Genomic DNA, 72,089 nt, shown 5'->3' with positions numbered 1-72,089 from the left:
TATCAGTTTATATCAGTTAACATGAAGGGCCTAATGTCGAATGCATACTACTGTAACAACCTAAATGTCTCATGGCTTGCTTCTGCGCCAGAAATTGATTCACCTTATGTAACATACGAGGGGTGTTCAATAAATAATAAAGAGGTATGGAAATTGAGCCTCTTAATTGGGCCAGGAAGTAAAACGAGGAAGGGCTAGACCAATGGGAGCTGTTGCAGTTCATTCACAGTAAAACATACAAATTTATTTTACAGAGACAGAAAAAGATTAACCCAATTAAGAATTTAATTAGACAACAACTAATTTGAATACTGAACAATAATAAGTGATGGCAGAAAACCTCAATTCTACCTCGCACGCAATAATTGTTTACCAGACCATAAGATAAAAGACTAATGGTACGAATTTCAAGCCAAATTTAAACAGCCATAATCGACTTACAGGGTTCCACAATAATATTTAAATAATTAAAATATACATTTAAAAAAATGACCCTTGAGATCTCAACCACTAGTAAAATGTTTAAATAACTCAAAGGAGCAATAAGGTTATAAATGGAGCAACTAACAAACATAATGACTCTGAATAGCTCTAAAATTTGAACTTAGCTTTAATCAGCTGCATTACAGCTAACGCTGTGCTTGGAAGAAATAGCACTGTAGAAGACTGACAACGCGAGGTTTCACTGCCCAAGGTCTGTTCACACATCGGCATGTACGGGCAGCACTGTAATCCGACTGGCCCCACAATGAGTGGGCCTGACAAGGATCGGTAAACAGCACCGACGCCGAAGCACAGGCAGTCCTAGCAAATTTCCCTGCAGCACAAATAAATTCTAATAAGTGCTACCTCAAGGCACAGCTAAGATTGTAATAAATAATGGTTACGCCACCAACAGTTAATGCAGTTACTTAAGGAGCCACATTCGAAATTTAACAGTGTTCTAAGAAGTTAGCAGAAAATCTAAGACACCACCTATAGATGGCTTAAGTGAATTTCAGAATTGAATAGTTACACCAAATTCTGCTGGAACAAATGATTAAGCCAACCCCGAGCCAATTGCCTAAAATTTTACGGTTTCTGGGCAAGAACACAGATCAGGCTAAACTCAGAACGGACAGTGAGTCCTAAAACAAACTAAATTTCAGTATAAACCCCTTAAATAAAAAAAACACACGATATACATGATCTCTAGTAGAATAAGCAGTACATTAACCACAATGAATAAGACACAGTAGAGCCAAGTCCAAAAAGACGGTTAATGTTCCGCTAAACGATAACTACAAATTGAGCACAGTATATATCCAAAATGTTCAAATTAAACATGTCACAGGGTTCTCAACGAGAATCCTGATAACATTCGCAAACACGAAAGTCCACTTTCACAGCAGGAATAGACAATCTGTGATCAAACTTCCAGTAAAATGCGATATACGACCATCTAATTAAAATTTTTGACAGACTTTTTTTTTAACACATAAAATCTTACTCATGCAATGCAGCCTGCAAATCCCATGGAGCTGATCAGTAGCGTGAGCCAGAAGTAATGTCAGCTGATATTTATTTGCTTCAAGGACCGTGAGGATTAATAACAAACAGGTAGAAGCACTTAAATATACATAAACATTAAAGTGCCAAAGCACTTCACAGCAAGCTTCGTTCGAGAAGCGGACGCTAACATTATAAAAAATTAAAGGCACCAGAGACACTTAAAATTCACAGACCAAACTTCCAGTAAGGTGCAAGAAACAAAGATCTGTTTAAAGTATTTAAGAGACCTTTGTCACACATAAATCTTTCTCACACAATTCAGCCTGCAAATTCCATGGAGGCGCGGACTTCAGAAAGTGAGCATCCAGAAATGGTCGTAAACACGCCTCTGACAGCTGGGCAGGTTTCAATAATCCACTCCTGAAGTTCCTCGGCACTGTAAGCTAGACACAGGCCAACATGACTCCTGATATCCTTTCCAGTTTACACCAACAGACAGACAGGTGGGTGGTGGCAAAAGGCCTCCTTTCCGCCTTGTTGCTCCACTGATACATCCTACTAACTCTCATACCGTCATTTCTGGCCCCAGAATCTCCAGCTGACGCCCGAGGGAGCTGCGCTCGCTGATCAACATCTTACAATCAAATATAAGTGCACATCAATATCGATACAATACGACGAGCCGCCACGGCTCAAATGCAACACATTTAGTTTCACGGCCGATTTCGGTTGAAAAGATGGAGAGATTGCATATCAATATCGATACAGTGCGACGAGCTGCCATGGGCCAAATGCAACATATTTTGTTTCTGTACCGATTTCGGTTGAAAAGATGCAGAATTATTGTCTGATATCGTGGAATATTCCTGCTTCAGCCCCTAGAGTTTAATGAAGTTTCGAAATGTGGCGGTGCTATACGTAGCCTTCGAAGTGGCGTCTGCAACGGAGTTGCGTTCCAAACAGAGAGCTGGCGTTGAGTTTCTTTTGGCGGAAAACCAGAGCATCGCAGATATTCATAGCCACTTGCAGAACGTCTACGGAGACCTGAGAGTGAACAAAAGCACGATGAGTCATCGGGCCATGCGTCTCTCATCATTGCAACAAGGTCGCCGAGACCTTTCCGATTTAAATGTCGGCCGGCCGCACACAGCCTTTGCTCCTGCAATGTTGGAATATGTGGATGCTCTCATTCGCGGTGATTGACGGATCACAATCAAATATCCGGCTGCACAGATGAACGTCCCTCTTAGTAATGCTGACACACTCGTCCACCAGTTGGGGTACTCACAGGTTTGTGCTCGCTGGATTCCTCGTTGCGTGAAGAGCAACGAAGGACAATTTTTGCGGAGTTGCTTGCGTGCTGCGAGGCATGTTTTCACAGTTTTTCCTGTCACAGACAATGAAACATGTGTTCATCTCTTCGAACCGGAAACAAAACTGCAATCCATGGAGTGGCGCCGCAGCATCTCTTCTCTGAAAGAAAAGTTCACAGCCGTACCCCGTGTCGGTAAAGTCATTACCAAGATGTGCTGATACTCTGAAGGGGTTGTCCTATTTGATATCCTTCCCCAAGGTGGAACGATCAACTCTGAAGTGTATAGCGCTACCCTCAGGTGATTGAAGAAACTACTTCAGCGAACATCTCCTTTCCCATGACACAAGTCTACACACCGGGTCTCGCAGTCTCGATCTGTTTGGCACAGTGAAGGACGCATTCCGTGGGAAGCAGTGCGTGGATGATGGGGAAGTTGTTGATGCAGCAGGACGTTGGCTCCGACGTCGACCAGTAGAGTGATACCAAGTGGGTGTAGAGCTCCAAGTGCGGTGCCGTAAGGCCGTCGCACTGAACGGACGTTATGTTGAAAAATAGAGTTCAGTAAAAAGAGTGGGGAACAATGTGAGGCAGTGAAATCCTGGATAAAATCAACCTCCTTTCAGAAAAAAAGATGTGTTGCACTACCGATTGAACTCCCCTCGAAAAAATTTAACGAACTGGCAGCAGCATCAGCTACAGAGACCAACTCAAATAAGCAATTTTGACGGTATTGTCTGTTGTCTCGACGATGGACTTTTTAGTGAATGCTAGGTGCCAGATCACCATTGTCAAACCATCAAGCAATCAAATGCACTGTAACGACACGGGCTTAAGCCAGGGCTCGATGACGAAATCCAAGCAGTTGCCGAAACACGCAGCCCTAGCATTGGGCCATGCCAGAAGCTCCGAAACTATAACCCGGGAGTTGGAGCAATAACCGCCATTCGAGACAATTAAGCAGTGGTCGCCTACGAGTCATGCCCTCCCGTGTATGAAAGCTAGTCGTCTGGCTAGGCTGAGCGTAGTCAGCTGGGCCTCGAACTGGCAGCCGCTGTTTGTTGGCTTCCCTTGAAACGCCACCAGTGTTCTTCCGCCACCATTACGGGGCCGTCAGCCTGGGGATTCTGCCGCTGCATCGATGGGCTGGGGATCGAGTTGCCTGAGCCCCTGAGATACGACAGTGCCCCCTACCACACTCCAGCCACCGGTCCAAGGCTTGATACTGGACAACACTGCCGATTACTGCTGGCCGCACCGCCACAGTAATGACAGAAGAAGATGATGATGATATTGATGTTTGGTCTGTTGGGCGCTCAACTGTGCTGTCATCAGCGCCCATACAAAATCTCAATCTGCACACATTCCAGTCTATCCATTATCCCGAATGATGATGAAAAGGTCAGGACAACACAAACACCCAGTCTGGGGCAGAGAAAATCCCCAACCTGGCCGGGAATTGAACCTGGGACCTCGTGATCCAGAGGCAGCAACGGTAGCCACTAGATCACGAGCTGCGGACTATGAAAGAAGAGGCTCGCCGCCGGGAATTGCACTGCGAGGCAGGTGGAATGCACGGTTGACAGGGTCGCTGCCGATGCGCGTCGACGAGAAACACTAAACCGGTTCATTATCGCCATCCTGTTTCAGGCTGACATTCGTCTGCCTCTGCCGCCACCGTCTTCTGCTGGGGCTTCGTTTCTACTCCGGCTCAACTAGAATCCTTATCCACTTGCTGCCTTCATTTTCTATTCCTCTTCTCCATCTTCACGATTGAATCACTCACTCATAAAGTTTCTATTACAGTACAGACTTGGGAATTAAAATAAAGAAAATCTTTTTTTTTTTTAGGAAAACACTTAGATTAAAACGAATACAATATCAATTTGTATTTCAAATATAACTAGAAAATCTATGAGTTAAAACAGACAGAATGCTTGACCTTGAAGGAAGATTTGTGACATGTACAGTAATTATTCTACTTGGCCCATAAATGCAATAATATGTTGCGATGAATACTCAGTGTCTTCCACTTCCGTCAGGAGTGCGAATATTAAAAATAGAATTCTTGAATTGTATTCCCAAAATCACTGTATTTACTCCAAATAGTCTTCTCCAGAATCAATACGCAGTTAAAATCGTTTAAAAAGTATTTTGAATAAGACGCTATGGTCCATTTTTGGGTCTGTATTTAGTATTGCAGCAAAGTTCTCTTGGATTTCCTCAACTGCATTCTAATTGTGGACTTTCATTACTAACTTCAGTTTGGGGAACAACAAGTCGGCTGGAGCCAAATCTGGCGAATACTGTGGGTTATCCAGGACCGTGATCCATTTGCTGGACGAAACCTACACAGTTTCACTCTGTTGGCTTGTCCCTCGGAACGTCATTAATTATGGTTTTATGGTTTTATTTCGTACTGATCTATATGCTCGATTAGACTGACATTGTTCTCGACACGTATTCACAACATAATGTGTGCTACAAGTTCTAACCAACCCAGTTCAGCTAACATCTTGTAACACCCCACCCGTCACTTACCTGGTTTTGGCGTGTGTTCACCCCAACTAATTGACTAACAGATCAACAGAGAGTACAAAACTGCCGCAATATCAGATAATGCAAAAAAATAATATGGCCCTGTGACTCCTGATTGAACTGCGGTGGCAGTGTTGACATTAATTGGTTCAGAATTGATCCCTTTTTAATTAAAAAGGGGTGTACATTGATGTTATATTCAGCTATTGAACACCAGATGCAAATGTGAACATAAAATTAATTAAGAATGTGACTTGGGATTTCAACTACTTGATTGAAAACAGATGCAATCGATTAGCACAGATTTATTTTAACTCACGACCTTCAATCATCACATTACATGACTCTCCTAACAGGCAGTGGTAATAAATTGCGTTTGCATGGAGTAAAACGCGATAAATCAAAAGTAATTCCTATCGACTGACCCAGGTATTATGCGAAGTGTGAGAAGAATTCTACAATACACGGCCCATGAAACCCTCGTGGAAACTTTGCCGACGTGATCCAACAAATTAATCAGTGTCCGAAGCGGGCGCAATATCACCGAATACAGCGTGGCGGAGCGGAGTCGTTGTGTGGATGTCGGCCGACCTTGTGGTGCTGCAAGGCTGCGCTCATCTATTCACTCCTAGCTATCTTGCTTAGTACATAGCTGAACCAAAACTTTCTATCTCCAAACTCAATCTTTACATTTGCTAAGTCCTAAACTGCAGAGATGCTCACTCTTTCTCAGGCAAGCTGAGTAAAGAACGCCACGTCCGCACTCTAGGCAAGCTGGACACGGAAGACCTCTACTGAGACTTCTGCCAGTCTGCTCCTCACCTCAGTTTCCCTTCCAGCAAAATCGCTTACTCCAATTGCAGCGCCAGTCGTGTTAATTATACATCGCTTCACAGCACCGACCAATGCCTGCTCTGGGAAGTGAACAAATTCCCACAAAATTTCCCTTCCTCTCAACTTCTTCTATTTAGCTCCACCCAGGCCACCCATCAAGGTTAGCGTCTGCGCAAACGCCAAGTTTTCCGGAGTTCTGACTCCCAGGAGAGTACTTCAAATTGCTTGGTCCTATGTTCCCATTGGAGGCCAGCATATTTCATGCTGTCGCTCTTCATCTGATTTACTTCAGGATCTGCGGACCGTTAATTCAGCATGAAGTTGCTATAGTCACGAACACGCATATTTTGACCTCTGTTGACCGCTCCACCGTAGTTTTGCGTGGCTTTGTCACATGTTTCACAGAAAACGGGATGACAGACATTTATCAACAGGTGTACAAGTTCTCCATCTGTTTCCCAGTACACCAGCATTGAGTCAGGGTCAACCACCCACTCTCTGTCACTTATCTTAAGGCGGTTGGAGGCGGCGCCGCGTTACCGCTTTCTCAGAGCTTGTCCTGCCCTAAGCTGCCTATAGTTGCTTCCCATCGCCGCTCCCCAACCGGCCACGATCAACTCTAAATGTTTCCCTGGGGTAAACTTGTGTCCAGTAAATCGACTCGTTTCCACAAAGTTTTCATGTCTTGTGAATTACTTTAAAACAGTCACCCGACATTAATTATTCCAATACGTCCTTAGTATACCCTCTACAAGATGCATTTTTTCTTGTCAGTCATTTTTTATTCAGCCCTACTGTTCGCTCAACGTGAGTTAGGTGATCTTTAACGACTTCATGTAAGGGGCATAGTTCTTGCCATCTTACAATCTTGAACTTTTGTAGTCCTGCCTTCCTCAGTTGCGTGTAATATTACGGTATACTGGCAATTTTTGCTTTTAGGACCGTCTGACTACTACTGAACAACAGTTGTAGTAAGGTGGTCTAAAAAGCAAAAATTATCAACATCCAATCTATCTATTTCCATTGCAGCCTAGGGATCCCTACAGTATGTCGCGACATATTGTTTTATGACGATCTTCTTCATCCTCATCTGCGGTTATTATATTCTGCTTCCCATTGTGAGTCTCTCTTATTACATGGTATAATGACGTACGTTTCTGAGTAAGATCGCCCTTGATCGGTCTTGCCTAGTCCAGACGCTGCCGGACTAGGGTGCGTATTTTCGACTTACCGCGTTTCAGCCTTATTACATTAGCTGGAAGACCATCTGATTGTTTATGAAGGCCTCGCAAACAGGAGAAGAAATACTACGCCGTTTTTTACGCGAGTATGCTTGGGCTTTTGGACATTGTATAATCCTTTTACAAGATAATGGTTTCGCGTGTTCGGTCCACCAAATTATTCCCCCGCGATATTTGGTTTGGGAGCGTAAGCATTTGTGCCAAGTTTGTCTAATCTGGTGCTTGAGTTCAGCATCCTGCAATAATGAGACGCAAAAATGTCATACCCCATGGCCACGGAAAGTCTTTGTCGGATGTACTGAATGAAACATCGTATACACAATGGTTGGAGAAGTTTATAGGCCATATCTCAGAAACATCGATATTGCGCATGAATTCTTTACTAACATAGATTCTACCTAACCTGCTTGCTGACGGACTGCGGACGTAAGTACAGCCAATAAGGTGGGGATTCAAGTAATTCCAGGTGTTTTGCAGTTCCAGTTTATTCATCAATGTTTGTAGCTCTTGGCACGAGTTAAAATTAGGCGTCTGGTCTTCACGTCGCAACACGCAGCTGAAACCTGCGGCAAGTATGGTGGAGGCCCCGACGTTCGTTTGAAGTTCAGCTATCCCATTCCGATAAAAGTTACTTCAATGCCGGCTTTCACTCTGTTCCTCCTTAATTTCTGATGTTCATGATGCCTTCATGAGCTGTTATATCCGCTACTTTAGTTGTTATAACTTCTTGTAACATAGGAACATTTATATCAGCACCATAAAGATAATCTTTCAAACACTGTAGCTCTACCGCTGGTTTTCTCCGGAAGACATTGACTGTAGCCAGCTTGTAAGTCTGCATATAAATGTTTACTACTGCTCAGCATCTTCCTGCCAAAGCATGGCCGGATCAGGAAGAGAAGGGGTAGGTTTTAACCCGATAGTGTTCCTGTGACTGTCTGAGTCCATATGAACGCTCTCATCCTGAATAGGAGTCATTATCCTGATCGCATCAGCCGTTGGGGTTTCCGCTGACTGGGATTTCTTAACGATTTCCCGGCTGCGTGATCTTTTCCTGTCTAATTCCTGTGTCTCTTCCTGACTTTGTATTCGAGGGAGCCATTTCGTTTGTTTGGACAACTTTTTTTATTTGTCCTTACTTGATATTGGATGATCGGACCGGTCATGTAATGTTGTTATTTTGGTTCGTTTTCTCATCATCTAGCATGTCGCTGCCTAGTGGTAACACTGGAATATCATCTGGATTGCAGCCTGGTGGTACCTCGGGATGTTTAGCAGCCATAGTAGTTTCCTTTGCAAGTGTCTTTCTACCATCTAAGATCTGGGGATTAGTCTGTCCTGGAGATACATGATTCAAACATTTTAGCGAGTTAACCTCTGCATTCTCTTTGGTCGTCAACACGCTGTGAGCCGTTGAATTCCGATTCTTTTCGTTTTCTCCTCGACGTGGTACGTCATGGCCCTCCCAAATCCCGTTTTCCTGCAATGAACTAGCAAGGTCTAGTATAGATCAATTTTTGTTGACACATTTCGCCTGTGGGGGTGAGTGCCTGGTTTTCCATCTGTAAAGATTTCACACGGGGGCAGGTAGCCTTGAGATGATCCGTGGGTCCAAATAATACGGTGGTCCTTGGTTGGCCATAATAAATAGCCAAGGATTTGAAGCTGTGATCCATGATGTATGACGGGATGTTCTTAAAGATCAGTTCTAAAATTTCGCACACCATTGTCAACAACGAAATGTTTGCTGCCTGTCTGTTTCTCGTCAGTTACCTGCAAAACCATACATAAGGCGTTAACTCTTGTTTCATGAGATCGAACTTCAGTTCATAAGGGAGGCTGAATATGCGGGCAGATCGTAAGCGTAACGCAGCATAGCTCATTGCACTTGAACTAGGTTCACCAATGGAACAAAGAGAATTCAGGAAACGGCCTGTTTCAACACCTTACACTTTAACATACACTACATTACCAAGGAAATCACATTACAAACCGTGAACGTCATCGTCTTGATCTATCTTTTCGAACAACCAATCGCCGAGTTCAGACAATTTTTGTCTGTCCTATCCTAAGGGGAACGAAAATTTTAGTGTAGACTTTCTAATTTGAGCTTCCGTAGCTGGATGACTACTTTGTACTCACAAGGTACAATGAGACCGGCCGATGACGTGCCCAACTCGAGGCGAACTCCCGCAACGATGACGGCTGGACAGTACAGTATGAAACTGCGACTGAGTTACCCAAGCATGACTCACGACCCGTCCTCACAGCTTTACTTCCGCCAGTACCTCATCAACCTTACAAACTTTACAGACGCTCTCCTGCTAAACTTGCAAGACTAGCACTGCTGGAAGAGAGGATATTGCTGAGACATTTAACCACAGCCTGGGGGATGGTTCCAGATTGAAATTTCCACTCTGCAGCGGAATGTACACTCATATGAAACTTGCTGGCTGATTAAAACTGCATGCCACAGCGAGACTCAAACACGGCACCTCTGCCTTTCACGGCAAGAGCTCTACCGACTGAGCTCTCCAAACACGACTCACGACCCACCCTCATACCTTTGCCTCCGGCAGTACCTCGTCTCCTACCCCAGGTTCTGGCTAAGCAATGTCTTCGCAATATTCTTTCTTCCAGCAGTGCTAGTCTTGTAGGTATCTAGAAGAACTTCTGTGAAGTTTGGAAAGCAGGAGACGAGGTACTGGCGGAAGTAGAGCTATGACGAGGAGGGGTGAGTGTGGTTGTGTAACTCAGCTGGTAGAACACCTGCCTGCGAAAAGCAAACGTTCCGAGTTCAAGTATCGGGCCAGCATACAGGTTTAATATGCCTGGAAGTTTCAGAACAGCGTACACTCCGTAGCAGACTGAAAACTTCATTCATGTCTTTTGTTCTCAGCCATTTTTAAGTGGCCAAACGTACTTCTCCTATGTCATGTGGTACACCAGTATTCGTCCCTTACTAAGCAATTCACGAGATATAATATCGTATTCTGCAAATGCTGGAGTGGACTCTAATCATTCAAACTTCTTACATCCACTCAGATTATCAGAGATTTTCTTCTAGTTTCGCATATTGCTACGAGGGGGAGCTTAAAACTACTACCTCAGAATTTTTTATGTGAATGCTCTTAAACCTTTTTTATTTTTTGTGTGAAACAAACTTATTTACGTTCTACATCTTTATTGTTTGCGTCTACATATTTCATGATATCTGCCGCTAGATGGCTCCGAATTGCAGCATGTAACATGGCGGTGTGTGACGTAACTAAGCCGATGCATGAGAAACTGCGCGCTGGAATTCGGTTTCTAACCACATAAACTGTTCGTCCACGGGTCGATCACCTTCTTTTTCATTATAACAATACCAGACCACACATGAGCGCTGCGACATCTGCATCATTCTGAAGCCTTGGGAAAACTATCACTGATAATCCTCCATACAGTCCCGACTTGACCCCATCCGATTTTCATCTGTTGCCAAAACTTAAAGCACACCTTAGAGGACATCACTTTGATAGTGATGAAGCGGTAGAAGCAGAAGTGAGGTTGTGGCTCGCTCAAGAAAGTTAGACATTCTACAGAGACGGTATCAACAAACTGGTGTCTCGTTGGGAGAAAAGGGTTCATCGTCAGGACGACTATGTTAAGGTATGAATACTTAGACATAAAATATAAAAACTGATAACAACATTTGTTTTATTTAATAAGCTTTAAAAGTTTTCACACAAAAAATTCGGAACTAATACTTTTCAGCATGCCCTCGTACATTTTAACTGGGCATCTAAAGGTGATACACTGCTGGTATTCGACGTTTCCAAGATAAGGTATAGTGAACAAAGGGTATGACCAGTAACATTTTATGAAAAAATGAATGACACAGGGGTATGTTCTTGTTGTTAGTCTAAAGATTAATGTCATGCAGTTCTCCAAATTTCTCTGTCATTTGGAACTGATCAACTATACACATATATTGCAACGAATGTAATCTTCAAACTGCTCAGTATAATCAAACACTGGTCTACCTGTACAATTTTTATTCCCGCTTCCGCAACACTTCCTCCATCACAAGCAAATCCTTCAGCATTGACTAGAGAAGGTTCAGTATGGAGCGGCCTAGCCGTGATGACACATCTAACAACGGCAATAGATCACTCATAGACATTATGTTTTGGGAGCTATTCGCAGTTACTCTATCTAGGAACCTCACTGTGACACAATAGAAGTTCATATAAATTAAATGTTAATTAAATTGAATTGTAAACCCTATTAGGACTTCCATCTGGATTTATAATGTTGTATCGTAGCAAGCAGTGAAGGAAACAAAAGAAAAAATTCGGAGTAGGTATTAAAATCCATGGAGAAGAAATAAAAAATTTGAGGTTCGCCGATGACATTGTAATTCTGTCAGAGACAGTAAACGACTTGGAAGAGCAGTTGAACGGAATGGACAGTGTCTTGAAAGGAGGATATAAGATGAACATCAACAAAAGCCAAACGAGGATAATGGAATGTAGTCGAATTACGTCGGGTGATGCTGACGGAATTAGATTAGGAAATGAGACACTTAAAGTAGTAAAGGAGTTTTGCTATTTGGGGGGCAAAATAACGGATGATGGTCGAAGTAGAGACGATATTAAATGTAGACTGGCAATGGCAAGGAAAGCGTTTCTTAAGAAAAGAAATTTGTTAACATCGAGTATTGATTTAAGTGTCAGGAAGCCGTTTCTGAAAGTATTTGTATGGAGTGTACCCATGTATGGAAGTGAAACATGGACGATAAATGGTTTGGACAAGAAGAGAATAGAAGCTTTTGAAACGTGGTGCTACAGAAGAATGCTGAAGATTAGACGGGTAGATCTCATAACTAATGAGGTGGTATTGAATAGAATTGGGGAAAAGTGGAGTTTGTAGCACAACTTGACAAGAAGAAGGGACCGATTGGTAGGACATGTTCTGAGGCACCAAGGGATCACAAATTTAGCATTGGAGGGCAGCGTGGAGGGTAAAAATCGTAGAGGGAGACCAAGCGATGAATACACTAAGCAGATTCAGAAGGATGTAGGTTGCAGCAACTACTGGCAGATGAAGAAGCTTGCACAGGATAGAGTAGCATGGAGAGCTGCATGAAACCAGTCTCAGGACTGAAGAGCACAACAACAAGAACATCGTTATTAGACAATTTTGGATAAGAAACAAATGAGGCACAAGAGCAGTTTTGCAGTGTATATGTACTAAATACGTTTGTGTAGTTCCAAACGGTACGAAGTACTCAATCTCTTTAAGAAATTAAAAATTACCGATGTTGAACGAAGAAACCACATAGACACCTTCAGATACACGAAGTATGGTACGATAGGTAGCCAGTGCGAAATAATCGTATCTATAGCACTGGGAATGTCGTCTTCACACACACACACACACACACACACACGGAGAGAGAGAGAGAGAGAGAGACAGAGAGAATGGGATGCAAATGAAGTCTTTATGCCTCCGCTAACACTCTAGAATTCTTGTGACAATGAGTTTCGTAAAAGTAAAGCAATTTCCTAAGTGTTCAGACCTCCAACTGAGTGAGTACTATGGTTCCATTAGAATGCAAATTGCCGTTCGCCTGCTCGTTTCATGAAATGAGCCCGGATTGCAAACGATTGTCCTCATCCTGTTCCAGAAACAGAGACACTGCTAACGATCCACGTCTCATGGATTTACATTTTACTATTAAAAAATATGAAAATCTATGCAATCTAAACGCCAACCGTAACAAGTCTTAACCAGATTTATGTCATCAGACCTGTTATGGCGTGGTTTTCTGCGGAAATACCGTAATTTTGCTATGACTAAAGCTATGATACTAATGAAACACAATTATACAAAGGCACATCAGATATTTGTGATTAAAAATGGTTCAAATGGCTCTGAGCACTATGGGACTTAATATCTGAGGTCATCAGTGCCCTAGAACTTTCAACTACTTAAACCTAACTAATCTAAGGACATCACACACAACCATGCCCGAGGTAGGATTCGAACCTGTGACCGTGGCGGTCGCGCGGTTCCAGACTGAAGTACCTAGAACCACTCGGCCACAACGGCCGGCTGTGATTAAAAACATATGAAGGTTAAAATTTTTCTATACCACTGCAACAACTCAATAAAGCCACTAATTATTTGGTATTTCTCATCTTTGGCAAAGGACAGAAGTTGCAAATATCAGTATTTATCTAAAGGAGGCCACGTTACAGAAATATAACAAAAATAAAACCGCAGTACAAAGAGTCATTACGATAGGATATAAGCCCATTTTACTGACTTTAATTTGTATATCAATACGTTTATTATTTATACGACTTAGCCGAGCGGTGTAAGGCGCTACAGTCGTGGGCTGTGCGGCTGGTCCAGGCGGAGGTTCGAGTCCTCCCTCGTGCATGGGTGTGTGCGTTTGTCATTAGGAAAATTTAGATTAAGTAGTGTGTAAGCTTCGGGACTGATGACCTTAGCAGTTAAGTCCCATAGGATTTCACACACATTTATACGACTACCACATATGCAAATCGAAACAGTTCAAACGTAGCATGTCAAATCTCAATCTCTGGGGTTATCGATCAGTCAAAATTAGTTATGTGATATAGTTAATATACTTTTAAGAAGTAGAATGTCTTCAAAACGGCAGGTAAATTTCTATTTTGGTTGCCGGTGTGGTTGTCAACTTAGGAACAATGTATTTCCATAAGAATTGTAAATATCCTTCACAAATTTCGTATGGTATGTCAGTAAATGTCCATTACAAATTTCATATGGTATGACATAACAAAGAAAGACGTAACTCTTACTAAGCGAAGGTTGGTTTGAACACCGCAATGCCTTACTACGCATGCTCCTCTTGCAGGTGATATCCTGTTGCCTGTCTCCAACATTTCAAATGACTTACCAAGCCATTTGTAGAGGACCTGGAGTTTAACGATGACTCCTAACTACGGGACTCCTTGGTATGTTTCACGTTCAGTGTTTTACCAAAGTTGAAAAAAGGATAACTGCCAAACATACATCCTAGGAGCAATTGGAGATCCAATCTATACTTCGGGAGTAAGAGTCTGGAACCTTAAAATCAGGATACTGAGACACACAAACATAGGCAAGTTATTACGCGACCTTGCTAATAAAGCTAAGGGTAATATTTGGGAGCCTAATAGTTTCACGTAAGCCTCCACACAGCATTGCCATATGCTAAACCGGACATGAAATGTGTCTCCTTCATCCAAGGTTTCAAGATGTATCCCTTTGTTGCCGTAAGTCGAACATGAGCAATGTCCCGCACAGTTCCTTTGAAGTAGACGTTATTGTGGCCTTAAAACAGCAATCATTCACTTCCCGCAAATTTGAATAAATTATGGCTACAAATAAAAAAGTGATAGCCGGCCGCAATGGCTGAGCGGTTCTAGGCGCTACAGTATGGAACCGCGCGACCGCTACGGTCGCAGGTTCGAATCCTGTCTCGGGCATGGATGTGTGTGATGTCCTTAGGTTAGTTAGGTTTAATTAGTTCTAAGTTCTAGGGGACTGATGACCTTAGAAGTTAAGTCCCATAGTGCTCAGAGCCATTTGAGCCATTTTTGAATAAAGTGATAAGTGCATTTAGTGAAACAGAACACTGAGCAGTCAGTAGTCGTCCTAGACCCTTAAAGCCGGCGAATGCAGGTGCAAATATTGAGGCATTAGTGTGCTGTCTGGTTTGTGCGGCCCGACACTAACTCCTTTCGTGTACCTAGCTCTTCATCTCAGAGTAGCGCTTGCTACCTATTCCTTATTTTTTTGTATATTCCAATGTCTGTCTTCCTCTGCAGTTTTTAGTCCCTACAGTACTATGGAAGTCCCTGGCGTTCCCCGACACAGCGCGAGCCATGGCTTGCCAAACCGCACGTAAGCCAGATGGGCGGGCCGAGAGTGGGTCGAAGGTCTGCCTGGCTCGGCTTTGCGTGGTCCATCTCGGAAGTACTCGGTACAGCGCCACATTTCTTTTAGTACTGCGGTGCGACATATTTCTGTCGGCACAGCTCTCTTCAGTTCGGCAGAACCGTGGTGCTAACGTTGTTAACCCCTCGCCTTCGTGGTATGAAGAACTTTCACGAGTCCAGTCGCGATTTTCACAAAAGGACGCAGTCTGGTGATCTATCCTCGCAAGTCTCTAAAAATAAATGGGAATGACAGAAGTGGGGGAGGCGAATTCTCAGTATCTATTACACAGTCGCATACTCGAGAAGAAATGCACATTTTCTATGATATTTCTATGATATTGCAGTACCACGAGACATGATATAAAGGGTTAGTTGATGATGAAAGAGGAACAGCCGGCCGCTGTGGCCGAGCGTCAGTCCGGAACCACGCGGCTGCTACGATCGCAGGTTCGAAACCTGCCTCGGGCATGGATGTGTGTGTTGTCCTTAGGTTAGTTAGGTTTAAGTAGTTCTAAGTCTAGGGGACTGATGACTTCAGATGTTAAGTCCCGTAGTGCTCAGAGCATTTGAACCATCTGAAAGAGAAAAAAATTACAAAAATTACAACGACTGACAGACGGGATTCATTCTTCTGTCATCATGAAGCGGTTTGTGCAAAATGTTCAAGCATGGAGCACTTGAAGAAATTGGTGGTAAGAACAGTAACATTTTTCAAAAAAAATGGTTCAAATGGCTCTGAGCACTATGGGACTCAACTGCTGAGGTCATTAGTCCCCTAGAACTTAGAACTAGTTAAACCTAACTAACCTGAGGACATCACAAACATCCACGCCCGAGGCAGGATTCGAACCTGCGACCGTAGCGGTCTTGCGGTTCCCGACTGCAGCGCCTTTAACCGCACGGCCACTTCGGCCGGCAACATTTTTCAATTCTCGTGTATTATTCCACTGTCAGCTGCAACAGTTTTCGGTGGAACTGAAGAAGAGTATAGAGACTAAATGTATTATTGCAAAAATACGTTGTTGAAGTCAAGGGGCACACCCGGAACGATTTTTCCACTCAAAACACTCTACTGTTAAAACTACGAGTATGAAGGGAAAAGGATTGCGGAAAATAAAATTAGAGCATGTGGAATGGGTTGCGGACCTTGCATTTTAACTGAACTTATCTCTCCACTGCCTACAGTGCAAGTCGACTGCTAAATTATTGCATTTGGGAGTGAGGAAGTTTCATTCGGCTCGTGTACTTACCTGTGCTCTTGTGCTTTGCTGTTCTAAAGACCAGAAAACTCGCTGGTGAAGTTGTTCGGATATCCACGTTGTATACGACAGCTGAAAAAAGTGGAAATGGTGTCTGTTCGCTGTAACTTCACCTCTATCTCCCATAATGGCCAGAGTAGGCCAAATGCAGTAAATCGTGGTTGAGTAGTAAGACATTACAAGGTAACCAAATAACTTATTTTTTATTTGATGGGGATGCATTTAAGAAGAAAATTGTTTTGCAGAGGGAAAAATTCTGACAATACAGTCGAATTACCTAAGCTCACAGACATTACAGAAAACGAGGCTGGAAGAATTTATTGTGACCTCAAAAGTACAACAACGATAGTTCTTAAAGATTTAGAGGACGCTACGAATGTTACATCTGCTTTCGAACCGTTTTCGAGACCGTTTGCCACTTTAGTTGGAAGTGTCCCGCGCGTCTGCAAATGGAACCGATTGATTTGCAAATGTAATTTCCGTTTTCAAGACTAGACTCGCATTCTCAGAATGCTGAGCGTCCCTGTGCGCCCTTTATCCTATCTCTCAACAAGCTTGCATTATGTTGTCAGAAAAGTATTCTTGATTACAATTCAATCACTTTACATGTTAAATGCAGGGAGTCTCGTAATTGGGCTAGTTTTAACTAAAGAGAATACATATATGAATAAAGAACAGAAATATACAGTTTCGCCTCAAAATAACTGTAGCAGTCCTTGAAACTTAATAATGTAATAAAGTTTACGTATCATGTAGAAGAATCGTAAACAAACATGATGCAGGTACTGTTATCGTTTGAACAACGGATATAGCAGATAAAGGAGCACTGGAAAATCGAGAATCTGAGTGAATTTGAGTTTGGAATTATGTGACACAAGTCTTATAAATTATAGAGTGCAGCAATCAGTCATCCTTTTTTAGATTTTATTATGCAAATACAAATTTCGGTTAGTAGCTATCCATTCTCAATGCACTATTTTCTATTCTCAATGCATGTAAGTCCCTTTTGTTCGTGCGTTAGTCACAGTTCTTTGAATACAAGTCTGATGTGCTGTTTGGTGGGACGGTTGAAATTACACAGAGGAGATACTTCGGAAGAAAGATAAGTTCAGTAGGTAAGAGAAGTTTTGCTGTAGTGGCCAGGGCTACACAAATTCCCAAAAGAAGAACGTGAATCAATTTTCCCGTGAAGAGGGCATCTGGAGAGGTGTATCAAAGAATTTCGTGGACTTAAATGTCTTATATCTCGAGACATGCACTGTACGAGGATGACTCCGATAGATAAGGTCAGTTTTGAAAGTTGTCCGACAACAAGTGCGAAGAAGAGAGAAGTGTCTAATAAATACAATTCTTAAATCTGTGAAAGTAATTTTAAGCTTAACGAAACATTGAGTCTTCATAGCCTCGTATAGTAAGTTACGTTGTTGATGAGAAAAAGCTTAATCTACCAGAAATATCAGTGTAATGTGGTCTGCCTAAAAGAGGGTTGATAAGGCGGCATTTCGTAAGGCGTGTGATGTTTTCCCACTGTACTACTGGTCTGTCATTTAGTTTTATGTTACTATTAGGCTATGTGCTGTTGCGAAACGTGGCTATTTTGATGATTTAGTGCCTTGCGACATACGTATCCACAAAAATCTTGTACTCTGTTTCAAAGAATGTATACATTAAATTGAGCGACCTAGTTTTTGATTTTATTTTCCCTCCACTCTTAATTTACTTAACCCACGAAGACAGCAGTGTTGCACGCTGGCGCTGTCTTGGGGTTTGCTACAAATCGCTCATCGCGATATTTGCTAATGTTTGTGACTAGTCACTTTCTTGTCATTCACTCAACAAGGGCCGGCGAACCACCTTTGTTGGTTCTTACAAGAATTCAAAAATATGTATAATGCTACCTATCTTTTGTCATTTCAATTATTGTTGCGACAGAAGTCTTGTGTTAGTTTAATTCGAAGAGAAACAGGTCTGAAAAGGATTTGGATGTGACTAAAACTACACATTTGTAATGCTAAGAATTCCTTCGTGAATCAAGATCCGATTAAGTTCTTCACAAAGCTCACCTGTCATAAATGATTTTATTCCAAAGTCAACGATGCCACAGCACGTAACAGTTGGAACTGATAGACTGTAATATTAACCTCGAACAACTCGAATAATGGAAACTTATTGCACAGTAAGTTTAGCGAGAGTTAGTTGTTCATAAAGTGGTCAGTTACGTAAGTGGCACATGCACGCGGTATGTACTGCAGGCAATACGATACTAAAGCACTAAAATTGTTAATGCGTGAGAAGCAAATATCTACAGTAACGCCATGACAAAGGTAAACAATAAAGTCTGTACACAAGTGCTTCATGATGTGAGAAAGTACTTCTTCAAGCGATATGAGCCAGTAACACCACTTCGTAAATTTTTACAAGACCACGCTAAATTTTACTACAAAATTGACGTGTGACGTCAACCTTGTACAACAGCTCTCCCTCACAGACAGGTTTTGCGGACTGAGTTGATCCTCGACTTCTCTGGTTAGGTTACATTAGGTTATTCTACGGATCTCACCGCTTACGGGTCTGGAGTTTGGCAAGAATCTGGGCGGTAGCTATGAAATGCCTTAAGTTTCTCTCTTGATCGCGGTAGAGACCTAGCTGAGCGACACATTTTATTTGTGGCAGAAAGAAATTCCGAAGTGAAGGTGGAAATATGCAATGTTTCTGTTCCAATGAATATTGCTAATATAAAATGTTCCCTATACGTCCAACAGAACAGATTAATATTTGAAGTCACTACACGCAACATACTACAGATACAGAAATCGGAATTGCTTTCTGGGTAAAAGTGAATGTGGTGCTAAAAAATCCAGTTGGAATTGTATCCAAATTTTGAAGGCTAGTTAATCTACAATGCTTTATAGTGTAGACTGTAAAATGCCATATTCTTCTATAACTCGAAAACGCCAAAACAATTTATAAATGTCATTTTGGGTCCCTCGAACTGTACGAAAAAAGTAAAATATCTCGATAGCTACTTTTATGAAATTAATTCAACCTTTATGTTGAAAATGAGGATGTCGTGACAAAAATTCTAGAGGTCACACATTAAGTAATTTGGTGATGAGTTATTGTGCCATCTCTCAGGGCGGGTGACACGCCAAGGCAAGCAAGAGCTAATGCACGACATGCGGGAAAGTCCCTAGCACATCTCGTACGAGGCTTCCTTCTTCGTTGGAAATGATGGCTGTTTTTGTGTGTTCAAAACTGTGCCAAGTACACAACCTTTAGACTTATTTTCCTGAGATTCATGATTTATCGTTCTTTGAATATACGAGATCGTGCTGAAAACTAATGCCTCCCAGTTTTTCCTTAAAAAACGTCATTTACATTCTACATTTTTATCTTTCCATCTCTATATATTTGTTTCTCAACATAATCACTCTGGTGACGAGCACACTTCTCCCAACGAGATATCAGCATGTCGATAGCGTCTCTGTACAAGTTTGACATCGTTGACGGGGCCAAAATCTCTCCTCTACCTGCTCCGCTTCATCACTATTAAAGTGAAGGAGTTCTTTCAGTTTTGGAGAAAAATGAAAATCGGATGGGATAAAACCTGGGCCGTATAGAGGATGATCGGTGACAGTGAATCCAAGGCGTCGGATTGTTTCAGATATCGCAGCCCCCTGTGTGGTCAAACATTGTAATGCTGAAGGAGAGTGTGGTAGATGTGTGGAGGAACACTTCGAATTCAAAACTCCATCACGGCCCGCTGTTTATAAAGCACCGACATAGTTACGTTACACACTGCCATATTACACGCTGCTTTTCTGAGCTCTCTAGCGGCAGAGGGTTGCAAACATGTAGACGTATAGGTTAAAGATGGCGGACGCTAATAACTTTTATTCTATCTAAAGAGGTTTGAGAGTTTTCACATAAAAATTCGGTAGAAATACTACTCAGTCCGCCCTCGTACATTAGTTTACCCCTTGAAATACACTCTAACGTAAAAAATAGAGAAAAAGGCGAGCCACGAAGAGATCATCGGAAAGGGACGAAAACCAGTAGATATGATGTACGTATAATCGTACATGTAAATAAATTATTACAGTTTCAGAAAGTTGGATGATTGATTCAAGAGAAAGAGCTTCACAAACTGAGCCAGTCAGTGACACAATGGTCCATCTCTGGCTCTTATGACAGTAGTTATTTACCTTGGTATCGAAGGAGTTGTGGGATGTCGTGCTGAGGAATATCGTGCCAAATTCTGTCCAACTGACGCATTAGATCGACAAAATCCTGCGCTGGCTGTCGAGCCCTGCCCATAGTGCTCTAAGATTCTCAAATGGGGAGAGATCTGGTGATCTTGCTGGCCAGTGTAAGGTCTGGCAAACACGAGCACAAGCGATGAAACTCTCGCTTAGTGCAGAAAATCGTCGAACTACCGTTGGGCTATAAGGATGCCACGAATGACAACAAAAGGTACCATGCTACGAAAAGAAATGCCACCCCAGACTATCATTCCAGTTTGGTGGGCTGTATGACGGACAGTTTGTTTTTTTCTCTGTACGACGGCATCTACCAGCAGGACAACGCAACGTGTCACACAGATCGCATTGTCCGTTTGTGTTTGGAAGAGCAGCAGATTGCGTTTACCGTACTCAAAAAAATGGTTCAAATGTCTCTGAGCACTATGGGACCTAACTTCTAAGGTCATCAATCCCCTAGGACTTAGAACTAATTAAATCTGAATAACCTAAGGACATCACACACATCCATGCCCGAGGCAGGATTCGAACCTGCGACCGTAGCGGTCGCGGGGTTCCAGACTGTAGCGCCTGGATCCGCTCGGCCACCCCGGTCGGTTTACCGTAATCCCCTGCCCACCAAACTCCCTGGATTTAAATGGAGTCTGGAGTCTATGAGACCATCATGACTGGGCTCTTCACACCAAGGATCCTCACCCGAGAAGCCTAGCATAGCTGACCACGGCACTGGAGTCAGTGTTAAGGCGTAAAGTGAGTGCAGGCAAGCCAGTCGGGAACGACAGAGAAGAGAAGGCTGTGAGAAGAGGTCATCCAATTACAAGCTGACAGACCTCCCTCCAGGACGACAGCGCGAAAGCAGTGGTTCGTAGGTGACGGCGACATAAAATCCGCGCCCGACTGGTGGCAGCATATTTGTGGTAGACTCTTTCAGCAAGTTTCCTTCTGTTGTGCCAATGAACTCGACAACGTAGCGTAGCACAATTCAGGCGTTGTTCTCTATTTTTTGCCTCGAAGGTTTGCCTGAAATAATCGTGTCCGACAACGGCCCTCAGTTCACGTCAGATGAATTTGATACATTCTGTGAAGCCAATGGCATACAGCATCTACCTGGCACCTCATTCCATCACCAGTCAAACGGCGAAGCGGAACGTTTTGTCAGAACTTCCAAGCAGAAAATGGCCAAACTTATCACCGTACACACACCAGGGATCAAGTACTGCAACTGTTTCTCCCCCCCACCCCCACCCTATCGTTCGCATCCACGAGATGGATCATCACCGGCGGAATTGCTTCACGGCCGCCGCCACCGGACACTTCTCCACCTGCTCCACCCTCCTCAGCATCCGGTGCCGAAGGACGGCCGCAAGTATCGCTTCGCGGTGCATGACATTGTGTTGTTCAGGGTTTTTAGTGGCAGCAGACGGTGGGCGCGAGGCGAGGTCCTTCGTTGATTTGGCGCATGCATATATCTCATTTCAGGACCAAACGGATTGCAGCGCCGACATCACAATCAAATTCTCCACTGTCATGTGCACAGTGATCATTTAGTATCTCTTCCCCCAGATTTACGAATACCGAGAACAGCGCAGCCACAGCACCCTCTGAGCCTGCGCTGGAATGGGTTTAATGCACCGCTTCTACATCCAGTTATGTACGTGGATCAGGTATTGCTTGGTTTGTCATTGTATAGTTGCTGTAGACTGAGCTGCACACCAACATGTGGTGTCATATACACTTAAAGGAAGGTTGACAGGCGACTTATGATTCGCTTGCAATCAGTCTAGATCTGTGAGATTTTGATCCAAAAACATGAAGTGTAATATATTTCACAGTTTTCATACCTCATTGCAAAGGCACTGCAACATCAGTGGCATGAAACATTGTCTGCCATTTTTAACTAATTCAATGAAGCCAAAAGCCAAAAGCCGAAAACCACACTAAGCTGTTCAAGACCGTGCACTCATGTCGTTCTGTTATATGTATCGCTTATTACACACACAGTAGTCGGTAACATGGCCCAAAATGAAGTGCTTTGCCATGAGAAATAGTTGTTTATTTAATCTAGCATTACCATATTCCTGTTACGAGCTTTCCTGACTGGATGTTCTGCAATTGTTCTGACGATCAAACGAACAAATGAAACGATACTGCCAATTGTGAATAAAATAATTTGTCATTTGGTACCTTCAAGCAGGAAAGCTAACCCGAAATGGCTGCATGAAAAATGTGAATAAATCAAAAAAGAAACGATTCTCGGTAGGGCTAATTCAGCATATTGAAAAGTCAAAATAACTTTCGGTGAAATGAAAAGCAATGGTGGTAACATTAAGAGTGCAATGGGAATTCCGCTGTTAAATGGAGAGGAGAGGCCTGATAAGCGGAAAGAATACACTGAAGGCCTCAATGAAACGGAAGACTCGACTGATGAGGTGATAGAAAAAGAAACAGAGGTCAATATGGAAGAGATAAACGAACCAATATTAGAATCAAAACTTAAAATAGCCTTGTAAGAATTCAAAATCAAGGCATAAGGGGTAGATAACATTACATCAGAATTTCTGAAATCATTGGAAGAAGTGGTAACGGAACAACTATTCACGTTGTGTATAGAGTGTATAAGTCTTGCGACATACCACTAGACTTGGGAAAAACATCATTCACACAATTCCGAAGATTGCAAGAGCTGTCAAGTGCGAGAATTATCGCACAATCAGCTTAATAGCTCATACATCCGAGTTCATGACAAGAATAATATACAGAAGAGTGGAATAAAAAATTAAGGACGTGTTAGATGACGATCAGTTTGTCTTTAGGAAAGGTAGAGACGTATATATGACGTTGGCGTTGATAATGGAAACAAGACTAAAGAAAAATTAAGAAACGTTCATAGGATTTGTCGGACTGAGAAAAGCGCTAAGAGTGTCAAATAACGTAAGACGTTCTAAATTTAAAAAAAAAAAAAGAAATAGTATTGAGCTATAGGGAAAGAAGCATAATATATAATAGATCATAATATGCAATACAAGACCCAAGAGAGAATAATAAGAGTGGAAAATCAAGAATGAAGTGTTCGGATTAAAAAGGGGTCTCGAGAGGGATGTAGTATTACCCCACTTCTGTTCAATCTATACATGGAAGAAGCAATGATGGAAATAAAAGAAAGATTCCAGAGTGAAATTAAAATTCAAAGTGAAAAGACATCCATGATAAGCATCGCTGATTGTAACGCTATCCTCAGTGAAAGTGAAGTAGCGTTACAAGACCGGCAAAATGGAATGAACAGTATAATGAGAACAGAACGCGAACTGAGAATAATTAGAAGAAGGACGATAGTAGTGAGATGTAGCAGCATTACGACTAGCGAGAAAGTTAACATCAGCATTCGGGACCACGAACTAAAAGAAGTTAAGGAATCCTAATTCCTAGACAGCAAAATAGCCCATGTCTGTCAGCGTAAAGAGGACATATAAAGTAGACTATCCCTGTCAAAAAGTGTATTCCTAGTCAAGAGAATTCTAACAATATAAAACACAGGTGTTAATTTCAGGAAGAAATTTATGACAACGTACGTCGTAAGCACAGTATTGTATGGCACTGAAACATAGACTGTGAGGAAACTGGAAAAGAAGAGAATCGAAGCATTTGAGATGTGGTTCTACAGAAGAACTTTGAAAATGAGGCAGACTGATAAGGTAAGAAACGAGGAGGTTCTCTGCAGAATCGGCGAGGAAAAGAATATATGTAAAACATTGACAAGAAAAAGGGATAGAATGGGAGGACATGTGTTAAGACATATGGGAATAACTTCCATGGTACTAGAGGGAGCTGCTGAGGGTAAAGACGTGGAGGAAGACAGAGATTTGAATACATTCAACAAATAATTCAGGATATAGGTTGCAAATGCTACTCTGAGATGAAGAGGTTGGCACACGAATGGAGTGTGTGGTAGCATCTTCACCCTTTATTGTTATGAGGTGCCTCTTGAGGAAAGAAGACCAACAAAATGTGTGTAATGCATTTAATACCACATTATACTTGCTCCCCGCTTCCTATCTGTAAACCTTATTGAGTGATTTTAGGGATGAATCATCCTGTTTTAAAAGTTCCACGGTGAACCAATCAACACTTGCACACATGGGATATGCCAACATTATAATATCCCGGCAGTTGTGGGGCGAAAGTTTGACATTTTTCGTTATTCATTAAATTTACACGCATTTGGTTATTTTAAATATCAAAATGCCAGTTACCTACTGAAAAATCAATAAATCAGTAGGAAATGTTTCCAACTCTAAAATTTATCATTTAGGTCCAAAAATGTGTAATACATAAAAAATTAACACACGATGCTCATGTTATAGCCTAAAATAACACCCACAAGTCACAAAATATTTCAGAATGAATTTTCACGCTGCAGCAGAGTGTGCACTGATAAGGATCTGCCCCCAAGTTTCATAAAATATCTGTTATCCAAGAAATAAACAAAAAATGCAGGCTTTAGTAATCAGCAAACTATTTTAAGAGCAACATAGCAATACATGAACACAATCACATGAACACAGTAACATTAGTACATTAACACTAGAACAGTCGCTCTAAGACAATACACTAGCATGTCTAATCCAAAATCATTAATTATACATTCACTAATTTCCATATTTTTTCAACTATTTTGTGTTACCAGAAATTCTAGTACTTTTGCAATTTGTTTCATTCCACTTAACAAAGACCATCAGGTAATTTTGATCTCTTGGTGAAGCATACAGTTAAACCACTGTCCCACATCATTTCTTTACAGTATTTACAAACTGCTCCAAGTAACTCCAAACGTGTGTATTTCATTTGATCTTACCTTTTTTACAATTATTAATTAAACACTTTTCTAAGCATACTTTATCTGTTATTGATTCTGTTATGTATAACAATTTGTAGAAGATATATGTAAGTGTTCAACTCTGGGTAGAATATAATTACCCATTTCAACAGTAACAGCTTTGTAACAAAATTATTCATCAGTTTAACATTTGATTTACCTCTATATGCTATGTAAACTGGTCCATCTGCATGAATAACATTAAATGTCAGCTCTAACTGCGCATGATTTGAATGAATTGATCCATAATGAACATTAATAGTTTCTTACATTTATTTGTAAGGTATATTTAAATTATTTTAATCTTTTCATTCACTGGGAGTAACTCAATATCATAGCTTTCAATTGTGTTCATTTATGTAGAATAAAATCTTCGAAAAATAGAATAAAATAACTATACCATCTCTAAAATAACTGTTACAGTGATTCTCAGAAACCATCGCAATTTTCATAAATTACAGTTCTTTGAAGACAATTAATCTCATCATGAAGTATTACAAATAAAAGTTGATGAGGTACATAAGTCACTGAATTCTAAGATTCTACCTCAGCTTTAAAAAAATGCAATAATATTGGTTTCAGCATTAAACTGTTCTGAATTTTTAATAAACATTTTTCAGCTAAGTTAAAAATTGTTAACAAATTTAAATGAAAGAGGTTTATGAACAGCATGAGCTACAGTTATTATTTTCGATTCAATATCTTGATTTTTGAAACCTAAGAAGCTATGTGCGCTATTAATTATGTCCATGCATAACTGTACATCACTTTCTATTATCAAATCATTGTTGTTGTTGTTGTTGTTGTGGTCTTCAGTCCTGAGACTGATTTGATTCAGCTCTCTATGCTACCTTATCCTGTGCAAGCTTCTTCATCTCCCAGTACTAACTGCATCCTACATCCATCTGAATCTGCTTAGGGTATTCATCTCTTGGTCTCCCTCTATGATTTTTGACTTCCACGCTGCTGTCCAATGCTAAATTTGTGATCCCTTGATGCCTCAGAACATGTCCTGCCAACCAGTCCCTTCTTCTTGTCAAGTTGTGCCACAAACTCCTCTTCTCCCCAATTCTATTCAATTACTCCTCATTAGTTATGTGATCTACCCATCTAATGTTCAGCATTCTTCTGTAGCACCACATTTCAAAAGCTTCTGTTCTCTTCTTGCCCAAACTATTTATCGTCCATGATTCACCTCCATACGTGGCTACACTCCATACAAATACTTTCAGAAACGACTTCCTGACACTTAAATCTATACTCGATGTTAACAAACGTCTCTTCTTCAGAAACGCTTTCCTTGCCATTGCCAGTCTACATTTTATGTCTTCTCTACTTCAACTATCATCAGTTATTTTTCTCCCGAAATAGCAAAACTCCTTTACTACATTAAGTGTCTCAGTTCCTAATCTAATTCCCTCAGCATTACCCGACTTAATTCGACTACATTCCATGATCCTCTTTCTGCTTTTGTTGATGTTCATCTTATACCCTCCTTTGAAGACACTGTACATTCCGTTCAACTGCTCTTCCAAGTCCTTTGCTGTCTCTGACAGAATTACAATGCCATCGGCGAACCTCAAAGTTTTTATTTCTTCTCCATGGATTTTAATACCTACTCCGAATTTTTTTCTGTTTCCTTTACTGCTTGCTCAATATACAGATTGAATAACTTTGGGGAGAGGCTACAAACTTGTCTCACTCCCTTCCCAACCACTTCTTCCCTATCATGTCCCTCGACTCTTATAACTGCCATCTGGTTTCTGTACCAATTGTAAATAGCCTTTCGGTCCCTGTATTTTATCCCTGCCACCTTTAGAATTTGAAAGAGGCTGTTCCAGTCAACATTGTCAAAAGCTTTCTCTAAGTCTACAAATGCTGGAAACGTAGGTTTGCCTTTCCTTAATCTTTCTTCCAAGGTAAGTCGTAAGGTCGGTTGTGCCTCACGTGTTCCAATATTTCTACGGAATCCAAGCCGATCTTCCACGAGGTCGGCTTCTACCAGTTTTTCAATTCGTCTTAAAAGAATTCGTGGTAGTATTTTGCAGCTGTGACTTATTAAACTGATAGTTCGGCAATTTTCACATCTGTCAACACCTGCTTTCTTTGGGATTGGAATTATTATATTCTTCTTGAAGTCTCAGGATATTTCGCTTGTCTTATACATCTTGCTTACTGTTGGTAGAGTTTTGTCAGGAGTGGTTCTCCCAAGAGCGTCAGTAGTTCTGATGGAATGTTGTCTATTCCCGGGGCCTTGTTTCGACTCAGGTCTTTCAGTGTTCTGTCAAACTCTTGTATCGTATCTCCCATTTCATCTTCATCTACATTCTCTTCCATTTCCATAATATTGTCCTTAAGTACATCGCCCTTGAATAGATCCTCTACATACTCCTTCCACCTTGCTGCTTTCCCTTCTTTGCTTAGAACTGGGTTTCCATCCGAGCTCTTGATATTGATGCAAGTGGTTCTCTTCTCTCCAAAGGTCTCTTTAATTTTACTGTAGACAGCATCTATCTTACCCCTAGTGAGATAAGCCTCTGCATCCTTACATTTGTCCTACATTGTCATACAATGTCCTACATTGTCATACAATACTTTATTTTCACTGATATTTGTACCTGCATTCTTTGTAGTAATACATTTTTAAAATTTTGATGAATTTCTTGCCCCTCTGGTACCACAATTGTTGAATAAAATCCATGTAACGCAATATTTCGTAAATCATCATTAACAGGGAACACACTCTATTCAGGATAATACGGATTCCGTTGAGCCACACCATAGCGAATCTGTTGAAGCGACTGTAACAATCCAGAACCTGTTGCAAACCGACTAAAAGTCGGTGCTAGCATAACAGCATTCGGGAATCCTGAGTTGTATCCCTTGTTACCAATATGGGATATGAAGTATCGGAAGATCCTATTTTAACTATCTTAGAGAAGTGGAAAGAGAAAGATATCAAGTAGATAAAAGCTGGGAGGAGGCTGAAAAGACACGAAGACGCAAATTTCGAAGAACTTAAGAAGCGAAGTTTCATTAAAATTAGGGAACCTGGGGAAAAGGTGTCGAAAATAACAAAAACATGCCCAGACGCAAAGTAAACTGCAACTAGAGACGCGCATTTAGCTACATTATAAGCGGCAGGAGTCAAGAAGATAGCTAACACAGCAGTGGGGAGGTAAGCAACCGAATAAAGCAGCGAATCGGAAAACAAACTCCTTCACCAGTCGACAAAGAGAAGGTGACATCGTGGTCGAGAGCATCTCTAATATAGTCAGAAATGACTCACTTTGAGCAATCGTTCAGCACAAGTGCCGTGAGGGAAGATGAAATGAGCCTGTACGGTTATGTGGAATTGTGGATCGCCATCGGTTCAGTATGTACCGACGAGTTCTGGATTAAGCGGCGGCCCGCACGGTTAGAACAGAGAAGCGATCATTTAGCACTCGGAGGTCCATTTCAGATGGAATCGAGAAGCAACAGGGGACACCCTCAGCGGAAATTCGGGTCCGTTCGATGGTCGCGGTAGACATGATTTAGCACATCAGAGCCGATGAGAGGTTCAGCTTGGAGGGAACACCCGCTTGAGATCACAAACACTCCCTGTTCATTCTGAAATTCCAGAAATTTGAAGAGATACGGCATGCTTTACATTCCAAAATTGGGCTGGAACAATTTAGTAAGACACTCCCCTTCTTCATGGTCACTTAATGCGAAGCTGGAATTTATTTATGGTCACATGAAGAGTGTAGCTGTTGAAAAAATTAGAGATATTGTAGATCGCTGCAGTTCCATCGATGAACTTAGAGACGCGTTTCTCACCACATACTGATCGTGACGAATTACAGACTGCATTAAGCAATAAATGATGACGTAACCAGATCTAGAAGCGTTATGATGCAAAAGCTCCCTAAAAATGTGCATTGCTTAGAAAAAAACAGTTTTGTGTCCGACCCGATTCGGTTTTGCTTCGTCAGTCTCCTCACTCACTCCCAGCAGGTGTTAGTTGGAAGGCACGGTCATAACATAGAATCATTTAAATGTTTGCCATGAGATCTGGAACTTGTTTTTGACAAAAAAAAAATGCAACGCAAAGAATAAGGGAAAACGAAGGGAATAATCAACCCTGCAAGAATAAGGAAAGAAACAATGAGAGAAACTAACTGCGAGGTGTGCTACAGGAAAGACTAGCACAGCCGGACCGTTGGAATCACAGGCTGTGGAGCGGAGAATTTCTATACTTTTGAAAGAAACTGGGCGAATAGGAGTATAGACAACCGATAGGGAAGACAAAACCATAATAACATCGACAGAATCGTAATTAGACAGTCGAACCCATCCAGTTAACTAAAACAGCGAAATGACAATCATAACTGACACCAGATGTGAAACCGCTGACAGAATAGGAACCTTTTCATATATTTTTTCATTTTTTATTGTTCATATTAAGTTTGGTCTTCTCATTTTTGTGAATTTTCCTTACGTGTTACTGTGTGTAGAATAGCGTCCGTATTAGTCTCTAGAGTATAATTGTCTTTGTTGTTGTTTTGCGTGTTTCTCTATGTCTCATTTTGTTTGTTTTGTGTGAATGATGGTTGTGCAACAAATACCGTTCCTAGAAATATTCGTGCATATGTGAGGGTATGGTATCAAAGTCGTCTTTTCCTTTTGTGGACAAATACCTCGTCGTATTCATTAACGGCCTGCTCCGTAAGAACCGACACCATTCCGTTTTCTGTAGGGTGTCGCGTTTATAGTTGAATTGTCTTTGGTTTGGTCAGTTGAGTTTCAGGGAAGCCAGATCATCTTGATCAGCAGGATACAGATGACGGGTAGATCCACCACTCGCAGAAACAAAACGGGAGATACACCATCCCACGAAGGAGCTCCCAACTGTAGCGGCAGCGCAATAGGAACGTCAAGCTGCTCAGCAACACGATGTATCGGTCGATGTGCATTCTGTTTTTTCCCATAATGTGTTTGGGAATACGTTGCTACTACGTCTGCAGGTGCAGTCCTAATGGAAGGAAAGGGAAGCGAAGCATAAAGCAGAGGCCTGGGTCTGACGCGCACACACACTCACACACACATACACACACAATACACACACAATACAAATAAATATGGACAATATCAAACAAAAAATTATGTACATAATTTGAATTACACTTGGATGATTACCAAAACATGTTTAATTTAATTACCTGCATGTCGACTTTTGTGCGTAGTAATTCGTAATGGTACTTTTAGAAGTAGGTTGTGACGGGCAGCATTGAATATCTGCTTTCTTGAATGATAAGTACTACTTCAAGTTAGTCTTAAACGGGGTCTCCACAACCATTCTCTTCTAGGTGCTTTCCTTGCACTCTCTAGCATTAAGCTGCATATCACATTCAGTGTCAGACATTTATGAGTATAGAAATTAGGTTATCCTTTTCTCATTCTCCTTTTTGCATCTCGCAACAGAGAGAAATACTGAAATGCGTAGTACATGTGCTTCTCTGCTTTCATGAACTTGTGAACTGAAATTTATAATTGGTTTCAGCAACGTGTAAACAGATTTGTAAGGGTTTTGGACAATGCACCGAAAACAGTGTTGTACAGTGATCCACAATAGTGCTCGAAAAGCGTCGTCGTGGGCCCGGTACCCGAACGTTCGGCAGAGGGGTGAGCTGAGGGAGAGAATGAATGAACGGCCATCTGATGTGCAGTACGAGGCCGGAGACATTCCCCGAGCGGCTAGCGTAACGTAATCCCCGCCCATGACAGCTCTCACTGTCGGTGAGAGAGCGTGACAAACACAAGCACGAGATCCATTGACAGATGCAGGTCCGGCTCATGGAAGGGGACTGAATTGACGCATTGAATGCCCACGCAGCGGACCGACCAAGGTACGCCTAGCAACCAAGTTCGTTTGCACGGCTTGTAGCGCACCGCACGGGAGATGCATACATCGTCATACGGTGCAGACGACTGTAATGAGCGCAGTATGGGCCCCCTCTTCCACAAAATATATCGCCTTGAAAGAGCCGCCTAATGGCCGCCTAACGAGAATCTGTGTGGTTGCTCCTAATGCTCTGCAGTGGGGGTGGACATGTCACCGCACGCCATCTCCAATCTGCTCTCCATCTCTCGTCACATTACACTCAAGACTCTGCGTGTGACAGATGTTTTTGTTAAGGTATGTGTTTGAAACTTTCTTATTACTGTCATGGTAGGCATTTTATAGTGCGACGACTAAAACACAATACAGTTTCAACTCATATAGGTCTACACACATTTGCGCAATCTGCAATACGTCTTAAATAATCAGCTCAACGTTTTTCTCATTGCTACAAGACACTCTTCATTTGCATTTTATCTCTTTCTGTTTGTATGTAATTAATGTGTTTCTATGGCATATGTGGTAGGGATATGTTCAATGCAATACATTTTTCTTAGAAACACTTTGATTATTTTGATAGCTAAATATAACTCTATACTGGATATCTTTACTTCATTCCTACTAATAATTTCTTCTCAATTGCAGATAGTTTACACATAATTTAATGAACACTAGATTTTGGACTTTTTCGTCTTGTAAACTCTACTTTCTTTTATACACGTAATGTTTAAACGTATCTTCTTTGTGCATATTCTCCACGAAATACACTGATATTCTATGTTTTTTTTTAATATCACCACGTTTGCTGTTATTATTATATGAAATTATCGATGCGATCCTTATCATACTATACATTCATTTTTGTAATAAACTGCTTGCCTATGTTCATCATAGTCTGTTCATCTTGAACTAGGTTCCTTTCGACCACTATGCGTTTTATTATGTTACGTGGTTCTACTTTTGCGATGTGTATGTCTGGAGTTTTACTTTGGGTCTACACATGTTTTTCGATTGCATGGCCATGATAGAATATTAGGTCACTTTTAATTGATTATACGCTAAGCATCGGTTATTCTGGTACACATGTTTGTGGGGTGTTTCCATTAGTCGGAGGTACAGCTGCATTGCGTGTTGGTCCCCATTTCTTTCTGTCGTGGACATCTGTAGTGTTAACTGTAAAGCCCTCAGTCGAATCTGGCACACTCACTTCAAATATTTTGGGCAACAGTATGGTATCTAGTTCTCTAAATGTGTGTGATAAATTGAGTGAGTATGTCTAGTGTCCCAGAGGACGTCTCCATTTTGTCTGACATAATTGTGGCTGGATAGAGGGTTGCCAATTCTCTACCTTTGTTTCTTAATTGAACCCTTCGGTTTCTTCAGGAATGTTGAGAAACTTTCGAGTTAGGTTTGATTGTTTTACTTGGTGTTGTGCCACACTGTCCCCATTTCTGAAGGGAGTCACACACGCCACATAAAAATCTAATGTAAGTGGGAGGCAATGCAAGGTGGTAGGCCCTCTGGTTTCTTCACACACTCATTATGGGCCATCAAACCAGTCTATCTTGCATATCTGTAATCTGAATATGCACACATGTGAATAGATGTTATTTCGATATGGTATTGCACTGCCATGCCTTTTACAACGCCTGGGGGCAGTTTTCTCGCGAAAGCCTCTGATTTTAGGCAGCAGCGCTCCAGCTCAGCGCCACAGCTAAGCATTATCTGGGATGTTTTGGGGAAATGGTCGCCAAACTCCATTGAGTAGCCGACAGAATTGTGGCATACGAAGCAGCCCAATCATATTCTTTCGGCACTCGCCGCCAAAACGCTTCACAAGCAAAGTCCCCATGAGGGCTGCGATAGTCTGCTTGGTTGTTGTAGCAGCACACGTTCACAGTCTTTGTAAGGAATTGGTGGGAAGGAATGGTATTGGCGTCTACGATGCTGGAGTACGGTATCATGAGTCCAGACGAATCTGCTATAAGGCCATAATTGGGGAAAGCTTCGTTTTTTGACAATTATTGGCTGAATTCTGACAGTGGAGTGATCGTTCTCTGGGTGTGGAGCAGAGGATAATTTGAAGTTGGTTCCTTCGCTCCATAGGAGTCGGTGGCATACTTTGCCGCCCTTGGTGCAGAGTAATTTCATTTGTAGTTTCACTTGTCGAACCACCTGGACAAAGGCTTAGTTTTTTCGAGCTTGTGCTTCGATCAGTGTCCAGGGTGAAGTCCATACCCATGCAGCAGTGCCGACCACGAGTAACAGCCATCATCAGCACGCCACCTTGTACCGTACTGTAGGTGGGATATGCAGCTTCGTGCTGTAGGGTTTCAGTTCGTCTTTCAGTTCCCAAAAATCAGAACTGAGGCTACTCAGCGGAGGCATCTGTAAAACCACTTAGGTGATATCGTAGTACTGCATTCGATTACTGACTTTTTTATTAATAATATACATTTCCCCTGTACTCTTTGCTACCTCTTCTCACAGTAGAGAAGCACACTAGATTCCTTTCAGTTTCATTTTCACTAGGTACTTGCCACCACCTCTATCAAGTGGATACTATTTACGTGTTTGGTTTACGTTAACATACATAACTGTTCCTTGTACAAACTCTTGATAAATTTTATGTACTATTTAAAGAAAATAAATGTAATTGGAAATTTTTAGGACGACATTTATCTGTTCAACAGCCACAGACACCATAATCCTTTCCTGTCATAATATTTGGAGGGGAACTTTGATCAGTTTATTTAATGAAGGAAGTACACTCCTGGAAATTGAAATAAGAACACCGTGAATTCATTGTCCCAGGAAGGGGAAACTTTATTGACGCATTCCTGGGGTCAGATACATCACATGATCACACTGACAGAACCACAGGCACATAGACACAGGCAACAGAGCATGCACAATGTCGGCACTAGTACAGTGTATATCCACCTTTCGCAGCAATGCAGGCTGCTATTCTCCCATGGAGACGATCGTAGAGTTGCTGGGTGTAGTCCTGTGGAACGGCTTGCCGTGCCATTTGCACCTGGCGCCTCAGTTGGACCAGCGTTCGTGCTGGACGTGCAGACCGCGTGAGACGACGCTTCATCCAGTCCCAAACATGCTCAATGGGGGACAGATCCGGAGATCTTGCTGGCCAGGGTAGTTGACTCACACCTTCTAGAGCACGTTGGGTGGCACGGGATACATGCGGACGTGCATTGTCCTGTTGGAACAGCAAGTTCCCTTGCCGGTCTAGGAATGGTAGAACGATGGGTTTGATGACTGTTTGGATGTACCGTGCACTATTAAGTGTCCCCTCGACGATCACCAGTGGTGTACGGCCAGTGTAGGAGATCGCTCCCCACACCATGATGCCGGGTGTTGGCCCTGTGTGCCTCGGTCGTATGCAGTCCTGATTGTGGCGCTCACCTGCACGGCGCCAAACACGCATACGACCATCATTGGCACCAAGGCAGAAGCGACTCTCATCTCTGAAGACGACACGTCTCCATTCGTCCCTCCATTCACGCCTGTCGCGACACCACTGGAGGCGGGCTGCACGATGTTGGGGCGTGAGCGGAAGACGGCCTAACGGTGTGCGGGACTGTAGCCCAGCTTCATGGAGACGGTTGCGAATGGTCCTCGCCGATACCCCAGGAGCAACAGTGTCCCTAATTTGCTGGGAAGTGGCGCTGCGGTCCCCTACGGCACTGCGTAGGATCCTACGGTCTTGGCGTGCATCCGTGCGTCGCTGCGGTCCAGTCCCAGGTCGACGGGCACGTGCACCTTCCGCCGACCACTGGCGACAACATCGATGTACTGTGGAGACCTCACGCCCCACGTGTTGAGCAATTCGGCGGTACGTCCACCCGGCCTCCCGCATGCCCACTATACACCCTCGCTCAAAGTCCGTCAACTGCACATACGGTTCACGTCCACGCTGTCGCGGCATGCTACCAGTGTTAAAGACTGCGATGGAGCTCCGTATGCCACGGCAAACTGGCTGACACTGACGGCGGCGGTGCACAAATGCTGCGCAGCTAGCGCCATTCGACGGCCAACACCGCGGTTTCTGGTGTGTCCGCTGTGCCGTGCGTGTGATCATTGCTTGTACAGCCCTCTCGCAGTGTCCGGAGCAAGTATGGTGGGTCTGACACACCGGTGTCAATGTGTTCTTTTTTCCATTTCCAGGAGTGTATATGAGAGGCAAGCCACCTCAAGTAGGATATATCTCAGAGTCATCGTAATATCGGGTTACACATCTTATGCACATTCGAGGTAAACCCACTTTGGTGTGATTTGCGTAGCAATGTAGTGCTTGCCCTAACTTGCATATCTGTTAAAGAGTCCCACAACAGTAAACATACGATTAGTTTCAAACCTAATATTCCACGTATTGGTGAACAAATATAGCACATATTGGACCAATTTTTTTTTTGAAAAACTCGTGAATGTTAATGACAATAGTTTTGGAATTAGACCTGAGGGTGATTATTATTTTGTTGGAAATGGAAGGGTTGCTTTTCATTATGACGAGTTAATTATTGGACACTAAAAACATTGGGAAATTAGGTTTACTGAAGTTATTTACAGGAACTCTCTTATTGGTAAAGATTATACTGAAAAGGACCTAAGTAACAGTAAATAAACAGCAATTAACATAATTGACTTCATGAAAAATACGATGCTGATACTATTGAAGAATGCCAAATAGGGGATAGAAATGGATGTGGAACGAGATAAAAAGTGATCAGTAAGTAAATAAAACAAACAGGCACAGGTTTTATTAAGAAGATTAATGAGGACAATGTTGGATTTATTTGGAGAAATGTTTTTAGGCATTTAACTGCCAGATTTATGGTTATTCATAGTCAAGGGATGCTGGTAACAGTAATTATTACTACGAATGTGGAGGAATAACAAAAATGTTAACAAGTATATTTAATGAATCTATTATCAGTAATCCGAAAGGTATACCATATTTAATTAAATGTAAATAATTTGTCACATGTATATTGTGAAGGATGAAAATTATGGAAAAGGGTCAGTTAGACATCAATTTGTAAACAACTATTTGAAAGGGGTCTGCCTGTTTATAATTAGTGTGACCCAGATATTTAACTTCAACATATTAGCGCATGGGGAAGTGTCTTTAATCCACTACATGAATCATGTAAACAACATTATATTGCGTATAGACACCTTAAATATGTAGAAAATAGATTAATAGCTGATAAAATATTTCGAACTTTAGCAACAGAGAGAATGCATAGCCCATTTGCTACTGCAGTTAGAGGTACAATGTATAATAAAAGAAAATTGGGAAACGGTATTTACAGTGTTACAGTTGTATGGGGATTATCAGTAATTACCATAGTTTTATGTAATATAATATCCCTGCATGTGGTAAATGAAACCCAAAAACTATAAAAGTTGTTTTCTCTACAGATCATTTGAAATCAATTTATTTTTATTGATGCATATTTAACTGAGACACAGAAAAGAAAAAAGAACAATCATATGAAAAATAGGTGGTAGCCTAACTACATAAAAAAACTGTACCACGATTAAGTAAAAAAAAAGGTGGATTTGTACCGTTAATACACTGAAGAGCCAACGAAACTGGTACACCTGTGTAATAACATATAAGCCCCCCTCCCCACCGAACATGCAGAATTGAGGCAAAACGACGTGGCATAGTCTCGACTAATGTCTGAAGCAATGCTGGAGGGATTTGACATCATGAATCTTGTAGGGCTGCCCATAAATCCTTAAGAGTACGAGGGTGGGGAGATCTCTTCTGAACAGCATGTTGCAAGGCATCCCAGATATGCTCAATAATGTTCATGTCTGGGGATTTCTGTGGCCAGCGGAAGTGTTTAATGGAGCCAATGGTGGTGGTATGGAGTGAATGGAGTGCACGCTATAGGGCGTCTGGCTCGGAACTGACGTTGAAGTAACCGATTTGTAGCAGCTCGTTGTCACTGTGGTACAAACTGCTTCTCAGATTGCTGCTACAGATGCAGTACGATGCGCCAGAGCCATACTTGGAACACGATGGTCTTCCTTCCCGGTAGGGCCGCCTGGCCGTCCGGAGTCCGGTCTTCTTGCGACCGTACAGTTTCGCGACCACCGCTTCCAGCAGTCAGGTACGGTTGCTACATCCGTGCCAGAAGGAACATGCAGCTTCTCGTAGCCGTTACTCGACGATGTTCAGACTCAGTGAGATGTTGATAATGGTGTCTTTGTCGTCCGAAAGGCGTTCTTCACTAACATCAACTCACCACCTCCAATCTCAAAGGTAACTGACGCTCAAGAACGTTACAGCTTGCATGTAAAGCAAACATGATCCTTTTTCCCATAATGGTGCTACTAGCGTTACTCTTATGCCGCCGCGCGGTATTAGCCAAGCGGTCTAAGGCGTTGCCGTCATGGTCTGTGCAGCTGGTCCCGGCGGAGGTTCGAGTCCTCCATCGGGCACGGGTGTGTGTGTTTGTCCTTACGATAATTTAGGTTAAGTAGTGTGTAAGCTTAGGGACTGGCGACCTTAGCAGTTAAGCCCCGTAAGATTGGGCTTATGCCGCTGGCTTGAAATGTGAATGGACGCCAGCTCTCAGATGTAGAAACACGCCTGACAACTTTCATTTATGTCGCACTCTCCTACTTTGTGTAACGGTTTTTTTTCCATCAGTTATGCTTTTCAGCCATGCCGGACTTTAAATTCTTTTACTATTGTGTGTTATATGATTTGAGTTTCATCGCTTTCGGAGTTACCCTGTTGTCTGTGATTTGTTTCATCTTTCTTCTGGACACATTCTAGGTTTTGTTGTTTGCTTGCGTGCGTGTAGTAAGGCAGGCTGGTGAATGTGGAAGATACTTGCTTCTTATTTCTTAGTACAAAATGGTGGAGCATCGTAGAAAGAAACGAAGATAAATCAGGCGAAAATGAGAAGAAAATAGACGCGAGAGGCAATCGTTATGATATAGATTATCTGCGGTTTTGCTGAATTATTTCACAACAATGCAGAGGTGATTTACTCAGGAGGAATGTGACAAATAACGTCCCAAGTTACCAACCTGTCTTCCACCTGCATTAGTCCTTCCCATGAAGCAGACGTTTTTTCCCGGTAAATTTTTCAAATATTCCTGTTTAAAAAGGGTAGCTTGTTGATTTTTTAGCTAAAACAAACGGTAGATAACACATTAAATATCCATAAATTTCTTAAAGATTTCACTACTTACTATGATGATGACCACTTGGAATGGTGGTCGAAAAGATAGTTCATCGTTTAATATTAAGATGTGGTGTACAGCCCAGAAGAATTCTACGAAAACTGGCTGATGCTATACCTATAAACGACTACATACTTCAGTAGTGAAAAGTGGATAATAGCAGTTTTTGTCAAGAAAACGTACGAGTTTCCGTTGTGTATAGAGCGTCGTTTGTATCCAGCTATACAGAGCTCTGTGTTTCAGTTCAGACGCAAGCGCTTCGACGCATTTGCATCGGAAAGGCCGTGGCACCTCGTGGGCGCATCGGCGCCGCAAAAGCAATATGAGGGCGCAGACAATTTACTGCGCGGAACAAAGCGAGGCATTCCGCGGGCGCGCTCGTCGCCACGTGAGCATCAGCGGCGGCCGTTGCCGCCAATGAAATTAATGCGTATAGCTGCTCAACAATTGCTTCAAATTGTTAATGAAATTCCCCTGTCCGGCCGACCCAATTACCCCGCCGTTACATTTATGTGTTGTCAGGTACGTAGAGCCGACAGCGTTCTCCTCAATAGTTTTCACTGCTGCTATTGCCGCTACGTGCCGCGGTTCAAGTGTTCTTTGTGAAATTGTTTCCGCTGGAGAAGAACCTTTCAACGTTGCTTGCTTGTGATTGCATCACGCTGTCACATAATAGCACTGGGGAACTTCTATCGCGCAAAGAAAATTAATGCAGCATTTGACCGTCTTCGGCTTCTTGTACAGACACAATGTGCCGTGTATGCTACAGAGTGACGGTTTACCAGCACAGTCTGCAATATTTATATATACTACTATCTACCTATCTTCCGTACGTACGTAAATAAATTTTCCTGCTGCGGTTTCTATCTGTTTCCTTTGGGGCAGTCTTAAGAACTCCTGTAGTGATTTTGGTACGGATTTCACTAATACTGATTCAGGGGGAAGATTTGTGTATATAATTCTAAACGTTCCATACAAATTGGCTGAACTACACTGTAAACTTTTTATCACGAACTCGCTTAAGAAGAACTAGCGTTTAATATGAAAAAAAAGTTGGACCCGGCAGGAGAACATTAGTTCATATGGAAAGCTCTAACGGTTAACATGGATTTCGGTTAAGGCGAATTAATAACTTCTTTTCAGTCCCTGCAATAATTAAATTTCATTGTAACACAAAATCCGATGTTACAATATTTTTAAGTGTCAATCTTTTTTCGAAATGAATCCAAGAAAGGTACCCATTGTTGACTCGTTCCTAACGTACTGTAGATGGGCAGCCACGAATATTACCGCAACAATCAGCGTGCTCTGTACATTTAAATTAATTCAATCGAGTTAGAATACTGAATAAAGTTTTATGAACGGTAGCACGCGGAACATGGAAAAGAGGAAAAAGCTCTAAATGTACAGGTAAAGGTTAAGATTCTAGATGAAGTGGATCGTGGTACAAAGAAAACAGCAGTTGGTGAACACTTTGGGGTTCGTAAACCTACTTTACACATGGTAATCAAGAATGGAGAAAAATCATTCATTCTGCTGCATCAGGTTCCAAAAACGTATCTATAGCGTTAAGTATCAAGACAATTGTTCATGCCTGCCTCTAACATACCTTATGATCCATGATTCAGTAAAAAGCAAATGAGACTGCCAAAAATGTAGGCATCGAAAACTTCAGTTGTTCTGCTGCTTGGCTGTATCGGTTCCTAAAGAGACATTCAGTTTCATATGTACAGACTTATGGTGAAGCCAATAAAGTTGATGAAGGAATTGTGAAACAGCTGGTTGCATGAATTAGATCGAGTAAGGGAAAAACATGCCTCGTCTGATGTGCTCAATATGGACGAAACTGGACTTTTCTACAAACTGTTTCCAAATCGCTCCTTGGAGATGGCTCAAATGGTTCAAATGGCTCTGAGCACTTTGGGACTTGACTTCTGAGGTCATCAGTCCTCTAGAGCGTAGAACTACTTCAACCTAACTAACGACATCACACACACCCATGCACGAGGCAGGATTCGAACCTGCGACCGTAGCGGTCGCGCAGTTCCAGACTGTAGCGCCTAGAACTGCTCGGACCCCCGCCCGGCTCCTTGGAGATGAAAGATGATAAGTGTCAATGCGGAACATGTAGCAAACAACGTGTAACTGTTGCCCTTGTATGTAATGCGGACGACATTGAGATGTTTCGTCCACGGGTTATCGGTTAGTCAAGAAACCGCTATGTTTTAAAAATATGAATATGTGCACTGCACCTTACTCTCATCGTAAGAAAGCTTGGATTGACGCCACATCATTTCGCAAGTGGCTTCTTCATTTCAGCAGTCGAATGGTTGCTCAAAACAAGCATGTTCTTTTTACATTGGACAGATTTACTGCTCATAACGTACAGAATCTGAGCCTAACCGACATAAAGCTTTATGTTTTTCCACCAAACGCGACAAGCAGCCTTCGGCCGTTGGACCAATGCATCATTTGTCAGGTGAAGAGAGCTAATTGCAAGCGACTTGTACGAGCTGCAGTTTGCGCCGCTGAGAACAACGCAGCAACCCCAAATCGGAATCAGCGTAACGCAATAAAAGCTATCGTAGCAGTTCGGAACTCTGTGTCACCACACCATATATAGAAGTGCTTTAACAGAGACTGGAGAAAGCAATGTTGAAGACGTCCACGAGTTAGACGATGCCACGTCATCTGATGAATGGTCATCTCTGCAAGACGCTGCGAACCCTGGGATTAGTTCTGAGGAATTCATTAGTGCAGACGATGGTGTTGCAGAATGTGCTTCTGAAGAATCTGACGTGCGAAAAGCTATGACCGAGTCGTAAGAGGGGCTATCAGAAGAAAGTGAAGAGGAGAAGAATGCAAATACTATTCCACATACCCAGCAGGAGATGTTTACAGCATTGGACATTTTAGAACGACTTTCTTCGACACGTGACGTCACTGCTGAGTTACAATCACAGTTGGTTGGGAAATTACAAGATATTTTCGTTCCCGTGACAGTCAGTGGACCATGCCTGCATTTTTTCCAAGAAAATAGTGTACGTTGTGAGTACTTGACTTTTACAGTCACTTTATAGTGTTATAAGTCAACAGTAATATAAGGTGATTGATACCGTAGTGCACAACGCATCACTGTACTACTCTACATGTACACAAATTAAAATCTGTGTTTTTCGCTTAACGCGAAATTTTTAACACCAACTCTTGATTTTTCTGTCACTTCTGATTCCTGTTAACGATGTTATACTATGTGATGAATCAACACATTCAGCACTATGCCCGTATGCCATACGGTCGCGCATTTATCGGCCGCGTCGATGCCTCCCATATCCGGCACGGGTGAATTGTTTCCACTCGCTGAAATGTGTTTTCCCGCATGCTACACGTATGCCAGCTGTAGGTTAGCCACAGTAGTTCATATTTTATCCACTACACGCAGCGGGAGTCAATATAGTAGTGTGCCGTTACAGGACATGTCGTAGGAGCTTCAGACACTAGCTGTCGAAACTGTCATAAAGGACAGAAAGCGTTTACCATCAAGCTGAAATAAAATAATTTTTTTTTCCTATTCTAATGTTCAAATGAAGAAATATACGTGATGTACATTGCTTCTACGTAAACATTAAAGCAACAATTAAAATTGGTTCTGTACCTTCAGAAGGATGTTTTACAAGAAAAATAAAGCCAAAGATCTCCTAGATCTCATAGATTATATCATGAACAAGACTGGTGTACAGCGTGTCAATTAGCTCTACACCCAATACGTTTTCGCTAGAAAAACGATGAATTGCTGAAAAAAACTTTTCCTATTATCTATTGCGAATGGATGTCGCCACGCAAAAGGCATCTATAGAGGATCCTATAAAAATGTTAGCATGGGCTTGGTAGCTGCTGGAGGGGACATTCGATCACTGAAAGCAGTAGCCTAAATAGAAATTTTGGTCTCCGTTTTCCAGAAAAGGAACCATCCACTGGCAACAAAGTGAACGCCACGTGCTGCTGTAAAATTTGCTGTGACGAAAGAAGGAGAGAGACTGACAAACGGATAAGGAAAGTTGAAGACTACGATTTGTTAGTAAATAATGTATAAATTACCTGTAATCATTTTTGCCGTAAAATATGAAATAAATGTGCACTTCTGAAGCTATTATTTGTTTTAATTTCTACTTGAAATCTTTATGAGTAAACGCGAAACTTTTCAGAGAGAGAGAGAGAGAACTTTCTCAGGTTTGTGACAAGGCTAATACTGATGAATATAAGCAAGTTTACCCTAGATTATGGGGATTCAAATAATGCTAGATGTGTGAAAATGCTTGAATACTGTCTAATTGTTGTTTAAATTTGCTAGAGTATCGCAAGTTCAGCTATACAGTCAGAGAAGAGAGGTAGCAGTGTTGAAAGTGTTAAAGTTACACACCACTTCGAAAACTATGCCACTGGCATAAACCGGTTTACGGTAGAGGTCCTTGGAATCAGTCGTACATGTTATGGGCGTAAAGCTACATCACTGCAGTACTAGGATGGCGGGAGCAACTACTAACTTTGTAAGCGACCTGTGAAGCAGAAAATATCAGATTTAAAGGTGATAAGGACACGTTTTTGGTACAGAGTTAGTATTTAACTGATCTGAACGGTAGTGTAGAAGACGGTCACACAGAAAATGTAGCTCCCGCCATAGTGGCACTGAAAGCTGGTGACCTGCGGGTATTCACAGTTATATGAATGCTTAGTGTCCGCTCTTTTGGGCATACCCGAAATAACAGACATCACACATTCATATAAGTGTAGTTTCTGGCCGGCCAACAGCTTTCATATAATTGATTCGCCTCGATGGACAACGAATCAACCTTCTTCAGTGCGGGTACACAAATACGCCCGACCTCCTGCGGGAATCTCAGAGTAATGACCGTGGAGGAAATTGACAGCGGCTGAGTATAGGCGGCGCTCGTTGTGAACATGGGTCGGGAGCGTGGCGTGCCGAGGTAGTCCACGCAGGTGCGATGAGCACTGTACGGTTAGCTCGGTGGTTAAAGCAGCAGCCTGGTAACCAGGAGATCCCGGTTTAGAATCCCAGTTCAGCACACATTTTCACTTGTCTCTGCTGACACCGCGTGACGTCCCGATGCAGGTGAAGTCACTAATTCCTTTCCTTTCCTTCCACCGACCCTCCCTCCACAACCAGTGAGAAACGTCCCCTTAGGAAAATTTATGAATTACTGTGCTGGAAAACCTCTTACTTTATTTGCTTTTCAAACAACTAAGCAAAACTGAACGTACTCAGACATTACTCTCTTTACTTATTCCGATCATCATTAAACTGACACACAATATTTTTAGCGCAACGCAATCTGACTTTCAGGAATCCCTACAAAAGAATGGCCCTAACTAACAATAATCTATACCTTTCATGAATCACTTACCTCACAAAAATATTCGTTATTCGAACTACTGCAATACAGCGAGTGCCACTACTGCCAGCTACATAAAGGATTCTAACTACTGAAGGGACTAACTACTGATAGGCGTAGTTAGCAAATGAAAGATTTTGATAAAGAACAAACAATGTATTTACCTTAATAGTGTTCAAAAGTCATCATATATATATATATATATATATATATATATATATATATATATATATATATATATATATATATATCAGTTCATGACATCCAGTCTTACAAATTTACTGTCTCTGATGGACACACGTCCAGATCATCCGCTCTCAGAACTCCGCCATCTCTCTCCCCACATCCACCACTGCTGACGGCTCACCTCCAACTGCGCAACACTACGCGCTGTTAACATCCAGCTGCCCAACACTACAATAGCAAACAACAATGCAAACCAGCCACAGACTGCACACACCACAGACAGTGATTTTCATACAGAGCGCTACGTGGCGTTACCAATAAGAAAACCTAAACAGCCTACTTACATAGCCCCATGCTCCCCACAAAAGATTTTACAAATTGTTTTGGGCACTGGTCAATACATATGTGTTAAGATTGTTTCACAATTACAATAACAAAGAAATCAAATGCACACCCTTATTGATACAATGTTGGTAAAAAACTAAAATTTTCTCACAGTCCATAAAGATAGTCCTGATCGTTCATCACAGTAAAATTGCAGTGTTTTTCTCAAAGTCTGAGCAGTAAAAGGAAATGCACACGGAAGTAGTGGATTTCCATGCAGTCTTGAAGAAGCAGTGTTGTCCTTCCAACGGAATGACAGTGCTGGAGCCGGCCGGAGTGGCCGTGCGGTTCTGGGCGCTGCAGTCTGGAGCCGAGCGACCGCTACGGTCGCAGGTTCGAATCCTGCCTCGGGCATGGATGTGTGTGATGTCCTTAGGTTAGTTAGGTTTAATTAGTTCTAAGTTCTAGGCGACTGATGACCTCCGAAGTTAAGTCGCATAGTGCTCAGAACCATTTGAACCATTTGACAGTGCTGGCTCTTGACATGCAGACAGGTAATGGGCCACAACAGAACAAACCCACAGCAGAGTCAGTCGAAGTTTTAAAGAATATTGGTAAGTAGGTAATCACAGAGCAGACCCAGTGTAGTCCTGGTAGAGATTATGGTATTGGTGGGCCATCAAAGGTGCAGACCCACTTCAGTCCTTGTGGAGACGGCCAGCAGCATTATGTTGCGACTGTGCAGGTGCACAATCACCATCGAAGAGTCTTGTACTATATAGCAAGTCCATAAACCACCACTTGTGCACTCACAAATCTTTTGGAATTATCCTTAGAACCAGCAATGCTGTTAACCAGTCCCTTGCTGAATTATCAACACATGTGCAAACACTAACAGTCCCAACATCTCAACTGTTGTGCATATACTATGACCAACAGAAATGTGTGCAGTGAAATAAAACCTAATTTGAATTCAAAATGGCTCTGAGCACTACGGGACTTAACTTCTAAGGTCATCAGTCCCCTAGAACTTGGAACTACTTAAACCTAACTAACCTAATGACATCACACACATCCATGCCCGAGGTAGGATTCGAATCTGCGACCGCCGCGGTCGCGCGGTTACAGACTGTAGCGCCTTTAACCGCTTGGCCACCCCGGCCGGCTCTTAATATGAAGAACTGGTGTCTATACAATTATAAATTTACGACATGTGAATACAATTACAAAGGTAAGAAATACATCAATTAAGAACATAACAATACAGATAACATTTGTAGTAATACGGACTTTACAAAAGAATAGAAATAAACATATACATCAGTGTTACAGGAATTATGACATAAGTAAATATATAAAAGGTCAGAATAACTTTCGAAACATCAACACACGTGAGCATTAAAACAAAAGAGGCTAAATAAAGTCTAAACATCTTTACAATGTAAATAACATATTATAAATGCAAATTATATTTGAGGATAACAGTATTCCTCATCATAGTGAATGTAGCTGAGTATTAGAAAAATTCTACAACATAAGTCTTATCAGATAAACACATAAAGACAGGAAGAACACAATTACACAAGGTACACAGATACATAGTAGAATAACACAAAAGGACAGGACAGGGTTTGTTTTCAGTGTGACATTTGGTACTGCAGTCCAACCAAAAACTTCATTCCATAGATCTTTCCTCTTATTTCAACATTTGTTTCCACCAATCCTATCCGAGCATGCTTTCTGTATTTATATGTTCACATATTTCTTACTTCATTATTTAATTTCCATTAACTTACCTCATCATTTATTTCCAATAAAATCCTATCTAAACCTGTTGTCCCTAAACCCTACTATTTTGTTCATATCCTCTTTCAAAATACTTTTTTTAGTCAAACCATTTTCTTATAGCTTCTCAATTCATTTCTTCCAATTCATCACAACGCGTTCTCTCATATATCCTACTGCATCTTAAGCTAACTTAAATCTACTGAGCTCAGATGCATAAACTAAGGGATGAGGCAATGCAGCAGCATATAACAAAGTAACACGAACAGCGATGACATAAAATGCAAATTGGCAAAGCAAGCAGCAGTGAACCCAAATTAGCAAAGCAAATGCAATATTGCAACTAATATATGTGCAGCAAACAAGAAAAATTAATCAGTAGTAAAACTGGCTTAACAGAGTAATACAAAGTGACATTCAGTAGCACTATGCCTGGCAAACAGCAGATGCCTGGCAAACAGCAGCAGCAAATGCAATAACTTATACCTAAATATGACATAGCTAAAGCAGAAAAAATAGTACACTAAAGACAACAATGCAGATAAGGGAAATATCTGTTCACATCTTAGTGTCTATGTCATTAAAGTGGTGGACCACAACAAGTTATTCTACCAAAAAAATTACCAAGTAGTTAAAAAGAAAATTATGTATGCAGTTACTGTTATTAGTCCCTTCTTATTGTTCTTTCCTTTCCAAGTGCTCCTTTTTCGAAGAATGTGGATCATAGAATTATTATTTAACAGATCTGTTGACAGAAAGTTCTCACATCAGCAAATGCATTTAATTTTATTTCATAAAACGAATGCTGCAACACAGCTGGAAAACAGATATCAAATGAAATAAGCAACTATGTAAAGCAAACCATAAAAACATCATTCGATAGCTATGTGGCATTTCATAAGTCAGTAGAAGTTCTCTCAACTCTCGTAGAAACTCATAATCAGGTTTACAGATGTAAGAATATTTCCCATCAATTCATAATCATTTCAGTAAGTAGCACCAAGTACGAGCTCCACAGTATAATCATATGTTTCTAAGTAATGAGCGTGTCGTATTTTCGATGCTTTCTACAAAGGAATGTCAATAGCGAGGTTAATCACCTCTCTTTTCTCCACCTAATGGCTTTTTCTCCAGGCAGCCGGCACAGCTGGACGCCTACAACGCATTACTTAGCTTTCTTACCGAAATATTTACGACAGCAGTTTGCACTACAGTGACAGTCTTATATAAAAAATTTCACAGGTCGAGAATTTGCATTACCAATGTGTAGAATCAAAAACCTGTAAATATAACAGTGTCCAAAAAATTTTTGTCAGCATTGTAATACATTCACGCATTTACACACATTTCATAACTCTTAAAGTACGATTCTTGGTTTCCAACATCCTTTTTCACAAACCAGAGTCCCTAACCACTACTCACTATTCCTAACCTTATTACACATATACATATTCGTCGACACTTCTTCAATATTTCATCATAATAAATACATAGCATAATCAAATTCCTCATATAGCATCAGCTTATCGATCATAAACATACCTCAGCAGCATGATACACATCGTCGTTGTAATAATAATATCATAACACCTCAGTCAAATCTCAAAAATGTCGTAGCTTTCTGCAATGATTTCAAAACCTTAAAAAAATTCTCTGCTCATTTCAATAGTGTCATCTACCTCAAATGTACTTTAAAAATCATGATGCCATACCAAATACATCATTCAAAGCTCTCATAGTATCACAATGGTTCTGAAAAAATATGAACAGTTCACAAAGTACAGACAAAATACAATTTCATAAGTGTGAAGTTATGCAACTGTGTAATTGCGTAAACATCTGTCACTGATGTAGTAAAAAAATGTTTGTTTCTCTGTTAAATAATCAGATAGCTGTGTAATTATGTGTTAGAGAAATATGGTACCGATGTGTAAAGTTGTATAAGCAAATACCATATTAGCTAGGGCTCCTTGTGCTTGCTACACACATGGTACACAAAGTAAGCTTGTACCTCCCTGAGGATTGATGTAATTATACCCTCAGGTGTTACAGATTACAGAAATGGAGTGAAATGTATCACGGAAAACTTTCTTTGTAATTCAAGAATCTTTGAAAATAAGTGTTTTAAGTACAAAATTAATCACTCAAATACGTGTGCTGCTGCGCCAAATTGTGCGTCTTGTTGTAACATAATCTCTGTCATTACTTGAGGGTAAAAAATGTGCCAAGTGTCGTAATTATCGTCGTCCGTAAGCAAAGTTCGTGGAAGTGAATGTATTTACCTCATAATAAACAAAAGCGAAATGCTATGCATATAGATATCGTAGTTATTACGTACAGTACCATGATCAAGAAAGTACTGTAATGTAATGTATTGTTGTGCTACAGAAGAGGCGGTCTCATTGTAGCTACACCACAAAAGTTGCTACTAAAACATGTTTTACTTTCCAGAATAATACAGAAAAACTGTGCAGATATAAAACAGATACACCGCAAAAGCAACAATGTAAATTGTGTCACACATTAGTTGCGTCGTGATATAATCGTGTAGCTGTCAAAGAAACCAAGTGCTAAGTCACCTTTAATCTCACAGAATGTACCTCAAATAAAGAATATCTTTTCAAGTAAACCAAAATGTTGCATTAAAATCTCATTAGCAGGGTAAGTTCTAAGTATGTAAGCCTATATTCGTTACGTAATCATGCAACTGACAAGCAAGAATGTACAAGTAACAACACTGTGTCGTCTGTTCACTATAACAATGCATTCTCTTCGTTCTAGACTGGATAGTTAACTTTAAAACATAGTTGCATGTTAACAGTTTCTAAGTGTGACGAAGAGTACTAGTATCGTGAAGTGAAAAATTTTATATCAAAGACTATGTTAAGAAGCAGATTATCTCTCAATAAACGGTTTTACATGTGAAATGTGGTGCAATCCTTGACTCTTCATAATACTCAGAGTTTCAACTTGAACGCACTTATCATGTGATATACGTCGGTAAAGATTACTGGAATTTTTCTCAAGGTTAGAGTCTATGTTATTTTCCTCTGAGCAAGCCGGCGCACGTGGCTGCCTGCGGTGCGAGTCATAGTCTGTCTCTTTGTTGGCACTCGTCGTTATTGGGATTTGGAGATCTAACTTGTATATATTCACCTTGTAGAGAGGGCCCTGCCCTGTTTGAATCCCGCCAGTTCTGACGAAATTCAGGTCTGTCGTATTGTCGATAGTTTACATAGTTTCTCTTTTGTCAGTCATGTGGTGGAGAATTTCTCCCGGACACGTAACTGCACGGTGGACCGTTGCGTCTGAAGTTATTCTGTCTCCCTTGATAGTAATTATTTTGGTTCCCATATTGTCTGTTTCTCTGATTGTCTCTGTGATAGTCATTACTGAATAGAGGTGATCTTTCCGTGCAATTATTACTACTCTGCCAACGGTTGTCATATGGGTGGTGTCTGTTTTTTTTATCACGATTTACGTTGTAAGAATAGCCTTGTCGTGTCCAGTTATTATTTCTTTCATCGCAGAATTGTGATGGATGTGACCTGTAATTGTTGTGTTCCTGTTTTCGCGTCCTGCGATTGTCAGTGTCAATTTCCAATTCTTGTAACAGTCCCTGAAAAGCTTCAATGTCGTCTTTGCAACGTCCTGCCGAAATAATTTGTCGTAAATATTTGACTAAGCAAATGTGGATAAGTTCTGAGGGGCTGTATGGGTTTGAAAGATACTGATTCTTATGTAACATATCTTCAAAATATTTGACAAGACTGGAAAATTCAGATTGTTCGAAATGTTTCATCATTATGATGCTATGTTTTACTCGGTCTTGTGTAGCTTGAGACCAATATGCTGAGAGGAAGGCATGATAAAATTCTCCTTCACTGTGACAATCGTGAATGACCGATCGCATTCTTACAGCTGGTTCATTCTCTAAGTAGCCACACATAAATTCTAACCTATGCTCCAATGACCACTTGGGAGGAAAACAATGAGAGAATTGATGGAGCCATGCTTGTGGATGAATGTCGTTGTCAGAATTCTTAAATGTTTTGAATTTAAGTGTAGTAATGAACAGCTTATAGTCAAAATCATCATTTTGGCCAGTCGCACATCGGTCATTGTTACTTCGTTTCGGCGGTTCCATCTCAAAATTCGGTGTACCTTGCCAGTTTCTTTCATAATTTCCGAAGTGCCTTGTGTTATTATTTTGTCGCTGTTCCGTATTTCTATGTCCCTCTTCCCGTGTTGGAGCGCGGGTGTCCTCTGAAATATGTAATTCTTGCATTATTTGTGCCAACTGATCTTGTACTTCCTGGATTTCTCTTTAGTGTTGTGAATTAATTTAATTCTAATTTTGTTTGAATTTCCTAATTTGTTCGTATTCTTCTGTGTCATTGAAGGCTACGGGTCTTGGGTCATTCAGATCATCATCTACCTTTGTAGATAAGTTAGTGAACTGATCCGAAAGTTCGGCTACTTTCTCCAATAGTGAACTGATTTCCTCAGTGTGTTTTTCTGAACCAAGTTTCAGAGTATCCAGTTGTGTTGAAATCGTATCTACTGTGTCCTTTAAGATTTCCTGAGTTTTTGCAAGTTGCGTAGCTGAATCGGTAGATGCCACTGAGTCAATTTTAGCTTGAAAGGTGTCGTGATTTTCATTTTCAGTTCTTTTATGGCTGTTTCGTGATCCTACAGTGTATTTTCATGCCACGAAAAAATAGGTTGAAAATGGTCACAAATTTGTGTTTTTACGTCCTAACAGACTTTTTGACATTTAGATTCGAATTTAAGTAACTCAGCAGTTAAAACTTCACGTGTTTGTTTAAGCGTGGTGTCTAACTTTTGAAGCTGTTGCCGTGTTTGTCTCTGATTTTGATCCATTGTGTCTAACGTTTGAAGCTTTTGTCCCATTTGTTGCACTAATTGTAATAACAGTGCACTGGTGTTTGAAACATGTTCCGCAGTGCTTTTTGGCAGTTAAATTGCACCGGTAACATTCACATTTTGACAAGCAGAAGATGTGTCTTGACTTATTTCGGAAAGCGGTGAGGACCCAAAGCCTGAATCTACAGTATTTGCGAGAATGTGTCCTGTCATTTCGGATTCCTGAGGCGAGCTGTTGCCGACCGATCGATCGATAAAGCTTCCCTGTTCACTAATTGTTTTACTGTCCATACCATTATTTGCAGCCCGCTCCATTTCCGTATGCACAATTACCAAATTACTATATTGAACATTACTTAATTCGTTACCCGGTGGCGCTAACACACCTCTTTCGTCTTCACTGTCATTTCTCAGTTTACTTTGGAGCCTAGTATTACGCTTTTCACACGCCATTATTGTCACAATATTTCACACGATAACACAGAAAAGTATAATTTGAAGAGCAAAAATAAGAAAACACATTAACATAGCACTGAAAATAATATCTAGTTAATCACAAGCGCAGCTGCGAAATACTTGGTGCAAATATACATCCATGCCACAACTGTTTTACTGTACAACAATGAAAAACTACAACTACAAAGGAAATTCTCTCTGTAATTACGCGCTAGCAATAAATAATAGCTACACTAATTACACGAACTACAAGAAAAATCAGAAAATTCCAGTGAGATATCCTCGGCTAAGGGTCGACGTCTGAAACATCCCTTTAGAAAAATTATAAATGAATTACTGTGCTGATAAACCTCTTACATTATTTGCTTTTCAAACAGCTGAGCAAAACTGAACGTACTCAGACATTACTCGCTTTGCTTATTCTGATCATCACTAAACTGACACACAATATTTTCAGCGCAACGCACTCTGACTTTCAAAAATCCCTACAAAAGAGTGGCCCTGACTAACAATAATCTATACCTTTCATGAATCACTTACCTCACAAAAATCTTCGTTACTCGAACTACTGCAATACAGCGAGCGCCACTACTGCCAGCTAAATAAAAGGTTCTAACTACGGAAGCGACTAGCTACTGATAGGCGCAGTTAGCAAACGAAAGATGTTGATAAAGAACAAACAATGTATTTACCTTAATAGTGTTCCAGTGTCATTATATATATATATATATATATATATATATATATATCAGTTCATGACATCCAGTCTTACAAATTTACTGTCTCAGATGGACACACGTCCAGATCATATGCTCTCAAAACTCCGCCATCTCTCTCCCCACCTCCAACTGCGCTACGCTACGCGCTGTTAACATCCAGCTGCCCAACACCACAATAGCAAACAACAATGCAAACCAGCCACAGACTGCACATAGCACAGCCAGTGTTTTCATACAGAGGGCTACGTTGCGTTGCCAATAAAAAAACCTAAACAGCCTAATTACAAGTTTATATTTAGAGTAGCCACAGCTCGCGCCAAACTGTTGCTCTATACGACCACATGGGCAGCGAGGTGGCTCGTTACGCCTATCATTGCCATGAAATGTCACCCTAAAATTAAGTATCGAACAGGTAACAATTCTGCTCCTGAGAACGTTTCAAGCTTGTGCGGCTTAAATCGCTTAAGTTATGTGGAAGTGATGATATTCCGCTACCTAACTCCTAACGTTGTTTTTTTGAATTGCAATGAGGACTATGCACAGTGCCCCTCCACACACCCCCCCCCCCCCCTCTTCACCCCCTGCCAAAAAAAAAAAGAGGAAGTTAGAAAGTTACTTCTACATCAAACATCTGGCTATAAATGCTTTGCGCTAGTCGTGCAGTCCTGGGTTGGGTCGACACTACTTTGTCGTGTACGTTGTCGTGTACGTGTAACTATGCTGCAGCATAGCACTCAGATGTGTGAAGCACTTTAAATCGAACTCTGAAGATATTATGCTCTAAGAGAGTTCTGTCCAACCTTCATTAGTCATACAAAAGTTTTAATCGAAAGCTCTATCTTCGGTTCTCTTACTCATAGGAAATCTCTTTTTAATGCCCCCTGTGGAATAGAGGTATAAAAACTGTATCTTCAGTCTAGTTCTGTCAAACCCGCCATTTTTACTCGTGCTAGCAGGACAATGTAGCTTGTGTAGACAGTTCAGTCTGTCAACATGCCTCGCAGGTTCGCTTCAAGCTGAGACCAAGAGCGCATTTATCGCCGTAAGAATCGGGAGATGTCTTCCACAATCGTGTACATCAGTAGGAAGTCATCCAGAGATTCAGCTTGTAAAACAATAAACTGGTAGCCAAGATCCCAGGAATTCCTTTTATTCCATGATTATCGGTTTCGGCGAAACTTAAGCCGCTATCATCGGATCTAGGGAGGACAGAAAACACTATAAAAGTGAGCTTGGATTCCACTTATATGACATGTATACATATAAATTTCGCTACATACTTTGGGACACATAAGGGTTACAACATCAAGGCAAACAATGGTGATATTAATAGTGGCCTATAACACGCAGACCTTACAAAATTGTCGTAAGTAGCACATAGGCGTCCAAGAGAGGTGACACTATGAATGTTGAGTGTCTCCATCACATACAAGCGCAAGCTACGTACTACCGCAACTCCGGCTCTGTTCTTAAACTATAGGCCGCGTCGCGGGATGGCGCTATCAAGAGAGGCGCCAATGAATGTCACAGCTCGCGTCATAAGTGGCTCTACGTGTTTGGTGACAATACGTCATTAGGGCTTGTACATAATTCTAGAAATAACTGTATCACGTAAACATATACAAAACCTATGAAATCTGCAGTGTTTTCAGCCCTCCCTAGACCCTATAATGGCGGCTTTAGTTTCGTCGAAACTGGTAATCATGGAATAAAAAGAATTCCTGCGATCTTGGCTACCAGTTTATTGTTTTACAAGCAACTAGATCGCTCCGACATGAGCACAATGTGCTCCCTACAAAAGAGATTCATCTGTTGCCGTGAGACACAAGACACTGAAGGTCGACCGCACACTGCTCACTCAGGCCAACAGCACCTGTTGGACACTGCTGTCTATGACTTACAGATCGTAGCTACCCCAAAGAGATCTCAACAGAAGTGAGCACTTCCTCTTCGGAGGTAACTGACAGAGCTGTGTTACCCCAGACAGTACGTAACTCTCTCCATCACGACCAACAGCACAGCACTGACATGGCAACTTAATAAGCAGATTCCCAGCTTGTTACAATGCTGTGGTGGAGCAACACGCTGTTTACTGTTGCATAGCATCTTGAAACATTACAATCATGCGGTGAGATGATATGTCTCATATATACTAGGGACTGATTAATATTATCGAAATTTGTGAGCTGTTTCTATCTGTCGATAAATATCAGGTACTGATAACATAGGTAATATCGGTGATAGCAAAGATCGATCCTTTTCATTTCCTTCTGTCTCTGTAGTTAATTGCGTATCATGTACTTGTGATTTATGTGCCTGACGGAGTGTTCGATGGGTTCTCATGGAAGGAGGGGTCAGAGCCCGCGGCTGGTCAGCTCTCAGAAGACCATAGGCATCTTCTTACAACCGTGCCATTGGGGTAAAGGCAGTGACACCGACATTGGACGTCAGACAGGCAGTTGCAGGATTCTGTACTGTTCAGACCGACGCCGGCATGCAACGAAAAGTCAATACTGCGCTGGAGTCTTTCTCGAAAGAGCCTGTGTTGTGAAATATATTGCAGCTCTGGCCAGTAGAGAATTATTTTTACTAATCGGTTTATCTGCTCTCCTTATCAACGTTAACACGTTCCACAGAAAACCGGAGACTTAAAGGCTGGTCGGGATATTTTCATCCTTCCTTTCTTGTGAGAAGCTCGGCAGATGTTTTCTGTTATCATTTCTCCGTCTCACATTATGGGTGAGGAATTGCAGTGACATGATGGCACTCCATATGGAGTAAACAGTCCTCTCTCTCGCAAGGCAGGAAGGAGGCCCATTCGCTGTTCTACAAATATGTGTAAATGAGAGTTCGCGATGCCGTTTTCTATAAGTTTCGGCCGCAGGAAAACAGTCCAGTTGCAGAGCCTTCTCACTGGTGGAGTATTCTTTTGTGCGGGAATTGTGCAGAAGAGAGAGGAGTGAGAAGAGATAGAACTTCTCTGGATGGGAACGTGGAAGTGGTCGTTCAAAATGGAGAAGCTGAAGCAAACGTTCGGGGCTTCGAGAAGTGAAAAAGCCCGCGTTCTGACTACGGAGGCACGGCGGAGACTACACTTTTACAGCCCATTACACGTCAGCCGAATGATTCACAGCTTGAAGGAGACTCTGTTGTATGAACAACTTGACGCTCCGACTCAAAAACTACGGGAAGATCACGTGGCACCATAGACCCACCTTGAAGGAAGGCAAGTAGGCATTTTTTAGTTCCTTTGTTTCTAAACTTGGTTAGATCCGGGATTTTAACAAGTAGTCATTCAGTCGATGGTCTGACCATGACCGAGCTGATTCTCTCTCTAACGATTTCATATGACCTTCTGACAGGATCGAGATGATCACTGCAACCCACATGTGTTTTCGAGAATGACCTATTGAGAGGATGGTCGCTACCGGTGTACTTGTTCCTTGTACACTTATCTGAACCAATTTATCTGTGATTTAAGTATGTTTCAATGTTCAAAGTCGGTACTTCCTCTCACTCTGTAATTTATTTCTTACGATAATGCGTAATTATGGTTTTCTTGAATATGTATATGCTTATGAGCATTGATTGTAATAACTGATGCTATATATAGTTACATTAAACTTCCTTTCAATTAAACTTTGGTTCTGAAACTATCCCTGAACATATTTCTAAACTTTATCGGCTAGGTTCTGCTTCACCCATAAATTATAGATTCTTATTTTTAAAGTCGGGAAAGAGGAAAGGTACTTGGTTGAAGTTGAGAGGCACTTCTTGTACTACAAAGATTTAATTGTAAACACATTCTTGGAGAACATATACATACACAGTGTATCAAATTATGAAGGTGGCAGGGGTAAAATACAGGGAGCGAAAAGCTATTTACAATTTGTACAGAAACCAGATGGCAGTTATAAGAGTCGAGGGACATGAAAGGGAAGCACTGGTTGGGAAGGGAGTGAGACAGGGTTGTAACCTCTCCCCTATGCTATTCAATCTGTGTACTGAGCAAGCAGTGAAGGAAACAAAAGAAAAGTTCGGAGTAGGTATTAAAATCCATTGAGAAGAAATAAAAACTTTGAGGTTCACCGATGACATTGTAATTCTGTCAGAGACAGCAAAGGACTTGGAAGAACAGATGAACGGAATTGACAGTGTCTTGAAAGGAGGATATAAGATGAACATCAACAATAGCAAAACGAGGATAATGGAATGTAGTCGAATTAAGTCGGATGATGCTGAGGGAATTAGATTAGGAAATGAGACACTTAAAGTAAAGGAGTTTTGCTATTTGGGGAGCAAAATAACTGATGATGGTCGAAGTAGAGTGGATATAAAATGTAGACTGGCAATGGCAAGGAAAGCGTTTCTGAAGAAGAGAAATTTGTTAACATCGAGCATTGATTTAAGTGTCAGAAAGTCGTTTCTGAATGTGTTTGTATGGAGTGTAGCCATGTATGGTAGTAAAACATGGACGATAAATAGTTTAGACAAGAAGAGAATAGAAACTTTCGAAATGTGGTGCTACAGAAGAATGCTGAAGATTATATGGGTAGATCACATAACTTATGAGGAGGTATTGAATAGAATTGGGGAGAAGAGGAGTTTGTGGCACAACTTGACTAGAAGAACGGATTGATTGGTAGGACATGTTCTGAGGCATCAAGGGATCACCAATTTAGTACTGGAGGGCAGGGTGGAGGATAAAAATCGTAGAGGGAGACCAAGAGATGAACACACTAAGCAGATTCAGAAGGATGTAGGTTGCAGTAGTTACTGGGAGATGAAGAAGCTTGCACGGGATAGGGTAGCATGGAGAGCTGCATCAAACCAGTCTCAGGACTGAAGACCACAACAACAACAACAACTTACAGTATATGCAATGGAAATATTCTGAGCGAGGTATAATGTCTGTGTCTGTAGACTTATTTTCGACATTTATATTTCATGCGCTTGAAATGTGTTCCTGATGGTAGTGTGTAATTGCCACTAGTTTTCTAGAGTCTGTCAGAAATATTTCATGATTTGATACAGCTAATAATGTATGGAATCTTCGCCTACGAGACATAGTTATTGTGAACACGGTAGATACTTAGGCTTATGCAATACGAATAATGCGAAGTGGTGTTAAAACTATAGTGATTTGTCATTTATTAAACATGCCTGATTAAAATGTAATATTAGAGTATGGGGCTTAACATCATAGGTTATCCACAGATTTTGAGACTAACAAGGATCATACGTCTCACGCGCTTGCGTCAGGTGGCAAACTTTCCAAATAAAAACTTTTTTTTTTTTTTTTTTGGTCATCAGTTTACTGACTGGTTTGATGCGGCCCGCCACGAATTCCTTTCCTGTGCGTGCTAACCTCTTCATCTCAGAGTAACACTTGCAACCTACGTCCTCAATTATTTGCTTGACGTATTCCAATCTCTGTCTTCCTCTACAGTTTTTACCCTCTACAGCTCCCTCTAGTACCATGGAAGTCATTCCCTCATGTCTTAGCAGATGTCCTATCATCCTGTCCCTTCTCCTTATCAGTATTTTCCACATATTCCTTTCTTCTCCGATTCTGCGTAGAACCTCCTCATTCCTTACCTTATCAGTCCACCTAATTTTCAACATTCGTCTATAGCACCACATCTCAAATGCTTCGATTCTCTTCTGTTCCGGTTTTCCCACAGTCCATGCTGTACTCCAGACGCACATCCTCAGAAATTTCTTCCTCAAATTAAGGCCGGTATTTGATATTAGTAGACTTCTCTTGGCCAGAAATGCCTTTTTCGCCACAGCGAGTCTGCTTTTGATGTCCTCCTTGCTGCCTCCGTCATTGGTTATTTTACTGCATAGGTAGCAGAATTGCTTAACTTCATTGACTTCGTGACCATCAATCCTGATGTCAAGTTTCTCGCTGTTCTCATTTCTACTACTTCTCATTACCATCGTCTTTCTCCGATTTACTCTCAAACCATACTGTGTGCACATTAGACTGTTCCTTCCATTCAGCAGATCATTTAATTCTTCTTCACTTTCACTCAGGATAGCAATCTCATCAGCGAATCGTATCATTGATATCCTTTCACCTTGTATTTCAATGCCACTCCTGAACCTTTCTTTTATTTCCATCATTGGTTCCTCGATGTACAGATTGAAGAGTACGGGCGAAAGGCTACAGCCTTGTCTTACACCCTTCTTAATACGAGCACTTCGTTCTTGATCGTCCACTCTTATTATTCCCTCTTGGTTGTTGTACATATTGTATATGACCCGTCTCTCCCTATAGCTTACCTCTACTTTTTTCAGAATCTCGAACAGCTTGCACCATTTTATATGGTCGAACGCTTTTTTCAGGTCGACAAATCCTATGAAAGTGTCTTGATTATTCTTTAGCCTTGCTTCCATTATTAGCCGTAACGTCAGAATTGCCTCTCTCGTCCCTTTACTTTTCCTAAAGCCAAACTGATCGTCACCTAGCGCATTCTCAACTTTCTTTTCCATTCTTCTGTATATTATTCTTGTAAGCAGCTTCGATGCGTGAGCTGATAGCTGATTGTGCGATAATTCTCGCACTTGTCAGCTCTTGCCGTCTTCGGAATTGTGTGGATGATGCTTTTCCGAAAGTCAGATGGTATGTCGCCAGACTCATGTATCTACACACCAACGTGAATAGTCGTTTTGTTGCCACTTCCCCCATGATTTTAGAAATTCTGATGGAATGTTATCCATCCCTTCTGCCTTATTTGACCGTAAGTCCTCCAAAGCTCTTTTAAATTCCGATTCTAATACTGGATCCCCTATCTCTTCTAAATCGACTCCTGTTTCTTCTTCTATCACATCAGACAAATCTTCACCCTCATAGAGGCTTCCAATGTATTCTTTCCACGTATCTGCTCTCTCCTCTGCATTTAACAGTGGAATTCCCGTTGCACTCTTAATGTTACCATCGTTGCTTTCAATGTCACCAAAGGTTGTTTTGACTTTCCTGTATGCTGAGTCTGTCCTTCCGACAACCATATCTTTTTCGATGACTTCACGTTTTTCCTGCAGCCATTTCGTCTTAGCTTCCCTGCACTTCCTATTTATTTCATTCCTCAGCGACTTGTATTTCTGTATTCCTGATTTTCCCGGAACATGTTTGTACTTCCTCCTTTCATCAATCAACTGAAGTATTTCTTCTGTTACCCATGGTTTCTTCGCAGCTACCTTCTTTGTACCCATGTTTTCCTTCCCAACTTCTGTGATGGCCCTTTTTAGAGATGTCCATTCCTCTTCAACTGTACTGCCTACTGCGCTATTCTTTATTGCTCTATCTATAGCGTTAGAGAACGTCAAACGTATCTCGTCATTCCTTAGTACTTCCGTATCCCACTTCTTTGCGTATTGATTCTTCCTGACTAATGTCTTGAACTTCAGCCTACTCTTCATCACTGCTATATTGTGATCTGAGTCTATATCTGCTCCTAGGTACGCCTTACAATTCAGTATCTGATTTCGGAATCTCTGTCTGACCCTGATGTAATCTAATTCAAATCTTCCCGTATCTCCCGGCCTTTTCCAAGTATACCTCCTCCTCTTGTGATTCTTGAACAGGGTATTCGCTATTACTAGCTGAAACTTGTTACAGAACTCAATTAGTCTTTCTCCTCTTTCATTCCTTGTCCCAAGCCCATATTCTCCTGTAACCTTTTCTTCTACTCCTTCCCCTACAACTGCATTCCAGTCGCCCATGACTATTAGATTTTCGTTCCCCTTTACATACTGCATTACCCTTTCAATATCCTCATACACTTTCTGTATCTGTTCATCTTCAGCTTGCGACGTCGGCATGTATACCTGAACTATCGTTGTCGGTGTTGGTCTGTTGTCGATTCTGATTAGAAAAACCCGGTCACTGAACCTTTCACAGTAACACACCCTCTGCCCTACCTTCCTATTCATAACGAATCCTACACCTGTTATACCATTTTCTGCTGCTGTTGATATTACCCGATACTCATCTGACCAGAAATCCTTGTCTTCCTTCCACTTTACTTCACTGACCCCTACTACATCTAGATTGAGCCTTCGCATGTCCCTTTTCAGATTTTCTAGTTTCCCTACCACGTTCAAGCTTCTGACATTCCACGCCCCGACTCTTAGAACGTTATCCTTTCGTTGATTATTCAATCTTTTTCTCATGGTAACCTCCCCCTTGGCAGTCCCCTCCCGGAGATCCGAATGGGGGACTATTTCGGAATCTTTTGCCAATGGAGAGATCATCATGACACTTCTTCAATTACAGGCCACATGTCCTGTGGATACACGTTACGTGTCTTTAATGCAGTGGTTTCCATTGCCTTCTGCATCCTCATGTCGTTGATCATTGCTGATTCTTCCGCCTTTAGGGGCAATTTCCCACCCCTAGGACAAGAGAGTGCCCTGAACCTCTATCCGCTCCTCCGCCCTCTTTGACATGGGCGTTGGCAGAATGAGGCTGACTTCTTATGCCGGAAGTCTTCGGCCGCCAATGCTGATTATTTATCAAAATTTAGGCAGTGGCCGGGATCGAACCCGGTACCGAAGACGTTTTGATTATGAATCAAAGAGGCTACCCCTAGACCACGGATACCATAAAATTAGAATCTGACTAAACTTTAAAAGTGCCTCAGTATCATATTAATAGCGACGTCTAAGGTCTCACTTTTCAAGTATCTACAAATTAAATGAACGCTGAAGTGCGGACACATGTACTTGGTGTTGTGAAACCTTCTGACCGCCTGATAATTCAGTCAGTGACTGCATGAGTTAGAGTACAAACCAGTTGACACCAACTGTTGTCGTACAGCTCAAAATTTTTACTAATTACAAAAGTACTAAATACCTGTTGTGAATTTCTGAACTAAATCTGATTTATTGATGGGTCATCGTCTCGTTTTTTAAACTATTTGCCGTTAAATTGCTGCAGTCGAAAAGTAGGTGTCAATAGTTTGGAGTCCTCCATTACATGTGCACAGTGCGTCGTCATTTATTTTGAAACGTATGTAACAGGATTTAAGTCTTCCATGGCCTGTTAACATAGCTATAAAATTAGGTGATAGCCCGTAGCATAATCACTAAGCATTGGGTGATCGTAAGAAACTAAGGTTTCGTATTTCACCCATTTTAAGTTCGTTGTTACTCAATCTCGCATTGGTTTCTGAACTTTTCTCTTAGTTTTTTCTTTGCTGCACTACAGGTAGTTTGCTGTAGCTGTGTAAGAAGTGGTTGTAATCAAAGAGTTCATCTTCATGTGACCTTACTCGACTGTTGCTTCTCAGATCATGTTCTTCCTCATATAGACATGCGTCAGAAGAATATTTCGGCCCATGGATTGTCTCCGGACTAACACGTCCTGGTTAACAAACGTAGCTGTCTGAAAGCTGTGCACAGTTACTTGCGTCAGTTGCGTCTGCTAGCCATTCTACCACCTACGTGACCTTTGCCTCAGAGCTTCCATAATCGCTGACCAACACCTCACTCATTTGCTACTGTCGTTGATTTATTCAAAAAAAAAAATGGTTCAAATGGCTCTGAGCACTATGGGACTCAACTGCTGTGGTCATAAGTCCCCTAGAACTTAGAACTACTTAAACCTAACTAACCTAAGGACAGCACACAACACCCAGCCATCACGAGGCAGAGAAATGATTTATTCCTTCTTGCTTTTGTTTATGTGCTGTTTCTACCACGGTACCAGTCACATACCGTCCGACTCTTCACACACATTCCTGACTTCCAGCTCGATTATCTCTCATTTGCTGGCCTTGAGTTTTTTTTATTTTTTACTGATTTACACAAGCGATTTTCAATTTTCGCCAATATTTGACTCACTTGCTACGCCACCCTATTTTTTCGACCCTCTGCTCCTTCGACAAGGGTCTCTTGCCCTTCACTGCTACACATGGCTAATCTGTTGTTGCAGTACTGGAATTTGCTCCCGTAGCGTCCCAGTTTCTTTTTTTCTTTATTTTGCTGATATAGCATCCATTTTCTGTCCTCACTCATTACTTTCGAGTAATACGTTGAGCTTCTCCTTTGTGTGTATGTTTGTGTGCGTGTGTGTAAGTACAATCTAACTTCTGCACCATTTCATTGCAGTAATGTGTTCATTGTAAATAAGTATTATAGTAGTTGTATTACATGTTTATTACCTTATATATAAATAAAAAACTTTTTTATTTTAAATTCAGTGCATTAGTATTTGTAAAAGGACTTTCATATAGTGTTCATTAAGAAATGACGATCATTCCACTTGGGACCTGTGGAATGGTACAATAGCTTATTTGTTTTAGTTGTAAATATTTGTCATGTATTGTTGTTTTTCTGACATGTTCCACATCCAGGAGGACCTCCTCACTACCGATGAATTGGAATGAAAGTAAATCTAATCAAATCTTTCCCCAAAAAACTCTGCGGATGACGTACTAGGTTGACTCAGTTGAGCATCTCCAGGGACAGTGAAATTTGATCCAGCGCTACTTTCCACATCAGACATTTCACTAATCTTGATACAGCCTTCGTTTTCCGGAGCTACCGCATTTTCAGTCACTCCTGTACCAGCACTAATATCGGTGATTCCCACTCTACCATCTGAGTCAGACACCACCTTACTCTCTCATATTTATACTTCCTACTGGAGCCATTGCCGGCTCATCGGGTTACAGCTGTTTCCTCATCACTATAAGCCACCTCCACATTACATTATTAACCCTCTCTTTCTAATTTTCCTACTTTGGCTCCTCATCCGAATTCGTTTAGATTTTAGGGCCAAAACATAATCAGGTTTCTACTATTCTAATCAACACATCACCCCTGATGTTTCATTCTCTAAGAATCCCTTCCAAAATCTACGAAGCTGGTACAATGCCAGAAGCAATACCACTGTGGACCAAACTACAGAATCACAGTAAAAGAAAAAGCTAAACGAAAGCGCAGGTCAAATTAAATACTCCAGCCACTTTGGTCACACTTTCACAGTTTTCTAACATTCATCAAAAACTGCATAGTTGTGACTTCTAGTCAGTGTCACTAATTTTGTATGCAAAACGTGATCAATTAATTAAAAATTTAGGAAATCGAATCAGCTCAGAAACGTTCATTTTAATCCTGGAAAATCTGACAGTACTGATCGAATCCTGCGCAAGGTCACCAATTAATGTAAGATTTCAGCCGATATATAAGTCTTTTTGCTGCAAAAATAATCTGTACCAGCTGGATAGACTGAGTGCCAGGTCACATTGCATGAACTCACATATTATGCACATGATTCTGTCGCGCAACAGACTGAACGATACGAGTAGCATGGCACTCGTGAATAGGAACTGAGTGTTGGTTCTTTGGAAATATGTTCAGGAATAATTTCAAAATATTTTAGTATGAGGAACCCGAGGTCTCCGGTGGCTCCTTGCAGGATAATTGCATTTAGTATGATTTCTAACCCATCCATTTATATTTGTAACAGTAGTACTTGTTTTATTCATCCACGGATCGCTTTTACAAGAGTGTTGGAAAAGTTACGGCATTGCAGTTTAAGTACACAAAGAACCGATTCAAGTACATGAGGATTTACATATTTACAGGTCTATCTTGACAGGGACTGAATGGTTAGTCGGCCGTCACCTGATGATAGGATCCATCTAGGCATTTGAGAGAAGTAATTTAGGCAAACCACCTAAAATCTCAATCAAGATGGTATGGTGGAGGTTGAAACCTCGATCCTTACGAATGATAGGTCAGTTTGTTTAACACATCGTTATCATATTTGGTTTACCTGTAAAGTACAGTACCATTTCGCCAAGAAGTTAGATAATAATGCAAAAAGGTGTGCTGCTAATTCATTTCTCAATACTGTTCACCGTGTATTCTCTTCACACATTATTTATAATGTGACACTACAAACATAATCGGCTGGTATTACGACCACGAAAACAATATTTCATTTCCTTATTGTGCATGACCACTATCCACTTGTTTATCTGAAGGACTGAGCCAGCATCTATCCAGAGTGAGAGATGTTGTCGAGCTCAAAATCATGATAAGATGTGCACTGTATCTACATTACATTGTAGAAAATATCTTCACAACGATGAAAAAGTCACGTATGTGTTATGTCTCTTGTCTGGAAACAAACGTGTCCCATTAACTCATGGTACCTTTTCTGACAACACTAATGCCCGCTTTATTCTTCGCACTCGAGCTTGTATTCGATACTACTCGCTTCTGTATCGGGGTCATGTTAGTTGTGCGTTAAGAGTGACATATGACACGGATATTTCTGCTGGTGAAGAGTTGGCCGATATCCACCTCTCTTATTCATGCTCTGCGCTGTACTGTACACTGACAAATAGATGATAAACGCCGTGATAGAAATATAAGTGTTTGAGAAATGACAACATTTCCTGTCTGGAATGTTGATAAATTTATTTACACACAAATTCAGTTACGGCCTGTTACTCCATTCTTAAGTGCGACCTGTAAGAACATGACTGACACAAGGACTGTGTCCTCTTAAAAGGAATGGCTATCGGATGTGTTTTACAGTGAGGCAGGAAAAAAAATATAAATAAGTTTGTAAAGCAATAATTTTATTTTCATAAAACAATTCAGAACAGTTACAATTGTTTTAAACGATATATTATGATGTTCTGGCTGTCATCTGAGATTGCTGAAATTTCGACTGTCAAGGTGGAAAATACACTCCTGGAAATTGAAATAAGAACACCGTGAATTCATTGTCCCAGGAAGGGGAAACTTTATTGACACATTCCTGGGGTCAGATACATCACATGATCACACTGACAGAACCACAGGCACATAGACACAGGCAACAGAGCATGCACAATGTCGGCACTAGTACAGTGTATATCCACCTTTCGCAGCAATGAAGGCTGCTATTCTCCCATGGAGACGATCGTAGAGATGCTGGATGTAGTCCTGTGGAACGGCTTGCCATGCCATTTCCACCTGGCGCCTCAGTTGGACCAGCGTTCGTGCTGGACGTGCAGACCGCGTGAGACGACGCTTCATCCAGTCCCAAACATGCTCAATGGGGGACAGATCCGGAGATCTTGCTGGCCAGGGTAGATGACTTACACCTTCTAGAGCACGTTGGGTGGCACGGGATACATACGGACGTGCATTGTCCTGTTGGAACAGCAACTTCCCTTGCCGGACTAGGAATGGTAGAACGATGGGTTCGATGACGGTTTGGATGTACCGTGCACTATTCAGTGTCCCCTCGGCGATCACCAGTGGTGTACGGCCAGTGTAGGAGATCGCTCCCCACACCATATTGCCGGGTGTTGGCCCTGTGTGCCTCGGTCGCATGCAGTCCTGATTGTGGCGCTCACCTGCACGGCGCCAAACACGCATACGACCATCATTGGCATCAAGGCAGAAGCGACTCTCATCGCTGAAGACGACACGTCTCCATTCGTCCCTCCATTCACGCCTGTCGCGACACCACTGGAGGCGGGCTGCACGATGTTGGGGCGTGAGCAGAAGACGGCCTAACGGTGTGCGGGACCGTAGCCCAGCTTCATGGAGACGGTTGCGAATGGTCCTCGCCGATACCCCAGGAGGAACAGTGTCCCTAATTTGCTGGGAAGTGGCGCTGCGGTTCCCTACGGCACTGCGTAGGATCCTACGGTCTTGGCGTGCATCCGTGCGTCGCTGCGGTCCGGTCCCAGGTCGACGGGCACGTGCACTTTCCGCCGACCACTGGCGACAACATCGATGTACTGTGGAGACCTCACGCCCCACGTGTTGAGCAATTCGGCGGTACGTCCACCCGGCCTCCCGCATGCCCACTATACGCCCTCGCTCAAAGTCCGTCAACTGCACATACGGTTCACGTCCACGTTATCGCGGCATGCTACCAGTGTTAAAGACTGCGATGGAGCTCCGTATGCCACGGCAAACTGGCTGACACTGACGGCGGCGGTGCACAAATGCCGCGCAGCTAGCGCCATTCGACGGCCAACACCGCGGATCCTGGTGTGTCCGCTGTGCCGTGCGTGTGATCATTGCTTGTACAGCCCTCTCGCAGTGTCCGGAGCAAGTATGGTGGGTCTGACACACCGGTGTCAATGTGTTCTTTTTTCCATTTCCAGGAGTGTATGTCGTTTGTTAAACATTGCCGGACTGTAGTGACTATAAAACAGTTGTACGTGTTTCTCCAAAGGGCTGATGTATTCTTCTGTGTTTGCGTTTTACGTTTTCGTGAATAGATTTCACATACTTTTCCACTGTTGTGAAGATATCCTCACAGATAGTTGATGTATCAAACTGAATAAATCATAACTATAGTATCATTATGTAACAAACCAGCAAATACCATACAGTCCATCGTACGAAAATACTCGGAAAATATCCCTATACAGGGTGTCCCATAAATGTTGCGACAAGCGTCGAGGGGCTATAGAGTGCATCTTGAGGAACAAATCTTGGATAACAATCTGTGTCTGGAACGTCATCAATCGACGCTACATAGGGTCTAAGCTATAGGTGCCGGCCTCTGCCACAAGGAACACCTCTGCAACATACTTGACTTCGTACGCTGACGGATTGTATTCAGTGATGGCGCCTGATTACCACGCTCGTCAGTGGAGAAGATGGGACCAGCTGCTGCGTAGACCCAGACACTCCGACTGACCAAGTGACCCCTTGTGAGCTCATCGGGTCCCTTAAATGCACATGAGCAGGCAACCTTTCCCCTTTTTCAGCAGAGGGAGACACCAAAGCTGCGATTGCCACAGCGGCGCGACCGCCAGAAATGGAGGGCGACTGTTTCACACAACGCGCTGCGGCGCGCTCTTCAAAACAGCAATTATTTCCACGGCCCATCTAGTAACAATCTTGAAAGATAGTTTTAATCGTTGTGAAACAGTTGCTTAATTTGTTTGCAGATTTCCACAGAATGTTGCCTCTGACCGTCTTGGAGCTAAACAGCTAGACATGAGACGGAAGTTCATGAGCGTAATGTAGCCCTACTCTAGTAGTATACAGTTCAAAAGAAATGGAGCTGGGGCTGCAATGTACAAGTAAATTTAGGCCGTATATTACTACACAACATACATTACCACATTTTCGAACTATTTTTGCAATCAGTTTTGCTTTCAACACTTCTCTGGTTCACCTCTTACTACGAGGCAGTGGTTGATATCAATAGAATAGTATTTCTTCAATTTTTTTTTAAAATGTGAAGTAGTTGCCTTTATATCTCGGAAGGTAAATATAAGCTATAAATATTAATTATACGGCAAAATGCTCACCTCTTTGGTACTGTAATTTGTAGAGACTTTCATATCATGATATTGCGTCAGTTACGAAATATTAAGAGGGTAACCACTCCTCGCTACTCAGGGTGCGAATAGTGGTCCCAGTAATGATCCCTGAGGGAATTAAGATGCTTTGTCTCCTATCGCGCAGGCAGGAGTGGCCGAGCTGTTCTAGGCGCTACAGTCTGGAACCGCGTGAATGCAGCTGTCGCAGATTCGAATCCTGCCTCGGGCATGGATGTGTGTGTTGTCCTTAGGTTAGTTAGGTTTAAGTAGTTCTAAGTTCTAGAGGACTGATGACCTCTGAAGTTAAGTCCCATAGTGCTCAGAGCCATTTGAACCATTTCACCCATCCCACTTGGCTTTCTTAGCGAATCGGGATCCTGTCTGAGTTTAAATGAAAGGAAGTTAACCCGAAGCCTTTGTTTGCGGGATGTCCTCTTTCTCTCCCTTTCTCCCTCTTATCTTCCGCCTTATTCTGTTCTCGTTTGTTACCCTGGGTTTGTGTTGATATGTAGTGTACGTCACCCGTACGGGAATGGGGATTAAGCCGCAGCCGGATATAAGATAAGTTTGCCGGCGCCTCTCGGCCGCAGTCGGGACACGTTTTTCATTGGGCCGATCGGCGCTATGAGCGGCTAGACGCCGCGCCCCGCGGCGCCCAGTCGGGGCACGTCCCGGCTGCGTGGGGTAGGCCAGTGCGCGCATCAGGTGCGGCGCGCGTGCGCACTGCCACCCGCCTCGCCACGGCGTCGCTCCGGCGTCCGACGCCGGCGTCCAGCAGTCTGTGCGGCGGCGGGCGCGGCGGCAGACATGCGAGCATGGCCATCCTGCAGTCGTGCTGCTGCTGGCGCTCCGTGCGCATGGGCAGCTACGCCAGCGCCGCCTACACCACGGTCAGTAGCCTGCGTCTAGCATCACTGACAACAATGCCACCTGCCACTTTGTAACTCTGCAGCATGTGGACCACTCAGATCATTATAAGAGTTGTATTAAAAAATTGACACCATTAGTACCTGACATACATGAGGCGTCAGATATGTAAACAAAGTAATGCCACAGTAGTCCGTCCCTAACAAACAGTCACATGTAGCCAGCAAATGTCCCTCATTTCTCTCTAAGCTGAACATCTATTTTTCCTACAACGTCTTAACTGTTGCATTGAAGTGTGCAAACTTTAATATGTACTATGCATAATCAATGTCCATGAGATTATGTGTTGGACTTGCCAGTTTTAAAAATGCAAAAATACGACACTGTTGAATTCGAGTATGTTTTTTTACGCTGAAATGCATAACAGACAAACATGTATGTAATAACGCCATTGTCAGTATAGTACGTTCCAAACAAAAGACTGCGGCCGAAGCATTACCGGCGTTGTATAAAGATGCAGCACCTCCGGATAGCGCTTCAACTCTAACACTGACAATGACCAATTTGAGTAGCTATAATGCACGACAATAGCGCTAGAAACTATGTTTCTTAAAGTAATAGATTTAAAGTAATGCAATACTACAACAAATCTGACTTGAAGGAGAATGTCTGCTGTAAAAGCAGAACCGTCAAATATTTAAACAACTCATTGCCACAGTAGTTCGTCCCAAACAAATAGTTATGTGCTGGTACCCGTCTACGTTCCCACACTGTTGCCGTACAGAACATGGATAGTCCGTAAATGTCAACCATAACATGTTTTATGATTGACAAAGGTCCACAAAGTGCTTTGTTAAACTTTATTAGCTTCAAAAACACAAGTTTAAGCAGGAGTCTTGCTGCATAAGCTGAACCGTCAAATATGTAAACCAAGTCATGACACAGCAGTCCATCTTCGACAAAACAATGAACTGCTGCAAGTGAACCTTCGTGATATTGTAACCATGTAACATCTCAATTGTAGGACTGAAATGTAACAAATTCAACATCTGCTGCGCATATTAACAGCCTGGAAATTACGTTTTTTAAAGTATCAACTTTTTTAAAAAATCCTTGAAACAACACTATTTAACTCAGTGAAGAAATTTGCTGTAAATGCGGAACCGTCAAATATTTAAACAAAGTAACGGGTCTGTAGTCGATCCCAATCAGTGATTTGCTGTCAGTCTATTTGCCTCCATTGTTACCTCGCAGAATGTCGAATATCTGGATGTGTCCTACTCGTGATTATGTCATTAGCAATTATATTTCTGAACATGCTAGAAGTAAAAAAAATAAATAATGAACTTAACACTATACATATCGAAAATGATGATTCTTCGAATTACACACCCTTGCAAAGGCGTCGTTCATCAATGCATGCATGTAAGAAGAGGCGGTGCAGCCCTTGCCACTTCTCGAGCGTTACTGTCCAAAGCGTATCGCCGTTTCACTCTTATATTGGAAATTACCCTTCCACTTAAAATGAGCTTGAAGTCGTATTAACACTTCAGGAAATCTGTTCTGTTGTTATTCCTGCAATTTCGCAGTACCTACTTTCTAAACTCGGAACGCACACTTCCATGCGACTTGTATACAATAGAAGCTGCTTCTGTCCATATTTGTCAATTCCTCCTGACTCTTACATGTTCTGGGAAGTAAGCGGAATGTTATACGTCGCATTAAGAGTGTAACGGGTGTCATATATGTCGAAAAAAAAAACATTAACCATGTTCGGCCTTCTGGAACACCGAGATGAGTTGTATAATGAACAAAGAAAAGTCATTAATTTTTCATGCTCCTGCTGAGGGTTAAGTGGCACTTGTGCTATTCTACTAACGTACAAGTTGTTGCGAAAAGAATATGTAACTGACACAGCATCACCACATCCAATATTTGATGTGAAAGACACTAACGTTTTCACAATGAAATTTTAAGAAAGTTATTATAAGTTCTCAGTGAGATACCATATCAACTACGGACGGTGTAACTGTTGTAGCATTCCAGTTAGCTGTATCAATTCATAATGAAAACTCTCCAATATTTTATTATATTAATTAGTCTTTTGCTTCGACATAACTGTAGGTGGGGCAACAATGACGGTTGGTACGATTACTACGTTTTAGATAAAAAAGTTATAGACGGGAGACTTAGCCGTAAATAAAGCTACAATTGCCATTTAAATGGAGAGAGATATTTTCGCACAACAGGCTGCAACGACGTTTTCCTTGCCGCTTGTACAAGTTGTCACACATTTTCAAGTATCAGTTGCGGCACGATTGTGTTCTAAAAGCGACTCCTAAGCAACCGTGTCGATTTAAATTGAAAGGTATTCAACAGGAGGTTGAATGTCTCACCATAGGCCTTACTTTACAAAGCTCATGGAATTTTGCCTGCGATCAGATGTTCAGTGGATGACGATGTCTAAGTGAATTGTTGAAGTGTTATGAGATACTCGCTTTGGTGCATCCATAGTAACCTCTACGCGCCGTAGCCAGTGACTTTTGCTTATCTTCTGATCTGAATTACCATTTGATTGAAAATAGTTTGAAGACAGCATTGATCTTAGGTATAGGACAATGAAATGAGTTACGGAATCAGTGCAACATCTGTACGCTTAATGATGAAAATGCCCTTATTAATACACATAAAATATATTTGCGTTAGTCATAGTTTGGCCCACCTGGCTAGCTGAGAGGGCTAAGGCGCTGCTTCCTGAGCGGGAAGGCGTGCCGGTCCCCTGCACGAATCCGCGCATTGTTGTCGAGGTCTGGTGTGCCGGGCAGTCTGTGGATGATTTTTCAGGCGGTTTTCCATCTACCTCGGCGAATGCGGGCTGGATCCCCTTATTCCGCCTCAGTTGCACTGTGTCGTCGATTGCTGCGCCAACACCAATTCCACGTTTTTCCACAATTTGTCTACACGCCAACATTTGGGATTACACTCGTCTGGTCTCTGGTCTGTGACGTTCTCGAGGGGGGGGGGGGGGGGGTTCCACTGGGGGCCGAAGCGCACGACAATAACCCAGGTTTCAGTGTGGGGCAGCGGTGGGGTGGGTGGACTGCTGTGGCCTGTTGTGGGGTTGTGAACCACTGAGGGCTACGGCGGGACGAAGCCTCTCCGTCGTTCCTAGGTTCCAGGTTTAATACATACATATATACATACATAGTCATTGTTTTGTGGGACGTAACCACAACCGTGTTCTAAAGATAAATCCAGTTAGTACCTAAATTCAGTGCT

The sequence above is a fragment of the Schistocerca americana genome, chromosome 4, assembly GCF_021461395.2.
Source record: "Schistocerca americana isolate TAMUIC-IGC-003095 chromosome 4, iqSchAmer2.1, whole genome shotgun sequence".
NCBI lineage: Eukaryota > Metazoa > Arthropoda > Insecta > Orthoptera > Acrididae > Schistocerca > Schistocerca americana.
Note: the sequence above shows the minus strand (reverse complement) of the source record.